Here is a 68,390-nt window from a genome sequence, read left to right as displayed (position 1 = left end):
TCAAATCATGATTTGGGTCAAAAAAAGTTCAAAACTCATAACCAAATAAAGTTTCAAATTTTTTTTCAAAAATTTATATAAAAAAACTCATAACTAAACAAGTTTTCAAAACTCTATTCAATTTTTTTTTTTTTAATTTTGTTCTTAATTTTTTTTTGAAAAAATATATTTTTTTTATTTTTTTGAAAATAATTTTTGTTATTTTTTAAGTATTGACCAAATAATTTGTTATGATTTAGATATATATGGGCGATACAAAAATTTTTTAAATTTGAAAAAAATTAAATATTTAAAATAAAAAATAAAATATTTAAATATTCAAAAAAAATTTAAAAAAATTAATTTTTTTAAAAATAAATTTTGTCTAATTTTTTTAAATAATTTTAAAAAATAAAAAATATTTTGTTAGAAAAATAAAATAAATAAATAAATATTTTTTACAAAAATAAAAAATAAAATATTCAAAAAAATAAATTAATTAAAAAGATTAGTTTCAAATTTTTTTTCAATACTCATAACCAAATAAGTTTTTAAAATAGACAACTCAAAAATTAGGTTCAATGTTGAGCCTACTGAATCAACTCAGCCACAGTTACACATGCACACCTCTTTAGCTCAAACCACACTTCAGCCACAAGCCGAGCAGAAGCAGTCGTTACTAAAGTAGTTATGCAGTCCATGTGTTGCAGTTGTAACTAACTCTAGAATTCTGTTAGACTGTTAGAGATTCTAGAATATTGTATTAGATCTATATATATATAGATACTATCTTGTGTAAATGGTGTGTATGAAAAAGAGCTATCAATAGAAGAATCTGTTTCTTTTGTTCTATGGTTTCATAACTTTCCACATGGTATCAGAGCTTGAATCTCTTGCGAGTTAAATCCTCACTTGTGTTCATCTTCCACATTTTCTTCAATGGCTTCAATTCCTTCTAATCTTTCTCTTCTAATTTCCAATCTGTCTTCCTTTATCACTGTCAAACTTGATGCTTCAAATTTTCTGATTTGGAAAAATCAAACACAGAATATTCTGAAAGCTACTGATTTACTTGGAATTGTTGATGGTACTTCTCCCTGTCCATCTGTCACAATCAAAGATGTTTCTGGATCAGAGGTTGATAATCCTGCCTATGTCCAATGGAAACTTGTAGATGCACATCTTCCTAGTTGCATAACTGCAACTCTATCACCTGCAATTTATTCCACCGTGCTTCATCTTCATAATTGTTCTGAGGTTTGGAGTGCTTTGCATAAAAGGTTTACTGCACTTTCTCGATCTCATGTGCATCAACTCAAGAACAAACTGAACAATGTTACCAAGAACACTGATTCCATGGAGATCTATCTCACAAAAATCAAAGAGTTAGTTAGTCAGTTAGCTCTTGCCTCTGCGTTCATTGATGATGAAGATCTCGTACTTCTGGTCTTGAATGGTCTTCCTGAAGAATATGATGCATTTAAGACCACAATTAGAGCTCGTTCAGAATCTATTTCAATGGATGAACTGAGTTCTTTGCTTCTTTCTGAAGCCATACATATTGAGTCTAAACACCACAAGGATCACACTGAGCCTACTGTGGTCTTTTCTTCTGTTCGAGGTACCTATCGAGGTTCTGGATCTCGCGGCAGATATACTAGCGGAGGACGAGGAGGTCGTTCATATGCATCAATTGGATCTCATACCCATCAGAATCAGAATCAGAATTCCTCTGGTTCTTTCTATTCATCCAGTTATCCTAAGAATCCTGGACGTGGTAATTTTCGAGGCCGAGGTCGATCTGGTTCTTTTCTGACCTGTCAAATTTGTGGTGGCCACGGTCACGCAACTTTAGATTGCTGGTATCGGATGGATCCACAGTTTCAGTCCACCACTTCTACACAGCACAATACCACACAAAACAATGCAAAGGCCTATGTTGCTTCATCTCATACTACTTCTTCCTCCACAGCTCCTTGGTATCTCGATTCTGCAGCTACTGAACACATCACACCTTATTTGAATAATCTTAGTTCTTCTCTTTCTTATCATGGATCTGATCAAATAACCATTGGTGATGGTAATACAGTGCCTATCCATCACACTGGTAATGGATTACTTCCTACACCTCACTTTTCTTTCAAATTGAACAATGTTTTACATACTCCTTCTATTTCGTCTAATCTTGTCTCTGTTCACAAATTAGCCAGAGATAATAATTGTTCCATTACTTTTGATGATTCTACATTTGTGATTCAGGACAAGGCTTCGAAGAAAGTTCTCCATCAAGGTTCTAATATCAATGGACTATACCATTTTCATCCATCTCTTTCTCCTGCTGCCATCTCATCACCAATGTTACATGCACATCTCAGTTCTTATCATGCTGCTGTACCTGTTTCTACTTCTGTTTGGCATAATAGGTTAGGCCATCCATCTGCTATAAAGATGCATCATCTCCTACCTTACTTGTCTGTTACTAAGTCTGATAATAAGTCTACTCCTTCTGATTGTACTGACTGCTGTGTAGCTAAGAGTCATAAGCTCCTTTTTCATTTGTCTAATTCCACTGTAAATGCACCACTTTCCCTCATCCATAGCGATGTTTGGGGTCCATTTGCTTCTAGTTCTGGTTACAAGTATTATGTTCTGTTTGTTGATGATTTTAGTAGATTTACTTGGCTTTATCATTTGGCTTATAAGAGTGAAGTTTGTGCTAAATTCATGGAGTTTAAAGCTTATGTTGAAAATCAATTTGCCACTACTTTGCATATTTTACGGACTGATGGAGGCTCAGAATATTTTTCATCCAAAATGCAAACATATTTGACTACTCATGGAATTCTGCATCAGCATTCTTGTCCCTATACTCCCTCTCAGAATGGTATTGCTGAGAGGAAGCACCGTTATATCACTGAGACTGCTACAGCTCTTCTTCATCACTTTTCTGTCCCTTTGCACTACTGGTTTGATGCCATAGCTATTGCTACTTTTCTTATTAACAGATTACCATCCTCCAATCTTAATCACAAGTCTCCCTTTGAAGTGCTTTTTAACTCCATCCCAGATTTTTCCTATTTTAAAACTTTTGGTTGCCAATGCTTTCCTTGGCTCAAACCTTATCAATCTACTAAACTTCAACCCAAATCTATGGCTTGTATCTTTCTTGGTTACCATCCTTTTGCTAAGGGCTACAGGTGTCTTGATCCTAAATCAGGCAAAGTTTATCTTTCTCGCCATGTTGTTTTTCATGAACATATTTTTCCTTTTGCTTCCTCCTCTTCCCCGGCTCCTTCTCTTCCTCATTTACATTATTTTTTCTGGCCTTCATCCTTACCATCACATTCTTTTTCTCATATTTCTCCAGTGCAGTTCAAGCTCCACATTCCACAGTCTACTTCACAGATCCAGCAGTCCCACTCTGATTCACAGAATCTGCCACATTTATCTCAGATTCCAGCACCCAATCTACAGGCACAAACTCAACAGGCACAGAATCAATCAGCACAGTTTCCGCTTCATGCACCGAATCAGCAGCAGGCACCTATTCAGCATCTTCAGCCACACTTTCAGACATAGCAACATGCACAGAATCCGCAGGCACATATTCAGACACAGCCTCAGCAGACTTCACAGTCTGCTTCTTATTACTCTCCATCACAGCATCAGCATCAGAATTTATCACAGTCTACTTCTCATTACTCTCCGTCACAGCATCAGCATCAGAATTTATCTCAGCATGTCCATACTCCGACACAAAATCAAATTTCCTCTGGCTCTCTTTCTTTTGTTTCTTCTCCTCAACTATCTTCCATTCCCATTCAATCCATTGCTATCCAACTACCTCCTGTCCCATTTACTTCCTCTAATATCCATCCTATGATCACTCGATCCAAATCTGTTGTATCACCTCATTGTTTAGCCTCAACTACATCTCTGTTTTCAGATTCAGAACCACCTTCCTACAAAGAAGCCTTACTTTCACCCATCTGGCATAAGGCTATGCTTGAGGAATTTCATGCCTTGCAAAAACAACGCACTTGGTCCTTAATGTCTCTTCCACCTACTAAAACTGCTATTGGGTGTAAATGGGTCTTCAAGGTGAAACGAAACTCCGATGGATCTATTGCCCGATATAAAGCTCGTTTAGTAGCCAAAGGGTACTTACAACAGGAAGGGCTTGATTTTCATGAAACCTTTAGCCCCGTTGCTAAGCAACCTACTATTCGCATTTTGCTTTGTCTTGCTCTTTATCATAACTGGCCTCTTAAGCAGTTGGATATTTCCAATGCCTTTCTTCATGGCATTCTTGATGAGGAAGTATTCATGCTTCAACGTCCTGGCTTTGTAGACTCTTCCTGTCCTTCTCATGTTTGCAAACTTCACAAAGCCTTATATGGTCTCAAACAAGCTCCCCGGGCCTGGTATTCCACCTTTTCTACCTTCTTACTTTCTCAAGGTTTTGTCAATAGTAAATGTGATTCCTCCATCTTCATTCAAAGAACTTCTACCTATGTTACTTACTTACTCATCTATGTTGATGATATCTTGCTTACTGGAAATAATTTGGTCCATATTCAGCATCTTATCACTCACATGCATACTGCCTTTTCTATGAAGGAATTAGGGAATCTTTCCTATTTCCTTGGCATATCTGTTCAATCTACCACTACAGGGTACTTTCTGTCTCAGCAAAAATATGCCAAAGACATCCTTTTGAAAGCCGGTCTTTCTGCTTGTAAACCTTGTTCCTCTCCTATATCTGTCAAGCCCAGCACTCCTCCAAATGCTTCCCTTCCATTTGATAACCCTGCTCTTTATCGGAGTCTTGTTGGAGCCTTACAATATCTTACAATTACTCGACCTGATCTCTCTTTGGCTGTTAATCAAGCATGTCAGCACATGCATGCTCCTACCGTGGGTCACTTTGCTGCTGTTAAAAGAATTCTACGGTTTGTGCAGGGTACTCTCCCTCATGGGTTGCACTACACTCCAAGTACTTTTGATCTTCATGGTTTTTCCGATGCTAATTGGGCTGGTGATAACCATGATAGAAAGTCTATCTCCGGTTATTGTGTGTTTTTGGGAAATAATTTGGTGTCTTGGTCTGCCAAGAAACAGGCCACTGTATCCCGTTCGTCCACTGAAGCAGAGTATCGTGCTTTAGCACATACTGCTGCTGAGCTTAGTTGGCTTACAATGTTGCTCACTGAAATGGGTATCTCTTCATCTACCACACCTGTGCTTTGGTGTGATAATCTGTCTGCCATGGCTTTGGCATCTAATCCCGTATTTCATTCTCGCTCGAAACATATCGACATTGTCATTTTGTCCGGGAAAAAATTTTGGCTAAACAATTTGTTGTTCAATACATCCCTACTATTGATCAACTTGCTGATTTGTTTACCAAGCCTTTGTCTGTTTCCCGCTTTTAGTATCTCAAGGACAAGCTCATGGTCTTTGAGCCGCCCATCAGCTTGCAGGGGACTGTTGAGCCTACTGAATCAACTCAGCCACAGTTACATATGCACACCTCTTCAGCTCAAACCACACTTCAGCCACAAGCCAAACAGAAGCAGTCGTTACTAAAGTAGTTATGCAGTCCATGTGTTGCAGTTGTAACTAACTCTAGAATTCTGTTAGACTGTTAGAGATTCTAGAATATTGTATTAGATCTATATATATATAGATACTATCTTGTGTAAATGGTGTGTATGAAAAAGAGCTATCAATAGAAGAATCTGTTTCTTTTGTTCTATGGTTTCATAACTTTCCACATTCAAAACTCTTTTTAAAACTTATGACTGAACAAGTTTTCTCTTTTTTCAAAACTCATTTTAAGAACTTATCTTTCAAAATATAATTCAAAATTCAAAATTCATTTCAAAAACTAAATCAAACAGAGCCTTTAATGTCTCGTGTGAATCTTTCTTTTACACTAAAAATTTTTTAAATCAAACCATAGCATGAGATAGTTCCGCATATTTAAGATAAATGTAGTTACGCTTCGTTTTTTTAGATTTTCTTATTTTTTTTATTTTTTTTATAAGTATTTTGAATCTCTAACGGAGTTGGTCCATTAGGTGAGTTTAAAAACCACTGAAGACCCTATAATTGAGAAGGCTCCCAAAATTTTAGAATACTTGTATATATTGTTGTATTAAGCAAATGCAAGTAATGAGAAAGCTCAAAATATTTGTCATTTGTTCGGGCTTAAAAATAAAGTTGATGAAGTCTCACATGTTCAAATCATAATTACAAATGGAAAAATGAAACCTCATATATATTTGTTTTCTTCTATAAATGGATTAGTTCAAATAAATAAAAGGCACATGATGTGTTGAAATGTTATAGATAAAATCATTTTTGTTCAATTTAGGCCTCAAAATAATAATGTATGCTGCTAGAAGCCTAATATCAATCAATAATATCAACATTTCTTCTCTCTAAAGATAATTTTTTTACACATCACTAAAAATTAATAATTAGTGACTTTTTTGTCACAATTTTTATAAATTATCGCTAAAACTTACAATTATTGACGTTTTTTGTGATGAATTTTTTGAATTGTAGCTAAAAGTTGAAAATTAGTAACATTTTTTGTGACAATTTTCAAATTGTCACTGAAAATTAACAATTAGTGACTTTTTTTAATAACGTTTGATAAAAAATGTCATTAATTATCATAGAACCTATCAGACAATAAGTTCACATATTAGAACATACAAATAAATATCCCAAAAATATGTTAGAAAGTTTTCATTGTAAGAATTTAATTAATAATTTTGAATCATGAAAAGTAAAAAATAAAAAAATAAAAATTAAATATTTAAAAATTAAGTAATAATTATTTAAATGTTTTTTTGGATTGAAATAATTATTTAAATGTTAAAAGACCTTTATTCAATACTTTTTTGACTTTTTTAGCCTGTGACTTTTTTGGTTGTTTGGTTTTTTTATTTGACTTTTTTGGTTTTTTTGCATTGGAATGACAAAATTGCCCTCCACTTGGAAATGATTTTTTTTACTTTTGTTTGTATATGAATCAATTTGATAATTTTATATCCAAAGTCAAGTGTTTTGTCATTTTGTGATTTTGTAATTTTTTTTTGTCCATATATACTTATTTAGTCCCAACAAGAAAACCAAACGGAGCTAAGTTGTCCCTAATCTCTAACACTACTCTTTATGTAATAACTCTAAACATATCTAAATCATCACATCTTATACTTTTCAATGAATCATTTTTTAATTAAGCCATTGCAGTGCGGATAATAATCCAACCGTAACATATGCTCTCTCCCCTATAAAGAAAAGTAAGGGTCGGTTTGACATCAATTAAAAACTTCAAAAACTTATTAAAAAAGTAAAAGAATTTATATTATTTACCCCTTTTTTTTTTGCAGAAAATTTGTCAATTGAAAAAAAAAAAAAATAGTACTACACAAAATTGTGCAGCCACAACTTCTCAAGTCAAAAAGAAAACGTGGCATAGCCACACATTCCAATAAATAATTTTTTTTTGAAAAGTCCTTAGTGTCTGTGCAGCGCAATATTGCTGCTTGTGTCAGTGAGGGTAATTTCGTAATTTTGTAATTTTATATAATATTTTAATACACATTTTTCATTAAAAAGTTAAAAAATTGTCTCAAACTATCATATTTTTTTCGTCTATTTTATAATTTAAAAAATAAAAAAAATACACTTATTTATAATATTCTAAACAATCCGGAAAAGTTGTGAGATATGCATTTTTCCTAGTCAATGAAAGATGTGGACAATATCTCTCTACAAAGCCACCAAACACACGGATATGATATGAATACCTTTTGCAGATAATTAATATAAGACCCAAAATTCTGTCTCTCTCTCTCTCTCTCTCAACTCGGAGAACTTGCAAAAATGATCTTCACTCGGCTTCCTCCTTCAGTTGCTGTAATCGTTTTCTTGGCTACTTTCGCCTCCGGAGCCACTCCACTTCCCTCTTCTGAAGGTATATATATACACACACATATGAATATAATGGCCCGTTTGTTTTGAGTTAAGTAGATGGGAGGGGATTAGGATGGTAGTTGTGTTATTTAATATTGTGTTTGTTTGTAAGGTTGGGGAGGGGATTAGGATGGTGGAAATGATATAGATGGAGGTTGGGGAGGGGATTGAGATGAAGGTTGGGGAGATAGTATTAGAAAAATAGTGAGGGGATTAGAAATTTTTTTATTTTTTTTATTTGTTATATATTGGAAATTTTTTTATAAATATTAATGTTTAATTTTTTATATTTTTTATTTGTTTTATTATTTTATATAAAAATAATTTAACAATTTCCTACACTAACAACTATCATCAAAACAAACACAATTTTACTTAATCCCCTCACTAACAATCCCCTCACTATTAATCCCCTTATTAACAAACCCCTCATTATTAATCCCCTCATTATAAATCTCATCCATTGTACATCTGAAAACAAACGGGACGTAAGATTAGGAACACCAACAAGGTTGGTTTAAGACTTTCGGATTCCTTACTCAAAATTTGGGTTAGAGTCTTTAGAATCATTTGTTAAGATTACGGGGTGGTTTGACATTGACTAATATAGTCAACTTTTTTAGTCTGACTTTTTTAATCTCATTTGGTTTTTGTTTTAGAATTTTTTTGATTTTTATAAGAGAAAAAATGTAATGATTATAAGTAAAAGTAGTATTTTGTTTTATTGACTTATATAACTTATTTTGTTTTTTTATATTTTTTTAATCCTAAAATGTTAGCCAAACGAGCGCTAAATATACTGTTTAGTGTTTAGAGCACGCAAAGCCTTAGTTTTGGTCCTGACGTAAGTTCGGTGAGATTCTGTGCATATGCACTGTAAGTACTAAGGGTAATATTTCGGTGACGGATATAAATTAATGTGGGTTTTATTTTTGCAGTGGAAGCTCTGAAGGAAATAGCAAGCAAGTTGGGAAAAAAGAATTGGAATTTCAGTGTAGATCCATGCAGTGGAGAATCGGGTTGGGCCAACCAGAGTGAGCCTAACGGGTTTCAGAATGCTGTTACCTGTGATAACTGCACCTCTGATAAGACCACCTGCCATGTTGTCAGCATGTAAGCTCTCTCTCTCTCTCTCTGATAATTTATAGATTAACACAAACAAATGTTTAATAATTATCCATAAATTGTTGGCAAAAAAGAAAAATCTATAAATTCAAACCTCAAACATCTCCTTAAAGCCTAGAGTGTAATATTTTTAAGTTTTCTTTGCTTGTACTTGTAGTGGGTTTAAACACGAGAATATAAAATATGGTTTCAAGATTAATTTTTCATATGAAAATTAAAACCAATTTCTATTCAGTCTTAGGATTGCCTTTTTGTTCCTTTGTTTGTGTTTATTTTTTGTTGTTGTTTATCTTGATCAAAAAGCAAAGTTCAAGTTGTCCATGTATGCACATAAATGAGAAATCACAACTTATGATCATTTGCCATTTTTTAATCATTTAATAAAAGTGATTCGAGAGATAGTGTTATTTTTATAAATATAAATCATTTTATGTGTGTTTTATTTTAAGGGGTGGTCTGGCATCCTCTAAATAATTTATCTTTTTATCTTTTTTATCTTTTTTTCATTACATCAACTCTCTACTTTTCTGCATATCTTTTAAAAAAAAGACAAAAAGTGCACTTATTTAGATCATTCCAAATAACCCTTTAAAATTAAAAAAAATTCAATATAAAATTATTTATAAATATTCTATTTATAGATTAGGAGAAATTATATAAAAAAAATCCTAGGGTTTGAGTCTTAAAACAAAATATATTTTTAATTTTTAATTTTATCAATTTAAATCTCAATGATTTATTTTCAATTTAAATCATTTATCTATTTTTGTCAAATAAAATTGACCAAAAACTGATATTGTAGTCATTATACTCTATGTAAATGTACGAAATCTGTCTAAAATATCCATTTTTATTAAGTTTAATAATTAAAATATTATATCTTCGATAGTTTTACTTAATAAAAATAAACAAATAGTTTAGATTAAAAACAAATTAAAAATTAAGTTTAAATTGATAAAAATAAAATTTTAAGATTTATTTTGTTAAAAGACTCGGACCTTAGAAATTTTTATTTTTTTTTTGTAATTTTTCCTATATATTATTACTCTTTTTCAAGACATTATTTACATATAGTATTATTTACATAGATTATTATTCTTTTTTGGTTAAAATAATCACAAACAAATAAAATAAGTTATTTTAGTTACAATAAACAAAATATCATATCCAATCCATAATCATTACACTCTTCCCTTATGAAAAAAGTCAAAAAGTTAAAAAAAATTTCCCAAACTAAACTTTTTAACCTAAGTTAAAATAATTAAAAAAATTAAAAATCAATCCACTTTTCAAACGACGTCTTAATAATAGTAAGATGTTGACTTACCAATTTCTTGTTTCGGTGGCTCTTGTCTGCTCACAAAGGAGGTTTCATCAACTTTGTTGAAATAAAACAATTGGCTTTATTGACTTTGTTTGGTTCGAATGTTAGCTACAGAGGGGTCTTCGAAAGAATTAAACTAAACATTGTTTGTAATTTCATGCATGAGATTTTTTTTCCCCTTTAGACAAAGGAGGTTTCATCAACTTTGTTGAAATAAAAAAATAATAAAATTAATAAAATAATTGACTTTATTACCTTTGTTTGGGTCCTGTGTTAGGTAGCGAGGGGTCTTTGAAAGAATTAAACTAAACATTGTATGTAATTTCATGCATGAGATTTTTTTTCTCTTTTTTAAGTTTGCAGTTTACATGATCCACAAATTATTTATACCATTAATAATTATCCTTTGAAAACATCATCAACAAATAAACAATACTAATGTTTGGTCCTATCGAGAATAATGTGATAATGATATTTGAAAAAACACAAACTACTTTGATATCTTTTTTGTTAAAATGATGAAATCCAAATTTATCATATCATTTTATATTGGGTGAATTATACTAATAATTCCTATAGTTTGAGACTTGTGTTATTTTGATCCTTAACTTTTTAATTGTGGCACATTTGACCATAAATTTTGAATCTTGTTCCAAATAAGGACAATTGAAAATATCATTAGATTTTTCAAGAGTAAAATCATCAATTTGATAAAATGTAAACTAATTTGACAAAAACAAATGTCAAACAAATATTTTTGAATTTTCAAAAATTATTTCTACCCACTAAAAATAAAATTATGTAAAATTGATAAATCTTTTAGACATTTTTTTTTACCAAATTAATTTTTATTATGTATTTGAATGATGATCATGTAAAACTAATTTTTAAAAATTAATCATGTAATTTTTATTAATTTTTATCAATTTTACATAATTTTATCATTAGTGGATAAAAATAAATGTTAAAAATATTTTTAATTTTTTTAAAATTATTTTTATCCAATTAGTTTATATTTTATTAAATTGATGATTTTACCCTTAAAATTAAATAATGATATCTTCAATTGTCCTTATTTGGAACAAGATTTAAAATTCAAGATCAAATATGTCACAATTAAAAAGTCAATGACCAAAATAATATGAGTTCCAAATTATAGAGACTGTTAGTGTAATTTACCCTTTTATATTAGCTTTATATAATATATCAATTATTTCATGGAATCCATCCGCTTTTATTTGGTGGGGGGTAACCTAAGGCCCACTCGTTAAATTGGTGAATATTAAAAGTAGGGGTGTTTGCGGATCGGTTTTGTGCGGTTTACGGTTCGGTTTTGACCCACCCGCATCTATGCGGTTTAGGAAAAAGTCAACCCGCAACCGCCCGCAGTGCGGTTTGCGGTTTGTGCGGATAGGGTTTGCAAATGTGCGGGCGGTTTGCGGTTTACACTTTTTTCTTTAAAAGTTAATTTTCAAGTTTTTTTTTTCCAGCGAATTTAGGCATCAGATTCATTTTATATATTTGTGATAACAATTTTTTGATGAGTTTACAAATAAAAATTGAATATCAATGCATTAAATGAAAGTACCCAAAACAAAGAGACCCTACACTAGCATTTTTGCTATGAAAAAAATGTATATCAATGCATTAAAGGTTGTACTCAATTAGAATTGTCAGTTCAGTAATCAATAATCAAACTATAAGTTCCATCGACCATTAGAAGGAAAATTTTATTAGGAAAAAGTGAATGAATCACCAATGAAAATCAAATAAGAAACCAAGTTTAGGACTTTATAATTTTACGACATTAAGAAAGTTGAGAAATACTTAAAAATAAGGATCCTAGTATCATAGAGAATATAATAGTACTCCTGTAAATGTTACAAAGTTGGTATATAAAGAATAATAATAATAATAATAATAATAATAATAATAATAATAATAATAATTAAAGTGCAGGCGGTTTTTGCGGGTTGCGGGTTTAAACCGCGACCCGCCCGCAACTCGCAAATTTGTCATATTTCAAACCGCAACCGCCCGCATTATGTTTGCGAAACCGCCCATTTATATGCGGTTTGGGCGGGTTGGGCGGTTTGAGCGGTTCGGATAAATCGTTGCCCACCCCTAATTAAAAGCCCTCACCAACGATTTTATTGGGTTAAGAAAATAGACATGACTCACACTCTGTAAAAATAAATAAAATTAGTACATCAAATTTATTTATTTTTAACCCAAGCCTTTGGTAATGGGAGAGAAATAAATTACCACAAAAGTATCAAACTCCTCCTCATAGAAATTAAACTCCAGATTTCACATTAAAAAGTGTGTTACACAGCCATTGCGCCAAATGTCGTGATTATATCTTATTATTAGAACTTTGTGAATAACGGTCCCAAAATATACTTAATTTTTTTTTTCCCAACAATGTTATGTATTTTCAAAAAATAAGTCGAAAAAAGCCAAAAAAAAAGAAAAGAATAGAGAGCATATATTAAATTTATATTTGAAAGTGATTCACTTCACATTAAATTAAACTTTTACTATACATTTTTTTTATCACTTTTTAAATTATTTTTTTCCAGCTTCGTAATTTGATTTATATGATAAGATACTAATTGCTTTTTTTTTTTTAAATCCTTCTTCATTCACTTATCTTTAACAAATTAATTGATTAATTTGTTGGTACAAGCATATAATTGATATAATAAAAACCTTCAAAATTTACTAAATATGTTGAATATATATAGTTTGAACTTTTAATGAGCTATTTTAAAAGCCATATTTAGATGGAAGTGGCTTTGCTCTAGTCCAAGATCGGTCTGGATCGTGCTGTTGGGCCCGTGGAGGCCCACCACGGGTCCTGTTTTGATAATCTGAACTGTTCAATATGTAGAACTCGCCGAGTACTATATGTTTGTAAAAAATCACGTTGATTGAATATCGATAGTTATGTGAACAAAACAGTTTTTTATCAACCGTTAATTGTTTCACCGTCCATTTTTTTTTTTTATATAAAACTGATTTGATCACATAACTATTAATATCTGATCAACGTGATTTTTTATAAGCATGCATTACTCGATGAGTTCTACACATTGACGGTTCAAATTATCAAAATGGACCCAAAAAATAGGCCCACGGGCCGAACTGGACGAGTCCAGTCTTGATCTCAACTTGAGACAAGCTGGACCCTATTTAGATTATACCATTCAAGTAGTAACTTATCATTTTAACACAATTAAATTTCACATTAATTATTTAATTGATTTATGCATAGCAAACTTTGGTAGAAAATGACAATTGAGTTTTTAGCCAAAAAAAAGGGTGATGTGATAAAAATAATTTTGTCAAACTTTGAAACAAATTTGACATAATTTTTTATTTTGTTATTTTTTGATAATAAATTTGATTAAAGAGAAAATTTTGTAAACTCTAACCATTTTTTAATTTTAATTTTAATTTGACAACCTTTTTGACTTTGACTATATAAATTGCTTGTTGTTTGGGAATTATAAAAAAAAAAAGAAAAAAAGAAAAGAAAAGTTGGGGGGTCACTGACACTCGTTAAGGTTTTTTTTAATACAAATTTTTTCTGATATTTAAAAAATTATATTTTCCTCTTAGGGGTTTATAATATCATTACAAATTATCCATGAATTGTTGACGATGTCTTAAAAATTTTTAAATGACCATTTTATTATTTTTCCTATCATTTCTTCTTCTGATCATTATGATTACATTGTAGAACTTTCTATCATTGAATTCTACTTGAACATATTCTTATTGAGTGATAATATATAAATATAAATTTTATATAAAATTTTCAAACACAATGATATAGTTTAATGGTGACCTTTCGTTTTAAAACAAAATACCCGTAAACATGATTCATATTTATAATAATATCACTATCACAGCATTTTATGATATTTTTTGTACAAATTTTTATATATGAATATAATTTTTCATTTTTATTTCCACCATTATAGCTAGATTAGATCAGGTTATTCTAGACATATTTAAAATAATAAAATTTGTATAAATTTTTTTTAAAAAAAATCCATTGAATACAACAAAATAAGATAATGTATCAAATTTTTTTATTTTTGTATTTGGTGAATTTAAAAAAAAATCACAAAATATTATACTTATTAAATATATCTAGATTAAGCGTATCTAAAAAAAAAATTTGCTTAAAATGTTAAAAAAATCAGTAAAAATAAAAACATACAAAAAAATAATAAAACTCTATTTTTTGTGTGAGCTCAACTAAAGAAAATAATAATTATTTTTTTTGAAATGACATGAACAAAAATATCTATATTATTTTATTATTTTATATGTATGAAGGTTAAGTAGCAAATATGTTATTTTAATCTGATAAGAGATAAGTGTAATTTGTTAAATATGTGAGGGGATTTATATTAAATAGAAATATTAGAGGATGTCTATGTAGATTACCCTATTTTTTCATGCGACTTAAGAAAGTCAATCCTAGATATATTTAATTTTTTTTGATCTTATAAAATAATTGAACCAATGGTCTACGCCAGTTGCCCAAACGGTCCTATATGGACACTCGTGTCAAGGTGAGTGAAATTTCATGTTTTGTCAATGGAAAAATATTAGCACGCGTTGAAATCTAATTACTAATATATTATTCGTCATCTTGTACAAAAAAATAGGGTAATTTATTAAGAAATTATTTTTCAAGTATTTGTATCTCAATTAGTCCATAACATACTTTAATATTTTAATAAGTCTTATTATTTGGATATTTGATTCATCAAATCTTAATTATTATATTTAAGATGTTTTATAAATAATTTTATCTTTATAAATAATTTTTAAACGCTTAGTAATTTAGTGATGTAAAAAATTCATATTTTACAAGTGTGAATGTGCACATTAACGGTGTAAACACTGAAAATTCACAATGTTAATGTGAATATTACTATTAGGGATATTTTTGAAAGTATGTCATCTATAAGACTTATTAGAATATAAAAAATAATTTAAATTAATGAAACAAAAATAAGTGAAGAAAAATTTATGAAAATGCCTAAATAATAATAACCACCAACTCAATTTTTATTTATTTATATACTATATTTTTTGTGTGAGGAAGAAACACAATATAATGAATATTTCTATCCAAAAAAAAAAAAATTTCTATCCTAAAATAAAACCGAAAGGAGACTAGTGGTGAGACTTGAAAGCCCCAACCAGTTGGGCTATAAATATCCCATTCTCTCTCATGCTTTTATGAGGTTGGTTGGGACATCTCTACAACTGCAACGCGTTGGCGTCTGTCTTTGTCATTTTTATCAGCCTCGTGAAGAAAAAATTTGCAACGCGTTTGGGTTTGGTCAATGATAGAATTGATGGATGTGTTTGGTCTGTGGTTTGAAATATATTTTTTGAAGAAAATTTTTAAAAAATATGTTTGATTAATTTTTTTTAAAAAAAAATTTAAAATTACTTCTCATTATTATAAATCAATCAATCAATCGTTTTTTCTCTTTTTTCTTTCCTCTCTCTTTTTTCATTCTCAATGACTTTTTTTTTTTACACATATTTACTAAACTAATCTTCTCAAATTTTCAAATTTCAAAATTATTTTCAAAATATATAACTAAATAAATCAAAAAAAAAAAATTTTTAAACTCTCTCCAATTTTTTTTTTGAAAATTTATCTCAAAACACAAATAAAAAACACCGATGTGTTTTTGTAGGTGTTTCGGATAAATTAAAAAAGTATATTTTTTTTACCTACATATACTTTATTTAGATCACATCAATCAACATCTTCTCTCTACTTTTTTAATTATTTTTTTTATTTTTCTACATTTTTTTTAAATAATCAAAAAAATATACTTATTTAAAACATTCTAAACCACTAATTTTTGTCTCGTAAAAGGAAATTTTGCTTTGGACTTTTCTTGATCACACGTGTATTTGCGGTGTGAAAAAGTCAAATATTTTTTTTTGAACATAAAAAGCCACATATCATTTAAATTCACATCTAAAATTGATTTTAAACTAATCAATAATTAGATCAAGTTTGGGAAGATTAAATAAGTGTATTTTTTAACTTTTTTTGTATTATGTGTAGAAAAAGTAGAGAGGAGATGTTGATTGATGTGACCCAAAAAAGATAAAAAGATGAAATAAGTGTACTTTTTTAGGTTAGCCAAACTTAATTGCTATATGAAATAATTTGCATCATTAACAAATTTAAAAGTTATATTTTATAGGTTTCAATTTTTTTTTATTAGTTGTCTAAATTCTCTGCAGTCTTTGTTACCATTTGTTTATCAATTTTTAAATATTTTTACATTCAAAAAGAGTCAACAAAAAAATCGATTAGTTATTTTGAGAAAATGGGAAAAAGTTAACTTTTAATTTTTTATCAAATTTTTTACTTTTTTTAAAAAGTGATTTAAGAAGTTAGTAAAAAATTATTTTTAATTTTTTTGATTAATATTTATTTATGATATTACATCACAATAAAATGACTAAATTACTGCCACCTAATTTAAAAAATTTACAAGTTGACTTACGTGACATATTTTGATTCATGAGAAGTATGGTTTTAATTTCACTAGTGTTTTTTTTTTTTACCTCCCCGAATGGTTTCAATGGGAAGAGCTGCAAACTGCAACTTTTCTGACATGTAAATATTATATATATATATATATATATATTAAATATCTTTTGGATATTTATAAAACTACTCTCACATTTTCCCTTCATTCGTCTTTGATATAAAACTCATAAAATTTTTAACGGAAATGCATGAGATGCTCAGTGAGGGTGCTGGGGTCATGCTTGATTGGTCAAAAAAAAAAAATAATTTTTTCTTTTTGCTGAGGGTGCTTTCCTGCTGGGGGTCTCCAGCAGGACTCAATTTTTAATGCCTCGTCAATGTTTTTCTACACTAAAAAATTAAAAAATTAAACCACAGCACCAGATTAGTTGTAGTTCCGCAATTAAACGATGGTATTTGTCTTTTTTTATAAAATGATGGGATAGTGATATTATTATTAATAAAAGTAATTTTTATAATATTTTATTTTAAAATAAAAAGATTTTATTAAACAACACCATTTTATATATATATATATATATATATATAAATTCTCACCATCATCAATAATCAATAATGAAAAGGAATAGATGATGGTGAATGAGAGGGTAATTTGTAAATTAATTGGGCCGAGCTAGGACGAGTCTTTTTTGGAAGTTGGGTCGCGCAATGGGCCAAGGAGATATTTTGTATTTCGGCTTTGGGCCGAGATAGGTACCAGGACGGTTGGATGTGTTACTGGAATTAGGACCTATCTGGGGACAAACCTTGGTCTGACTAAGATGATAGTAGGGTGATGGGCCAAGCTGGGTGTAGCTTAACAAGATGCCAACATGTAGCAGGGTCATCATGACTCGCCCATGTTGAGCACAGAGCCGAAGTAACTTGGTTGAACGCAGTGTCAATTGAGGTAAAGGGTTCAACCATCTCACTTGGCTTGCAGTGATGAGGGTGTTTTAAGGATAAGCATTATCCTTGGGCTTGAGACTCCTAAGAGGACTCTGCTAATGAGAGTAGAGTCCTACTAGGATTGTGCAAACCATCTCACTTGGTTGGTAATGAGTAGGGTATTATCAAGATAGGCATTATCCTTGGGAGTGTGATTCCTAGGAGGACTCTTATAAGAAAAGTTGAATTCCTACTAGGATTGTGCCAAATAGAATCTATAAAAGCTCATGACAGGACCTATGTACATATATCACAATTCTTACTCTCAAATACACAGAGCTTTTGTCTATTGTCTATTGTCTATTTGCTGACTTAGGCATCAGAGGGGTTTTCGGCACACACCTGCTGGCTAGCTCATGTTTGTGTTTGCAGGTGATAAGACGATGACGTTTGGAAGAGTGCAAACTTAATCAACAGGATTATACGAGAAAATTATTTTGTGCTTGTATAATTGGCACCGTCTGTGGGAAACAATCACAGAGAACAAACCTTTTGATTAAGTTTTCCTTCAACTGATTTCAATGGCACACAACGAAGACTTATCTTAGTCTGTTATCGATGGACAAACTCCAGAAGGGGACATGAGGTGCAAGGCTTTGCCTTTTGTCCTGCCCCTGGCAGAATTGGATCCCCAGTGACGGAACCCAAAGAGAGGTGTGCAAGAAAAACAGGGCTCAAGTTCTCGTCGCTCTTAAAACCCAGATGGATAGAGACGGATTGTGGATTCTCAGGTTCTAAAGGATCGCGTGAAGGAGTAAGACAAATTGATAAGAAGAATGGCGGCTGACATGGAGATCATGAAACTCCAGATGAAGGGCAAAAGCGTGGCAGGGGTGGAAATCTGTGAAGATAGAATGCGTTCTCACCACTCAGGAGATCGCGACAGGTTAGCCACGCCTTTGCATTATGAAAGAAAAAGCCTCGGAGCAGGCGACACTCGATAAAGAAGTTCCATGACTCGTTGCTCTAGGTCTAAGAGAACAAGGACTGAAAGGTCTCATAGAGAGGAAAACAATTATTAACCCTCACAAACGCAGCAAACCACATCTCGGTACACCGAGTTGTCTAGATCGGTGGATCTGCGAACTGTTCTGGAAAAAAGGGCGTGAAGGAGGAAAGACACCCAAGCCCATGACCCTCAAAGGATCTCGACAGTACAACGGCTGGCATCTAGACCGCACGGAAGCATTGAGGTTGGAATGCTAGTACTGCACCTTGCTTACAAACTAGCTGATAGGGCATTGGCAAGGTTGCAAAGTTCGCCGTTTGTTCTGACAATAGAGAAGGCACCACTGCCCTGGGGTTTCAACCAGCCTAAGTTCACAATCTATGAGGGGAAGTCAGACCCTACATGCACTCGAGCCACTTTCGCCAAGTTATGGCCATACATCGACGAAACGAAACTCTAATATGCATCTTGTTTCCGTCAAGCTTGGGCGACCTGGGCTTGACATGGTTTGAAAGGTTGCCAGAAGGCAGCATAGCTTCATGGGCGCAACTTGCAGAGGCGTTTGTTACCAGGTTTAAAACAAACACCAAGACACCGGTGGAGATAGACCGGCTGCTCTCCATTGACATGGGCGAGAAAGAAACACTAAAGTCTTACAACAACTGGTATTGGGAGACTTTTAATCAGATTGGAGATTGCCCCGTAAACATAGCTATTGCACAGTACAAGCGAGGTCTGTAGTGGGTCATAAGTTGAGGAATTCAATGATAATGGCGTCGCCCCTTATTATAGAAGCCATGATGGAGAGAGTGCATCAACACATTTGTGTAGAGGAAGATGGGGCGCTCACTAAGGCAGAGTTTGGCACAACATCAATGCCGGACAAAAAGCCTTCGGCGAGAGGTAACACGATCAACAAACAGGACCAATCGCACAAAAGTCTTTGCCCAACTGGGGGCAAAGTGGGTTGGCAGGTTTGACTAACTTTTTCTAACAAAGCTTTGCACGACTGGGGGCAAAGAAGATTGACAAATTTGACCAACACCTTTATTCTTCAGCTAATATAAGGATCTAGGCTCAAGAAGTTTAGCAGGTTTGACCAACACTTTTACATTATTCAGCTAAAATAAGGATCTAGGCTCAAGAAGGTTGGCAGGTTTGACCAACACTTTCATTCTTCAGCCGAGATAAGGATCTAGGCTCAAGGAGGTTAGTAGGTTTGACCAACACTTTTTCTTCCTTTAGCCGAAATAATGATCTAGGCTCAGGAAGGTTTGTAGGTTTGACCAACACTTTTTTTCTTTTAGTCGAGATAAGAATCTAAGCTCAGGAAGGTTGGCAGGTTTGGCTAACACTTTCTCATTCTTCAACCAAATAAGGATCTAGGCTCAAGAAGGTTGGCAAGTTTGAACACTTTCATTCTTCAGCCGAGATAAGGATCTAATCTTAAGAAGGTTGGCCGGTTTGACCAACATTTTTTCTTCCATTAGTCGAGATAAGGATCTAGGTTTAGGAAGGTTGGCAGGTTTGACCAACACTTTTCTTCCTTCAGCTGAGATAAAGATCTAGGCTCAAGAAGGTTGGCAGGTTTGACCAATACTTTTTCATTCTTCAGCCGAGATAAGGATCTAGGCTCAAGAAGGTTGGCAGGTTTGACCAACATTTTTCTTTTCATCAGTCGAGATAAAGATCTAGGCTTAAAAAAGTTGGCAGGTTTGACCAACACTTTTTTTCTTTTGTCGAGATAGGGATCTAGGTTCAGGAAGGTTGGTAGGTTTGACCAACACTTTCTTCCTTTAGCCGAGATAAAGATCTAGGCTTAGGAGGGTTGGTAGGTTTGACCAACATTTTTTTCATTCTTCAGCCGAGATGAGGATCTAGGCTCAAGAAGGTTGGCAGGTTTGACCAACATTTTTCTTTTCTTCAGCCGAGATAAGGATCTAGGCATAAGAAGGTTGGCAGGTTTGACCAACACTTTCTTTCTTCAGTCGAGATAAGGATCTAGGCTCAGGAAGGTTGGCAGGTTTGACCAATATTTTTTCAATCTTCAGTTGAGATAAGGATCTAGGCTCAAGAAGGTTAGCAGGTTTGACCAACACTTTTTCATTCGTCAGCCGAGATAAGGATCTAGGCTCAAGAAAGTTGGCAAGTTTGACCAAACATAACTTTTGCATTATTTGGCCGAGATGACAGTTACCTCATCCAAAGCAGGTTGGCAAGTTTGACCAACAAAATTTTGCATTCATTGGCTGGGATGACAGTTACCTCGGCCAAAGTAGGTTGGCAGGTTTGACCAACAAAACTTTAGCACTCTTTGGCCGGGATGACAGTTACCTCGGCCAAAGTAGGTTGACAGGTTTGACCAACGAAATTTTTCGAACTCTTAGACCGAGATAATTATCTCGGCCAAAGAAGGTTGACAGGATCAAGTAAAACCAAGCTAATTAGTTCGGCTAGACATACAGTCGGAATGATGCAAAACATTGAAAAAGAAACACAGGAACTGAGCAAAGAGATCGAAATTTTTCATTAATTGGAAGATGATTACAAATGGTGGGACATATAGCCCGGTTACACAGAGAGAACGCCTTCTCGTGCGATTACGAACTTGAAGGATATAAATGTTGAAGGCAAAAATGCGGGGCTGTTCAAATTTTTGGAGGTACATGACGATTGTAACAGGAGAACAAGGATAAAGGGGGCACGCCACGTATCCTGGGAATGACGTCGTGTTAGACGTGCCAGATTAGTGGAAGGACATGTTGAGAAATTGACAAGACTTATTGGGGCCGAACAAGTTGTGAAACCGAACAAACTTTTCTAGCTCGGCAGAGTTGTGCGTTCTTAGCTCGGTTGGAGGAGAATAATCCCAATCATGCTACGCAGATGGAATTAAGGGGCAATTGAGAGGGTAATTTGTAAACAAATTGGGCCGAGCTAGGACGAGTTCTCTTTGGAAGTTTGGACGCGCAATGGGCCAAGGAGATATTTTGTATTTCAGCTTTGGGCCGAGGTAGGTACCAGGACAGTTGGATGTGTTGCTGGAATTGGGACCTATCTAGGGACAAACCTTGGTCTAACCGAGATGATAGTAGGGCAATGGGCCGAGCTGGGTGTAGCTCGGTAGGATGCTAACCTGTAGTAGGGTCATCATGGCTCGCTTATGTTGAGCATAGAGCCGAAGTAACTTGGTTGATCGCAGTGTCAGCCGAGGTAAAGGGTTCAACCATCTCACTTGGCTTGTAGTGATGAGGGTGTTTTAAGGATAAGCATTATCCTTGGGCTTGAGACTCCTAGGAGGACTCTGTTAATAAGAGTAGAGTCCTACTAGGATTGTGCAAACCATCTCACTTGGTTAGTAATGAGTATGGTGTTATCAGGATATGCATTATCCTTGGGAGTGTGATTCCTAGGAGGACTCTTATAAGGAAAGTTGAATTCCTACTAGGATTGTGTCTAGTGGAATCTACACAGAGCTTTTGTCTATTGTCTATTTGCTGACTTAGGCATTAGAGAGGTTTCCAGCACACACCCGCCGGCTAGCTCATGTTTGTGTTTTCAGGTGATAAGACGACGACGTTTGGAGAAGTGCAAACTTAATCAACAGGGTTATATGAGGAGATTATTTCGTGCTCGTACAATGAATATTGAAGCAAATGGTCTAACCCTAATTACTTTTCCATTTATATAGTTTGTCGGGCATTAATTTCAAATTTTTTTTGGAGAAAGTGCCATCTTTTTCTTAGCGAAGAGTTTTTTTTTTCTTTATATTTTTGGCGTTGAGTGTCACAGCACAGGAAATTTTTTATTTATTAAAATGAAATATGTTTTGCATTTTCAAAAAGTAAAAAATCTTTTGGTGGAATTGTTGTTTTTCTGGTTGTTTATTTATTTATTTTTTTGTTGCATGATTTGTTTCGTCCTTTAAAATCTTATTTTGTATGTTATTTTTAATATAAATAGTTTTCATATTCTAAAAAAAAAATAGAAATCATTTTTCAAAATCTTACAAAAGTGATCGATGCATTATCATTGCTACTATCCAACCACCAACACTATTGGCATTGCCACCACTACCTCAACACAATATCCTATCCCCAACGGCACCGTCTCTACCATCTTACCATCCGCCTCACTATTGCTATTACTATCTCATCTTTACATCTGTCACCCTTACTAATGTAATTACTTGTACATTACTGTCTTAGCTGAAGCCCCCAAGTCATGAGGCTCAAAGTAAAGATGATACACTTATATGAGCTTTTTAGGTTTATGAATTAAAAAACCAATTACTAATGTTTGTTAATAGACAAGGAAAGTCTATGGTACACACTGTGTACCATATATACCTATAATTAAAATATATATATATATATATATACAATTTTATACTTTTTAAGTTATAATTAAAAAAAAAAATTCATAACCAAAACACTATATGAGTCATACTAAAAAAGAAAATTAATCAAAACTAAATAAAAAAAATGACATAACTAAGTCTTCGTTTTGCATTGGCTTTTTTAGCTGACTTTTTTGTGTTGAGAATTTTTTAGTCTCGTTTGGTGTGGCTTTGTTTGTTTGTTTGTTTTTTTTTTTTTTTGATTTTCTTGACTTTTATGAGAGAAAAAGTGTAATGATTATGGTATGGGTGTGATATTTTATCTTATTAGCTTATTTAGCCTATTTTGTTATCGTGTTTTTTTAGCCCAAAATTATATATGTATTTATGACTTATTCACCCAAAAAAAAAAAAAAGTGCATATGATATACCATTTTCAAAAAGGGTGTAGAGTAGAATTTCCATTAAGAAAATATTTATTCTGTGTTTTTATTTATAATACAAGAAATGTAGTAAATAAATTACACTTCCAAAAGATGGGTATACAGGTGATTCTATTTCACACTAGACTTTGTTAGAATATATATTATTTATATCGTTTGGATATCAACTTTCAAACAAAATATAAATCTTCGAATATTTACTCTCGAACAAAATACAAATATTTAGATATCAATTGTCAAGCAAGTTTTTTGTTTGAATAATTGATTTTTATTCAGAAATTGATATTCGAACATTTTATTTTTATTCAAAGGTTAATGTTCAAGAGAGCTACTATTAGCACCTTCTTTGGACCCCTACTTTTTTGAACCCCTACCGACTTAATTAAGTCCCTCGCGTTTTCTCTTTGAACCTCTACTTTAATCCCAATTATAACCCTCTTCTTTGAACCCCCAACTCATCACCTCTTCTCACCACCGACCACCACCGTTCTCTGTCGCATCACCGCCGCCTTCCCAACTCATCACTCTACTGCCATCATTGTCACCTTCCTAGCTTATCACTCCACCAATCCTCATTCTCTCTCATTCTTTCTCCTCCCCAAAACCACCTCCACCACCGCAAACCTTAGATTTTCCGCGGCTCACTTCTCTACTTTCGATGATGGCGCTTTCGCGAGAGAAATCGAGCAGCTGTAGATGCGCCCTTGGGCCTCATGCTATAGTTCGGACTCAATGTCACAGTTTTTAGTCTGATCTCACAATGTGCGATGTGAGATTGATAAATCACCAAAGAGTCCAAATCCGGCAAATCGTTTTGGAAAACTGATTTTTAAGAAAGAAGTGCCAAACATGGATTGCTTTGCCAGATACAGAGTCGCCACCTAAATATTTTATTTTGGGGGGAATTTAGGAAACCCTGACTCGTGCCTAAGGCAATGTGTCCGTCATCACCAAAGTTGCCTCAGCTCGGGAACTTGGGTACGATTGGGGAAGGTCATCTATGAGCACCCCCGCTCGCCCGATCAAAGATCGGCTTGTACTAAGCATGATATCTTGTTTTTGAAAACACATGCGTTCTTATTCCGGTTAATTAGCTAGAATTACTATGTGATGCGCACAACACACAAGTATAGACTAGATCGCCTAATTTGGAACAAAGCATCGCATATCCATTTGTTTGGAAAATAGTTTGAAGTTTGCTACTCGCAAGTAGGCTAAAATGCGGATTTCAATGAATTGTTCCAATTCAGATAATCCAACCTTCACCCACAGGCATTCAGGCAGCTATATCACATAAGCAATTAGCCTCATGACAAGCATGCTTTCATGGCAACATTAACACACATGCAGTATGCTAAAGCATAAACACTCATAGTGTACTCTGAGCCAAAATAAAGAACTAGTTAGAAATCATGCATGATCCTAGTCCATGTTAAGATGGCTAATGCAACACATGCAAAATGCAACTAGAAATAGGCTCGGCTAATCTAAAATGGCATTTGAGATGCAACAATTTGATACATGTATTCAACTTGTAATTGAAATACGATGCAGTTAGTATAATGCACCGAGCCCGGTGCATGCAATACAAATGAATGATGCAAACATATATAACATAAGGATGCTAAATGAAATATGCCCTAAAACTAACCATCGTAAGCGGTTAAGTAAAAAGGAGAAAGAAATGGGGGTTGGAAAACATGCATCACACACACGCACGCTTATTACATAATTGCGCCCTCTCGACGGAGGGTCCGAAAGAATAATACAAATCATCTAATTAACTAACTAACAAGCTAATTAATTAATTATACAACCAAATTGAAATAAATAACTATTCTAAGTTATTAAAACACTGAAATGGCCTCGAGACGAGGGATGAATGCATGCTCGGATGGCTTCACTCAAAAATCCATCTCCATGCTTCATGTTGCCTCTGTTTGCACTGCTCTGTACCTCTGAAAATTGTGCCAACTTCTGTGACACTTCTGAACCACCTTGTGGGCATGCTATGAGACCATCGGCCAAAAGATGAGGCCATCGGCCAAGGTAAACTGGTCATCGACCAAAAATAAGGATCTCAGCCAAATGTTTGTTGTTGATCGGCATTGAAAATGGTCGATCGACCATCTCTTCCTGTGAAAAAGCTCTTGTTGCTGCAACAGAGGACAAACAGAGCATGGCAATGCATTTACAAGACAATGTTTGCACAACTACCCTCCCTATCATGTCATGAGCTCAAGGGAGTATAGTCCTCAACCCTCGGACCACCAATCACGCATTCCAATGCATGATGGCCAAAGGAGCCAAGTGTGTAATTCAATATCAAATGAAATGCACAACAGCGGAGGTGTTGATGGCGACATGTGGAGATAGGCTACGGGGGCAGTATTGGGACGGAGAGACTGGTGGTGATATGGACCGGCCGCAACAGCGGAGTTGCTGATGGTGGAAGTTAAGGTTAGGTTAAGATAAAAGTGAAATTTTATAGAGTGTTGCTATTAGCACTTGCCAAAATTCTTTAGACGCCCACCTGAAACCCTAAATTTTAATAATATTTTTTTGGACACCCCTACTTATTATCAAATCTACCCATATTCATAATATTTTCGCAATCAAATGCATATCCACCCAATTTTTCATACCCTCTCCTTCCCTGTTACTTGACCGTCCATTTCCTCTGTTTCGTCTCCTCTACGCTGACCCGATCTTGCTGTTTCATTACTGTTTTTTTTTTTAGAACATCTCTTACTGTTAAAGAACACCAGTCTCTTGCTGGTGGTGGAGCCGCACACAACGTAGCTGGTGGTGGTGCCACACATAACAAAGCTGTAGACTTTTTTCTTAAGAATCAAAGGTATAATTTGATTCTTTCTTCTCTGCGATTAACCATGACCACACAAACAAAAATCCTTTACCAACCAAAACCACAACCACACAAAACCCTAATTTGGTTCAACAGTACTGACTCTCTACATTATTGTTCGGAACCCATATATTGAACTAAAGGATTATGTTCAGTACTGTATTATCGAACATAATCTTAACAGTCAGCAAACCAGTACTGAATAGCTCGAACAAAAGAAGAATGACTGAAAACGACCGAGAATGTTAATGCAAGATAGATAAACTTACCAATGAAATGACAGTCTCATTAGAATTGTTGTTCTCGTCTTCCATTTATCTACATGGTGAAATAAGTGATGAAGTATACGTTATACTTGAAGCAAAACTTTCTGGTTCAATAGGGTTGATGATGGTGATGAATATGATACATTTAGGGTTTAAGATGATTATGAAAAATAATAGATTTAGGGTTTATGTTGGTTGGTTTTGAAGAATAATAGGTTTAGGATTTACAAGCATGGAATATGTATAGTTAGAGTTAGAGTTAGAGTTAGAGTTAGAGTTGGAGGTGGAGGTGGGGTGGGAGTGGGGATGGGTGTCCAATATTATAGAGTACAAGTTTTTATTTGATAAGTGAGTGTTCCATTAAATAATGTCTTTTAATGTCATTTTACTTTAGGGTATAATTGTAATAAAAAAATGATAAATTGGGGGTCCAAAGAATTTTGACAGGTCCTAATAACAGCACTCTTTTTATATTGAGATAAAAATTGGAATTAAAGAAAATGGAAGATGTGGGAGTTCTAAGAAGATATGTAAGACTAAATAGCAGCCCTCATATTCAAAATGAAACAAATGAAGCGTATAGGAGTAATTCTACTTATACCAATCATTTTAGAGAAATTTTATTTCGACACACCAAATTATCTCTGTATACATCTTTTCTCAATCCACACATTTAATAATTTGATTTTTACTTCTTTATCTTAGTCCACACACTTCACATTCCAAATATACCCTCACATTCTCTGTGCACATCCTCTCCTTCCATCCTTTCTCACTCCAAAAACCTTAATCCTAACTATACCAGCTACCAGCGACGGTGACAGTGACGACATCAACCACCACCCCTTCCTAGCCTCTCAGCCATTCTCACACAGCCCCTCATGCTACCGTTACCTCTATCACGATCATCGTCGATCATTTTCACCTCCATCGTGATCATCATCGGTCATCGTTACCTTTGTGATCCACCTTCTCACCCCTTCTCCAGTCTTCTCTGCCCCCTCTCCCATCCTTTCTGCCCCCTCCATCCTGATGCAACCTCTCTCCTTCACCACAATCGATCGATCGATCGATCGATTAACAGAGAAAGAAAAAGAGACAAAGAAATATTCGATGGTTGATGCTCGAACAAACCCTATAGATTCAATAGTTGATATCTATACATACTCAATTGGTTCGATAATTGATATTCGAATGATGGCAATATGTTCGGCACTGGTTGTTCGAACGGTCGCGATTTCTCCGGCGATCTACCGAAAAAGAAAAAAAATGAAATAGGAAGTTTAGAGACTGAAAAGAGTGTGGAAAGGGAAAGAAAATGTTGTGTATGGTTGAGGTTTGGGCATGGGAGGCGATGGCCGATGGTGAAGTGGCTGGTGGGATGGTGGTGGGTGAGATGTTTATGGAGAAATTGTGAGATGTGTGGGTGAGGTGGTGGTGGGTGAGATGGTAATTTTGTTAAAAGATAAAATTGTGATTCTGAAAAAATTTATTAAGTGTATAGAGTAACGAAACTTGGTGTGTGAAAATAGGAATTTCCTATCATTTTATCTTCTTACGCCCCACATTTTTAATTTTTTTAAATTACACTTTTATCCATTTTCCAAGTTCCCAAAACAACCCTCAAGAATTTAACCCTAACCCTCATTTCACCACAATTTCTCTGGCCACCACCATTGCAACTACTATCGGCGACCCCTCTCTAGCACGCTCAACACTACGCCCCTGACCTCTGCACAGGCCTCGCAGTAAACAATTCCTCTGATCATCAAATCCAGGCAAGCTCAAACTGTTCATTTGATACATTGCCTTCAAACTCATTGAATCAAAGATCTAAGAACTTCAACATCGGCAATTTCAATACCACCAGAGGGAATTTTCCGGCTAAATGATTGTTATTCAGATCAAGCATGAAGATAAGCTTCAAGTTCTTGAACTTGTGAGGCACAGTTCCACAAAACTAACTCAAATTTATGTGAAAGAATGTGAGATCGGTGAGGAGTGCAAGCCCATCCGGGAGATACCCAGCAATGTCACCATGATTGAGATCGATTTCAGCGACGGTTCCAATCGAGTGGTTGCCGAGCATTGCAGCACAAAAAACTTCGGTGTTGTGACACACATCAAATTCGACCTATTTTCTGGTGAGAGGTCGGTCGTAGTGTGGTTGGTTTGTGAGGAAAGAAAAGGCAGTGGTGGAGGAGATCGCAAGAAGCAAATGGGGGTTTCTGGTGAGAGAGGGGTTGAGTAGCTGTCGCAGGTAGAAGAGTGAGGTAAAATTAGGGTTCGAAAAGATGGAGGGTAAGTTTGGTATTATGGTAATTATAAGGAGAAAAAAGAAAAATTAATTTTGGTGTAATAAGAAATTAATAATGAGATGAAATAGTGATGTAACTTGTAAGTAGAATTTTTCAGGAGTGGTGATATTAGCACCCCATAAATTATTTTGGATCCCCCATTTCTTTAGACCCCCACTTATAAATTTTGAAACCCTGTCTGTTTGGTAACGTTTACGTTTTCAGTTTATATTTACAAAAATTTTATAAACTAGTTTTTGTTTATTTTTTGTTTATTTTTAGAAAAACATAAACTACAAACGTGTTTGGTAATTGACAAAATGTTTAAAATTTTTTAAAAATATAAAAAAGAGTGAGAAATGACAAGTGGAGGCAAGTGGCGGCGGAAGACGGTGGTGAAAAGTGGTGACGGTGGGTGGTGGGTAGCGGGTGGTGGCGGGTGGGTGGGTGGGTGGGTGATGATGGCGGGTGGTGGGTGGTAGCGAGTGGGTGGTGGTGGTGGCGGGTCGTGGGTGGTGGTGGCAGGTGGGTGGCGGGTGGTGGTGGGTGTGTGGGTGACGGTGGCGGGTGATGGGTGATAGCGAATGGGTGGTGGTGGCGGGTGGTAGGTGGTGGTGGCAGGTTGGTGGGTGACGGTGGCGAGTGGTGGGTGGTAGCGAGTGGGTGGTGGTGGTGGCAGGTGGGTGGCGGATGGCAAGTGGTGGCGGGTAGGTGGCGGATGGTGGATGGGTGGGTGACGGTGGCGGGTGGTGGGTGGTAGCGAGTGGGTGGTGGTGGGTGGTAGTGGCAGGTGGGTGGTGGTGGTGGGTGGTAGTGATGGGTGGGTGGCAGGTGGCTGGTGGCTAGTGGTGGTGGGTGGCTGGTGGTGGTGGCAGGTGGGTGGTGAGTGGTGGTGGCAGGTGGATGGCAGGTGGCAGGTGGATGGCAGGTGGATGGTGGCGGTGGCGAGTGAGTGACAGGTGGGTGGTGGTTGGTGACGGGTAATGGGTGGTGGTGGGTGGTGGTAGCAGGTGAGTGGTGAGTGGTGGTGACAGGTGGTGGTAGAGGGTGGGTGGTGGGTGGTGGTGGCGGAAGACGGTAGTGGAAAATGGTGGCGAGTGGTGGCTAGTGTTGGGTGGTAAAAAAAAAAAAAAAAACTCAAAACTCAAAACGGAAACACATTTTTTGAGTTTACATTTTTGGCCAAATTTATAAACTGAGACCACTGATTTATAAATCAAAAATTTACCAAATAAGTTTTTATTTGAGTTTTTAAAATTTTTGTAAATATAAACAGAAAACTGAAACGTAAGTGTTACCAAACGGCACGTTAAAATTTCTATTCTCCTCCCAAATAATACCAAAATTTTCCTCAAACATTTCACCCATTGAATGCACACTCCAAAAAAAACCTCCATTCCAAAAAATCCTAACAAACCCACGAAGAAGAAAAAGAGTCTTATCATTTTCAAAATCCACGAAGAAGAACAAGAAGAATATTGTCTCTGCCAATTTAACCAACTTCCCATCTGATATTTTTCATTGCTCTCAAATCCAAACTCTTGATTTGAGCCACAACAATCTTTTAGAAGATGTTCCAATACAAAACTAATCTATGGTTGTCACCAACCTTACTTATCTTAACCTATCATACAATCACTTCTCAGAGATTAAAATTTCCGATTCCCAGTTCTTAAAACAGTTCAGTTGTTCAAGTTTTCTTCATTTTCTGCTTATCCCAGATCACAAAAAGTTCAAAATCAATGTTCGGTTACTGGTTCTCGAACAAATAAACAATGTGCGGGCCTATGTTCCCGAATTTCAGTTATATATTCGGGAGTTCAGTCTCGAAAAAATGATGAACATATTTTATTATTTTTGTTATTTTTTTCAAGAAACTTACCATTACAAGACCAATCTCTTTTGAGCTAAGAACAATATCAAAGCTATGAACCTCCTCTAAGTTTTTATTGTTGTATTCCTCTTGTCTTATGGAGTTGTGGTTATCAGAAAAATTTCCATTCATTGTCATAGCCAGAAAAGTGTAGGTAATCCAATGGTTGTTACCATTACCGTTAGAATATTGCCGCCAAATGGTTTTTAAGGTTTTGGGGGTGGGTAAGTTTTAAAGGTGAGATTTGGAAAAGATGGATGGGTGGTGATGGAGGTGGGTGCCCTCATAAACCCTAATTCATGATGTAGTGGATGTGTAGGTTTAATTGTGAGATGGGGTATCCCAAAATTAATGATGTCCTTTATAGTAATTTTATTTGAGGTTATTATTGTAATAAAAAAAAGAGCTAAAAGTTGGGGGAAATTCTATTTCCACACACCAAATTATCTTTGTGTCCACACACTTAGTAATTTGATTTTTACTTCTTTATCTTAGTCCACACACTTCACATTTCAAATATACCCTCACTTTCTCTGTGCACATCCTCTCCGTCTTTCCTTTCTCACTCCAAAAAGCTTAACCCTAACTACACCAGCTACTGGCGACGGCGGCAGCAACACAACCTCCCTCCTTCACCACGATCGATCAATTTCGATGTCCACATTGGAGGATTACGTGGTTGATGGTGCTATTATCTCTGTCACTGATTGAACGATGAAGAAGGTGTTTGCTGATGAAAAAAGGTTCGGCAACTAAAGAGTGCCATGACTTGTAAATGCACCTTCAACATGCCATTACTAGAAATTTTTTGTGTTGTAACCTTGTTTGAGGGCACCCACCTCACAGTTCTCTTTCTGTCTCTCTCAAGAATTCTTGTTTTGTTTGAAGTACAGTTGGTAACTAAATTAACCATCTATCTCTATTAAAGTTCTTTTTTTTTTTTTTTTTTTTTTTTTTTTAGTTTCATTAATGGGTCTTATGAATTTTATACAAATTCAAATCTTTCTCTTTTTTTTACCTCTCTTGACTCTGAATTTTTCTGTTTCATTAATAAGAATTTGTGGGATTTGTTGTTTGGGGTGACTGAACTGAGACTAATACAATTAGTAGTCAATTCTATAAGATATTTATTATTATACAAAAGATTATAAATTAAACTTTGGTTTTTTTTTTTCTTTCATTTTCATTGATTTTGATGGATGGCTTGTTTTGAAACTTATTTTTGGTGTCATCAGGAGGCAATTATTAATATAGAAGAATGGGTGAGACTGGGAAGCAATATCGTTCCCATAGGGACAATGATGGAGATAAAAAGAATCGGAAGAGACGGGGAAATGATAGAGATGACAAGGGTAATGATGAACTAATCATTTATAGGATTCTATGCCTAGATGGGTTTATTGGTGGGCGAGATGTGTTTGGTAGTTGGTGAGATGTGTATGGAGAAATTATGAGATGGGGATTGGTGAGATGGTACTTTTGTTAAAGGATAAAATTGTGATTCTAAAAAAATTCATTAAGTGTGTAGAGTAAGGAAACTTAGTGTGTGAAAATAAAATTTCTCAAAAATTGAAGATTCAAAAAAAATTATGGAATGCTAATACCAGCACTTTTTTTTAGCGTATACAAGCACTGTCAAATGATGAAATCAGGATATTACCCCTCATGCTACTTCTTGAAATAACGACATTATTCCTCTCCTTCCACCGCGACAACTGTTACCGCCAACGTCTCTTTTGTCTTTTATTTCTTCTCTAGGTCGAAGCCCTTTTCTCTCCTGCCTCAAAATCTGTCACTCTCTTATCTCCACCATTTTGAGGGACTAAGAGGTCTTCGGCAATTTCCCCTCTATTCTTTCCTTTTATGTATGTGTGTGTATATATATATCATACCATATTTGATTATGCTTGTTTTAATTTCAAATATGGGTTTTGGTTGGTTGGTTGGTGATGTTGAGGGTTGCAGGAAATCTGAAATTTTAGATTCCATTGATTATTTATGCAAATCGAAGCATATGAGGGCAACATTCGATGTTGAGAAAGTGTGTGGACGAATTGTTTGATAAAAATCCCAAGTGGGTTTTGTGCTTGTAGTCATCAACTCAAATCAGGTGGTGGAGCCACCTCATGTAAGTGTTGATTTATAGAGAGAGAAGGGGTGACAATTGCACATAGGAGGCTGCTCTTTGCTTGGTTTGTCTGGAATGGTGGTGTTTTGTCTTGTATAAGTGAGATACAAGGTTAAAACTGGCATTTAAAAAAAATTAATTGCTGACATAAACAAAATTCCTTGGTTGACTAAGTGTTCACTAATGGAGGGTGTAATTTGAAATGCGTCTATAAACTTCGAGCAGATGTAATTTTCAGAACGATAAGAGTATTTCTATATTAAATGTAAAGTTTAAGAAATATTATTATAATTTACCTTTACATTAGGAGATCCAACCAAACCGATGGTAAAAATTACTTTGAGGAGTGATTTACCCGCCGAGAGGAAAAAGAAAGAGGTGTGTGAAGTAGAATTTTTTTTTTCATTTTTTCTTTTTATTTATCCCTAACAAATTTCTTCACAAATTCATAATACAAACATGGTAAAAAGGTGTGTACTTCAAAGGGAAACTAAAAAATGGTTTTCCATGTTTTCATCCTTATTGCCATATGTTGCAAGTAGTATGAATAAACTAATTTTTGTTTTGAAGAGCAGAGTTCTCAAATCACAAAATCTTGGTGGCATTCTCCCTCCAGAATTGGTCAAACTCCCTTATCTCCAAGAATTGTAAGTATTTGCTTTCCACTTACAAGGTATCACAAACAATGGATCAGTAATTACAATGAGAATCAAATTCAACATAAAATACAATTACATGTAAATTCCTAAAGTGGGAGAGAAATATCCTAACTAATACAAGGAAAGTAAGAACCAAATGTAGGTATATCGAACTGTTGACCTTCTAGTGAGGTGCAAGTGTTCTAGCCAATCTGGTCCATCGATAAAAAACTTGTAATTGCTTTTTCATTCTACGCCGGCATATACATTAGAATTGGCCATTATTTGCTAATTACTCTCTCTTTTGTGCAGTGACATCAGCCGCAACTACGTTAATGGTACTATCCCTCCAGAATGGGGTTCCTTGCCACTAGTAAACATGTATGTAAATACACAAATTTAATGAGACATGTACATCTATGTCATTTTGTGCTGTGTTTTTTTAATTATTTTATTTTATTTATGAATGGATTTGTAGATTAAAAAGAAAATCAATAAGAAATTTTTTATTTATCCTCTATAAATCCATTCACAATTTTAAGATTTAAATGCAACCTCAAAGTTTTTCTATTCATGTTTCTAATACTAAAAATGGTGTTATTGCAGATCCCTCCTTGGAAACCGAATAACAGGTTCAATCCCATCACAAATTGGAAACATCACCACACTTAACAGCCTGTGAAATTCTAATCACTCATATCTTTTTATTTTTAATTATTTTTTATTCTTATGCATATGAAGAATTTCACTCATGTTCTATTTAAGATTGGGAGTTTTCATGCTTGTAGAATCCTCGAGTTCAATGAACTATCGGGAGACCTTCCTCAGGAGCTTGGTAACCTTTCCAGCATTACGAGACTGTAATACCTTTTTACTTTCTTTTATTTCCCTTCCTTTCTAATTTATGTTACGTCACAAAGTTGTTAAATAAATGTGCTAGTCCTAATAGTGTTGAAATATATGTTACAACTTATGCCCTACTCTAATAGATTGGGCTTTTGGAGCATCCATTTGTTGGCACCCGAAGTTAAGGACAATTGATCCTTTTGATATGTCTATATATATATATATATATGTTGAATGTATAGATGATGAGAAGAAGAAGAAGAAGAAGAAGAGAAAAAGAACGAGAGAGAGAGAGAGCTGCTGTATATTTTTCAATTCAAAAGCATAGGGTTTCCCCCTTACACACAACTATTTATACTAATAAAAATAAGACATAAAGACCAAACTACCCCTAACACTTAACACTCCCCCTCAAGTTGGTGCAAAGATGTCTCTCATGCCCAACTTACAATAAATAGGGTGAAAGACTTTACTACTAAGACCCTTAGGAAAAACATCTGCCAGTTGATCTTCAGACTTAACAAAATGTATACATATCACACCCTTATTCAACTTCTCCTTAATGAAATGTCTGTCAATCTCAATATGCTTAGTCCGGTCATGTTGAACAGGATTGTGGGCAATACTAATAGCAGCCTTGTTGTCGCAATACAAAGTCATGGGATCATTGCAATCAAGCCCTATATCACTTAACAAAGATTGAAGCCACATTAGTTCACATGTTCCATGTGCCATAGTCCTGTATTCAGCTTCAGCACTAGATCTGGATACTACCGCCTGCTTCTTACTATGCCATGTGACTAGATTTCCCCCTACAAAGGCACACTAACCGAAGGTAGAGCGTCTGTCATCTATAGAGCCTACCCATTCTGCATTTGTGAACATTTCCAACCTTAAGTGACCATGATTAGAGAACAAAATTCCTTTTCCAGAGGCAGATTTAAGATACCTCAAAATGCGATAGACTGCATCCAAATGAGTTGCACAAGGATCATGCATAAATTGACTCACTATCCCAACTGCATACGCAATATCTAGACAAGTATGAGATATATCAGTTTTCCCACAAGTCTTTGGTACCTTTCCTTCTCCACAAGCTCACCAACCCCACTACAAAGATGATGATTAGTCTTAATCGGTGAATCAGCTAGTCTGCAGCCCAACATGTCCGTTTTCTCAAGAAGATCTAGAATATACTTCATTTGAGAAATGAAGATGCCTTTATCAGATTTGGCAACTTCAATCCCAAGAAAGTATCTCAATGGACCAAGATCTTTTATCTCAAACTCCTTGACTAATTGCATCTTGAGATGGGTCACATCCTCCTCATCCTTACTTGTCACAACTATGTAATCCACATACATAATAAGCACTATTACCTTATGTACATTGCGTCTGACAAATAAGGTGTGATCTGCATTGCTTTACTGATACCCAAATCCCAGCATTGCCTTTAGTAATCTACCAAACCAGGTTCTAGGAGATTATTTCAAGCCGTATAAAGCCTTCTTCAATCTACAAACCTTTCCAATTGTAGACTGAAATGAGAATCCTGGAGGTACATCCATATATACCTTCTCCTCCAAATCCCCATGAAGAAAAGCATTCTTTACATCTAGTTGCTGTAGAGGCCATCCCAAATTAGAAGCACACGATAGAATAGCTCGAATGGAATTTATCTTTGCTACCGGGGAAAAAGTTTCTTGATAATCTATTCCATATGTCTGGGTAAATCCCTTGGCCACTAGTCTTGTTTTGTACCGTTCAATCGTCCCATCTGCATTGTGCTTAATGGTGAACACCCACTTACATCCGACTAGTTTTTTTCCATTAGGAAGAGACACCAACTCCCATGTGTTATTTTTACTCAAAGCTTGCATCTCTTCTACCATAGCTACTTTCCACTTAGGATCACCGATGGCTTCTTTCCAACCTTGCAGAATACACATAGAAGAAAGAGACGAAGCAAAAGCACGATATGGAGAAGACAACGATTCATATGACACGAATTTAGAAATAGGGTGTTGAGTGTAGGCTCTAACCCCTTTTTTGAGAGCAATAGAAAGACTCAAATCATCAGTAACAGGACTATCAACAATAGATGAAGAAATAGGTTGAGGATCATTACCTGTAGAGTCAGTGGAAACTGGGTGTGGAACTGGCATAAGAGATGATGATTGACTTGGTGACACAAGAGAAGTCTGCTCTTTCTGACGCCGTGAATAAGTCTTAAGATCAGCTCTGTCCAAACGACCACCAAAATCCGACTCCTCATCAACAGATTTGCTAGGCTCCCCCTCACCACAAATAACAGCCCGCTGATTAGGAAGGAAAAAAGACAACTCATGTTGATATGATGTTGTCTTATCCATAATCTCATCGAGACCACTCTACCCCTTAGGAGATAGCGGAGGACCAGAAAAAAAAGACTCGGATTCACGGAAGGTGACATCCATACTAACATACAACTTATGAGTGTGAGGATCATAGCATTTGTAGCCCTTCTGAGTAGCAGAATAACCAAGAAAGACACACCAGACAGCCTTAGGATCAAGCTTCCCACGAGGAAGAGGTTGAAGATGAACAAAACAGACACTCCCAAAAACTCGAGGTGGAAGGGAAGAAGTGTGATAAGTCACGGGGAGAAGCTCAAGAGGAATTTGGAAATGGAGGACACTAAAGGGCATACGATTAATAAGGTAAGCTGTGGTAAGAGCAACATCCCCTCAAAAAGACTTAGGAACGTTCATGGTAAACAAGAGAGAGCGAGCAACCTCAAGGAAGTGGCCATTCTTGTGTTCAGCAACTCCATTCTGTTCAGGAGTGCCAACACAACTAGTCTGATAAAGAATGCCATGCTCCTCGAGGTATGCCCTGAAAGCTCCATCAACATATTCAGTCCCATTATCACGTCTAAGAATTTTAATAGTAGCATTGAAGAGATTGGATACCATTTTATGAAAACTTTTGAAGCACGAGAAAACTTCATTTTTAGTACGAAGTAAATAAATCCAAGTCACACGGGAATAACAATTAATAAACGTGACAAACCACCAATAACTAGAGGTAGAAACCATAGGGGAAGGACCCCACACATCGGTATGAATAAGCATAAAAGAAAAAATACTTCTTTTATTAATTGAAAGATAACAAATACGTTTATGCTTAGCAAGCTCACAAGCATCACAAACAAAGTTATTCCTAGGACAATCTCAAACTAATGAAGAAAAAAGTTTCTCTAAAATACTAAAAGAAGGATGTCCCAAACGGCGATGCCACTGATAAAGAAGACGAATGGATGAGCTAGAAGTGTATTGAAGAGCCTGAGAGGACAAAGTTGATGCAGGAATGACATCCAGAAAGTACAGTCCACTGTTTGCTTTACCACTGCCAATCATTTTCCCCATAGCCAGTTCCTGAAAGACACAATGAGTTGGAAAAAAAGTTACAGAGCAATTGAGAGCAGTAGTAAGGCTATTAACAGAAAGTAAGTTAGTTGAAAAATTAGGAACTTGAAGAACAGATGAAAGCGAAAGTAGAGAGGTGCAATAAACAGAGCCCTTGCCGGAGATAGAAGATAACGTGCCATCAGTCACTCTAACCTTATCTCGCCCAAAACTAAGTGAATAAGAATGGAAAAAGCTAGAAGTACCCATCATGTGATCGGTAACACCGGAATCAATGATCTAAGGAGACGATGAAGAGGCACTAAGTGCACTGGCAGAAATATCTGTGTGGGCAAAGTTGGAAGAGGCAGAAGAGAAAGGAACTAAGGCAGCTGAAGAATCAAGTCGAGCCATCAAACGTCTGAGAGTGTGAAGCCCATCCTAGGAAATAGAACCAGCATCATCTGAGGCACTAACAGTAGTCTCAGAAATATGTGCGTGAGAACGAACACCATGACCACAACCACGGCCTCAAATAGGTTGTCCATGCAACTTCCATCAGTGTTCTTTATCATGTTTATCTTTCCACAATAATCACACTTCAACCAGTCCCGATCAACCAATGGACCCTTACCACCACCTTGAGGCTGACAAGGTGGAGTATCATGTGACTTGGGGTCGACAACTATAGACCGGACTTTCTTCGTCGCCCCCTTTCGGAGGGCTTCGAATTGGTCTTCTACAGTTCGGACTCCTGTCACGGTTTTGAATCTAATCTCACAAAGTGCAATGTGAGATTGATAAACACCAAAGAGTCCAAATCCAGCAAATCGTTTTGAAAAATCGATTTTAATCAAAAAACGCCATACATGAACTGCTATGCCAGATTACAAAGTCGCTACCTGAATATTTTATTTTTGAAAAATTTAGGAAACCCTGACTCGTGCCAAAGGCCACGTGTCCGTCATCACCAAAGTTGTCTCGGCTCGGGAACTTGGGTACGAGAGGGGAAGGTCCTGAAATGAGCACCCCCACTCGCCCGATCAAATGATCGGCCTCTACTACATATGATATGCTGTTTTTATAAACACATGTGTTCTTATTCTAGTTATTAGACTAACATTACTATGTGATGCGCACAGCATACAAGTATAGACTAAGTCGCAAGATTTGGAACAAATTCAACTCATGTTTGTTTTCGAAAATGGTTTGAAAATGCCACCCTCAAGTGGGCTAAAGTGCGGATTTGCCATCTTACAAGATGGGCTTTAAAACACGATTTGCCACTTCGCAAAGTGGGCTTAAAACTCACAATCAATGAATTGTCCCAATTCAAGCAACAAAGCCTTCATCCACAAGCATTCATGCAGTTAAGCATATAAGCACATAGCCTCATGGCAAGCATGTGAAACATGGCAGTCACTTACACACAGGCAAGGATGCTAAAGCGTAAAACTTACAGTGTACTCCGAGCCAAAACAAAGAACTAGTTAGAAACAATGCATGATCCTAACTATACAAGATGCCTAATGCAACACATACAAAAATGCAACTAATAGGCTCGGCTATCTAAGATGGCAGATGAATGCAATGATTTGATATCATGCTGTGAAACACGTATTCAAATAGGTATTGAAATATGATGCAGTTTGAATGATACGCCGAGCCCGGTGCATGCACGCATGCAAGTATAAGGTATGCTAATCAAAATATGCCCTAATCTAACCATCGAAAGAGATTAAATAAAAGGGAGAAAGACGTGGGGTTAGAAGAGATGCACACACACACGCACGCTTATTACAACATTGTGCCTTCTCAAAGGAGGGTCCGAATGAATAAGCTAAGTTACGCTAAGCTAAGCTAACTAACTAATCTAATTAAACTAATTAGACTAATCATTACAAGCCAAACGAATAAAGAAATAGCTAAACTAAGCTATTTAATTATTACAACACTTAACTAATTAGCATGCTAATTAATTAAATTACAAAACTATGCTAACTAACAAGTAAAGCATTAAACCATGCTGCCTCAGCTCTGATTGGAAGATGAACATGCATGCACTAGGTTTTCGCCCCGAAAAGCTTTCCGGTTTGCTCTTAAGAGGCTCTGTTTGCAGGGTTTCTCCAAGAACTTGCTGCATCATCTTACCAAATCCAAGTTGGGAAGTGCACCAGTGGCCTGCCGGCCATGAAAGGTGGCTGCCGACCACCTGCCACGGTGGTTGCCGGCCAAGAGTGTGCCTCTATGGGCCAAGGGTGAAGCAATGCCAGCCATCAGTGAGGCACTGCCGGCCACTGGTGTGCTAAAACACCAAACTGCAGCATAGCACAAAACAGAGGAAAAAATGAGGGTTTTTCAGGGACATGTTTGTACTATGCCACTCCTTATCATCTCAAAACATCAAAAGAGTGGCATCATTGGGTCTAAAGCCACCAAACAAGTATTTTCAATGCATGATGGCCAAAGATCCAACTTGTACACATTCAATAAATGCACAAAACAAAGACACAAGTCAATTACCTTATCATAAGAGATCAAAGGCAATGGAGACCAAGAAACGTGACACGTTTCATCACTGTGAGTATGAAACGTCTCGCATTTCTTGTGTTTGGATTAACGTCTGATCCAAACACATGCAATGCAACACACATATGCTTATCTTGCTCATATTTTACTTAATTGATTTTGTTTACACATTTTAGCATTACCGATCCATTTTTTAATCGGTTAAGTCCAATGTGAGTGTCCTCTAATGAGAGAGGGGTCAACCAAAGAATGACTTATGACATGAGAGAGATCATGCCTTTGGTTAGTAGAAATCCTCAAAGAAGACTAAAACCATTGAGCACAAGCTCTATCTCAAGCTTAAACACAACCTAAGGTTAACTAACCCTCAAAACAAATCAAAATCGAAGAAATGAGAGAGGTTACAGAATGTTTTAGTGCTGAAATGGCATGAAAAATAATACTACAACATGCAAGCAACACATGCACAACATGTTAAGAGCCAAAAGCATTAAACTAGTGAAAAGAAGCATGCAATACCAAACTCAAATGATCAAACCAGCTATGGACAGACCTAAAACATGCCAAATCAGTGGCTAAAATATGCTGAAACTTAGGCACAAAAGACAAGAAAAGCATGCTCATATGATGGCTCACAAACAAAGCACAAAGCACAAATCTCAAAAGCACTTAAAGAGTGAAATATGTGAGAGTGTGGCAGAGATATAAGCATTGAAATCACATGCTAAATGATGATATGTCATGCAAACATCACAAGTAAAGCATGCTAAGGGCCTCAAAACTCACTGCTAGTGAAGCCAACTATACTATAGCTATACAAAACAAGCCTCAAAGGCCCAAGACCACTCAAAAAAGTCCTAAAGCATGTCAAAACAAGGCCAAAAACATGTTGGAATGTAACTAACACAAGCTAGAATGATAGGTTAGAACATCAAGTATGCTAGGCTAGTAAGCTTGATTACACTACAAGTGTAAGAAGCAATCAAGGAATAACCCAACCAACCAAAAATAGAGTTAAAGCAGGTCAAAATAAAGCCTAAAACATACTTGAGCTAAGCTTCAAAAAGGGAGAAATACATGCTCACTTGGTAGGCCATCAACACATGCCAACAAAAAACAAGGAGGGGAGGCCACCGCCTCCTATTTTGGACCTCAAAACTAAGTTTCTACCACTGAAATTCTTCAGGAATTCAGTGGTTAAAAGGCCAAGAAAAGAGTGTTTTAAACCCTTTAAAAGATGGCACAAAGCTTAGCAAATAAACCATAAAAGGGGGTGGAACACCTCTAACTCCAAAAGGGACTCAAACTACCATTTTTAATACTTAAAAATAGAGGTTTTTGTAGTTGACAACTAGGCCAAAAATAGCATGCAAAGGTGGCCAAACCAATCTGCAAGAGTAAGCTTAAAAACGATAACTCCTTACCCTTGAAGCACGGCAGCAAATCAGCAACTTTTCTGAGCTAAAACTAGCTTTGAGAGCTCAAACAAGACCTCCAAGAACCTTAGCTCCAAGGTGAAGGTGTTTGGCTAACGGTGCTAGTGCAAATGTGTGGAGAAAACTTACTTTCAAGCACAAAATATAGAGAGAGAGGATTCTAGAGTGAGAGAAAGAGAGAGAGAGAAATCTTGCTCATGCAAATTTTGTAACCCTTTGCATGCATATAGATTAACTCTATATATAGAAGATACAAAGGCTTTTTGTAAAGATTCAACCATCCACGTGCAAGCAGATGGGCTCATCTGTGCAAACAGTTGTCAAAATATCTGTAAAAATATCTGTTAAAACATTGGTGGCCGACCGGCCATCAGTGATGGCCGACAAGGGCTCATTTATGGCCGGCAGGCCAAAGTGCATGGCCGGCAGAGCCCAATCATGGCCGGCAGTGCACCACAAACAACATGCTGACAGGACCAACACATGGTCCAAAAATTGGGCAGAAAGGATACAGGGTTTGGAAAGCTCAAACCTGTGACGTTCCACTGCGAAATTTGAGTACTCGACGAGCAACCAAACTTACCACCGGATGCACCTGCAAGCATATCCAAGTCTTGAGGATGGTCAAAAATGGGGTGTCTACAACAACCATTACTGACCGATCCTGAACAGGGGCATGCACCATAGCACTACGACGACTCTCCTCCTGTTGAACCAGTGCATAAGCCTCACACAATGTAGGAAACGAAGAGCGACAAAACACCTGAACCCGTTTATGATCATACTCCAAATTTAAGCTTGCAAGAAAGTCATACACTCCCTCCTTCTCCACAGCCTGCTGAAACATAGTGGCATCCGTGGAGTAAATTGGCTGGAAACTCTGGTAGTAATCTAGCTCCTGTCATAAACCACTCAACTCAGTGTAGTAAACTGCCAGAGAGTGATCCTTCTGATTCAAGCCCCTAATCTTCTTTCTTAATTCATAGGCCTGTGCATCATTACCCTGTTGAGAATACATCTGAGAGGCAGTTATCCAGATCTTGTGAGCAGTATCTATCAAGAGAAAAGTCCGACTAATGGTAGGCTCCATAGAATTGATGAGCCAGGTCATAACTAAAGCATTCTAAAAAATCCATTGAGCGGATAAAGCACTATCCTCAGTAGGTTGCTGGGTACTACTAGTAATATAGCTAGTCAATCGCCGGCAGCAATGGCAAGACTGCTGGAGCAGGACCAAATCAAGTAATTGGTACCATTAAGCTTGACTAGACTAATCTGGAGAGATGGACTATCACCAAGAGTCATACCACGACTCAGTCCATTCTCCTCCTTGCCCTTACCCTCGCTGGCAGCCATGAGATAAGAGAAAGATGGTATAGAAACACAAGCAGGATATCAAACAAATCCAGAAAACAATGAACCAGCACAGCAACTCACCTTCTAAGGCTAAAACAGGGCAAGATTATCCCAGAACACAGTAACCAGATCACCTACAAGCCCAAAAACTGAAGCAGACCATCCAAAACATAGGAAAAAGACAAGGTAGGGCCAAAATACCTCAAACCAGGGACAACAAACTCCTTAAAGGCTCCAGTTGGCTCCCACAGAAGTGAGGGGAAGGGACAAAACTAACCAAAAAAGGTTCAAACAGGAACTTGCGAAAAATCACCCAATTTTGACGAAAAATCAAAAAAATTGGAAATAGCAATCAATAATGGCCAAAACATCAAAATGAGATTATAGGGTGTATGCCCATTAAATTTCAAGCATATTTATATTTTTTTTAATATTTTTTTTATTATTGTTATTGTAGACATACCTACAAGAACAAGGAGGGAAGAATGAGAGGAACAATCTTCAAGGAGGAAGATATTGCTCTGATACCATGTTGAATGGTGGTGAGAAGAAGAAGAAGAAGAGAAAAAGAACGAGAGAGAGAGAGCTGTTGTATATTTTTCAATTCAAAAGCATAGGGTTTCCATCTTACACACAACTATTTATACTAATAAGAATAAGATATAAAGACCAAACTACCCCTAACACTTAACAATATATATATATATATATATATTAACTCATAGTGTGTCCAGGTCTTCACCCCAGCTAATTCTCAATTCCCAGTATCTACCATCCTGTATATACACTCTGTAATTACTGGACCTAGGCCCTGGGGTGGCCTCAAAGGAGTGGGAAATGAACTTTTAACGTCCATCATTGAGGATTGAACCCATGACATTGTATATGAGAGTCATAAACCCTGAAAACTAGGACTACCCAATTGGTTTTTTGATCCTTTGAACTCTATTTTGTTTTTTTTTTTTTGAAGGTATTTAACCTCAAATAATTTTTTTGGGGACCTGCCGGGAACACTAGCAAAGTTGACCACTTTGAAGGACTTGTGAGTTTTTATAAGTTTTGTTTTTTTCCATTTTTTGTGGGATTTTAATATTCCTAAACTAGGTACTAATGTTTATATTTTGAAATCTGTTGTTTAATTATTGTTTACCACAACGCAGTCGGATCGGGGACAACTTCTTCACAGGAAGCATACCCAATTTCATCCAAAACTGGATACATCTTGAAGCTTTGTGAGTCCTTGACATGTTTTGATGTCACTTGTTTTTCAATCAACAACTTATTTAAATAAACATGGTAATGGTAGATTGATTCAGGCTAGTGGCTTGGATGGTCCAATTCCTTCTGGCATTGCCTTTCTGACTAATATGACCGACTTGTCAGTGAGAAACCTTTCACTCTTTCAGATTTTATCCATATTGTATGCATTGATGGTGCTTGAATAATAATTTTCTTGGTAACCGATGTTTCATTTATTCTGTTCTTGGTTGAAATACAATATGTAGGAGAATTAGCGACTTGAATGGAAGCAAAGTGTCTGATTTTCCATTCGTCGGTAACATGACAAAACTAAAGAGACTGTAAGTTGGATGCTTCTTTATCATAGCCTTAGAAAGAGTATGAAAATGTCTTCTTGGTGACTTGAACTCATGTATTCTTGATCGCATTGTAGGTTGATGAAAAGTTGCAACATTAATGGAAGCTTACCAGTATATCTTGGGACAACTCAATGGACTGAATTAAAATTTTTGTTAGTATATTGTTATTCCTTTCCTCCATTATCTATTAGCAGTAGACAGTAGTAATCAAGGTTCTGAAAAGCGGTTGCGGTCGCCGTAACGGTGGCGGTGGCGCGGTTGTGATTGCGGGGTGTAAAGGCTGTAGCATAACGGTTGCGGTAACCGGAACCGTGAATTTTTTTATTTTTTGCACAATTCGAAAAAAACTTACTAATATGCACATTTTTTTCCATGATCATATTTATTGGGTTTTAAAATAAATATTTATCAATTTTTATAAATTTTTAAGTTTGATCCAATATATTTCATATTTTTAAATCACTATAAATTGAGTTTTTTACATTTTATTTTAATAATTAATGATTTTATATTATACAAAAAATCAATCACTAACTATTATATGTAAGATAAACAATAACAAAAGTAAGAGAATAAATAAAAGCCTAAATATATATATATATATATATTAATCAAGCCAAATAGATAATGACCACACTTATTATTATTATTATTATCAAACAATATATAGATAGACACACACAAACAAAATGGTTGAGTGATAGCAGCTGAGTAGAATAGCATAGGTCTTACAACTTCAACGAATCAATAACATGTTCTTCATCTTCCCTATTCTCTCTCTATCTCTTGTTCCTCCATCTTCCCTCTTCTTTCTCTGTCTTTCTTCCCCCATTTTCAATTTTTTTTTTTTTGTGTTTTTTCGAAAGAAGCAATTCGGAACCGTTGCGTAACGGTGCGTAACAGGCTATTACGGTCGTTACGGCGCCGTTACGACCGCTATAGCAGCCGCTACGGCCGATACACCAGTGAATCTCAATCACAATACAAAAGCGGTTGTAACGGGTGGCGATAACTACCACAACCATTACGTAACGGCGTTACGTAATGGTTGCGGCCACTTTTTAAAACCTTGGTAGTAATAGTAAGTTCTCTTGTAAGAGCTTTTTGGTCCTTGCTTGTTCGAGGATAATTTAATGTCGTGTCTTGTAAATTAGCTATCTTGTGTTGGTATGTAATGTATCAAACTTTTTATAGCAGTGAAACAAACCAAGTTTTTGACCTTGTAGATAGATATCTGATAATTGAAGGAACCTCGAGTAGCATGTGTGTATGTACAACTACTAGTAGTAGTGATGATAAATTCAAATGTTGAAGCATTTTAGAGAATTTAGATTTATAGCAAACCAACCAATGAAGAAATGAAACCCGTATTGGCAATTTTTATACTACTACAATTTGGAGAAATGTCTTATAATTTAATTCAAAGATAAAGGTAGCAATTGATCAGCTGAGAATTTTTTGTTCTGCCAAATACTCCATCATGTTGCAAAGATGGACAATTACTTCTGTGGGGTTGAAAATTTCAATTCATTGTATTGACTATTTGCTTCAGAGTCTATTTTACTGAAATGATATTGTTGTGAAATAAAAATTATTTTGAATAGCCATTCTAAACTTTTTTTCTTTATGATTTCTCTTGCAGAGACCTTAGCTTTAACAAACTAAGTGGAGAAATTCCAAGCACCTTTAAGAATCTGAGCAATTTAACTTCCATGTAAGCCCTCTTTTCTTGTTTGGTTTTAGTTTAATTTTGTAATAAGGCAATACGGTTGAATATAGAGAGATAATAGAGATAGAAAAGAGAAAAGTAAGAACACAAAGGTTTAACAATATTGGCTTACATCCACACACACAAAGCCCTAAAGGGCTACACTATATCTTTCATTCATTCAACTTGATACTCTTGTTTACATGATACACCATATATATAGAGTGGGAGATATAATCAGATCTCTTCAGTTAGGAATTGAAATACATTAAAGATTCAAAAAGTGATAATAAGCATAAATCATGAGATCTTCATATATTCTAATATCTTCTATATCTTCTGATATCTTTGACAATAATCTTATCTCCAACACTCCCCCTCAAGTTGGAACACGGAATAGCTGAAGTGAAGTATCCAATTTGAACTTGAAAATAGTACGATCATTACAAATAGCTACAATGAAGTTGCCAAAAGATAACAACAATTGTAATAGCTCCCTTCAATGACGACTTCATTGAACACAGTAAGGAATTAACATCTTGGAATAGAGAAACATGCATTGAATCAATCATGATAGCAACAAGAGAAACCAACGGAGAAAGAGAAAATAACGAGGCCGAAGCAATGACAAATCACCACAAACAAAAAGGCCAAAAAACGGCATCCCACAAAGAATGCTATTGAACACACCAGTAGCCCAAAAATAAAAAAGAACTAAATATGTACTTACCACATCAGTGCAGGGACCCTAAAAGGATAGAGAAGTAGTTGGAAAACTCGACGTATCACAAAATAATGCTGTTGAACCCATTGGCAACCTCGAAATAAGTAAAAATCATATAGTTTGTTTACTACATCAGCAAACTAGTAATCAACTCAAGGAAGAGGGAAAAACACCCTGATAACAAAAAATATAGAGTGAGAGAGTTTTCTATAGAGAAACATGCCTAGGATTCAGTAGGTTCTGATACCAAGTTGAATTTGGTAACAAGGCAATAAGGTTGAATATAGAGAGATAATAGAGACAGAAAAGATAAAAGTAAGAACACAAACGTTTAACGTGGTTCGGCTAATATTGGCTTACATCCACACACACAAAGCCGTAAAGGGATACATCTTTCATTCACTCAACTTGTTGTTTACATGATACACCATATATATAGATTGAGAGATACGATCAAATCTTATCAATTAAGGAATTGAAATAAATCAAAGATACAAAAAATCATAGTAAGTATAAATCATGGGATCTTCATATGTTCTAATATCTTCCATATCTTCTGATATCTTTGACAATATAATCTTATCTTCATCAGTTTCCTTATGCCAAGTTTTGGATGCTGATTATCAAAAGGCACCAAAAATCAAATTCATTAAACGATGAACTTGAACATATTAGCTTGAAATTTATTGACTTAAATGAATGTTAGATTAACTCTTAGAGTCTTGGATATGAAACCAAGGAAGTTATTTGGGTATAAAGCCGGACAATCCTTTGGCCCAAAGAGTCTTCTCATGTGGTACTATTAGAAAGGAAGCAAGAAGTAGACAAGCAGGCACCTTGTAACCCTCTGGACTACTTGAAAAAGTATGTAACACGAGAATCCTGCTTTGCTTTGCAAAGAAGAAAAAGAAAAGGCTACTTTTTACCTCTAATATTTGACCATAGTTGTCAAATCGAGATTCGATTCGTGAATCGAAATGGAATTGTACCGAATCACGAATCGAATCGTGAATCATAAAGGTTCGGTCACATTTTTTAAATTACATAGAAAAATATATTTACATACTTAGATATTAAATACTAGTGGAAAACCTGTGCTATGCATGGTAAGAAATATTTGAAGTCATTAAAATACGTCAATAAAAAAAAGAAGAAAAAAGAAGAAGTTGTGCTTTACACTCATAATATTTGTTAATTATTATTTTAAATTTTAAATTTTAAAAATTGTAACTTTCCGTTTTAAAACTTTTTCATTAGGATTATGATATTTACCAATTGAGTGGGTTTGTTAGGGTATTGGCTTTTTTAGTAGTGTTTTGACTAAAATGTGAGATGAAAAAAATTGAGGTGTTTGCTAGTTTTGAAGTGTATCTACATTAAAAAAATTCAAATTCAAATTATGCTATAGTTATTAGTAAACTTTTATACTTAGCCTAAGTTTAGTTATTGATAAATTGTCTTGTTTAGTGCTCAAATCTCATGAGTTGCTTGGCATGTGTATTATTTATTTTTAATTAATACATATATTTTTCAATATTTTTAAAATCAAAGTAAAAAATGTATATTTTTTATATATTTATTAATTTGTTAAACTTAAAATAAAAATTTGAGCAAAATCTATTTTATTTTCATGTGGTATGGCTTGAAAGCACTTTACCTCCCGTCTTTTAAAAATAGCCATATGCCTCCCATGTAAGTTTAGACTAAAATGCAACTATTAACACCATTAACTATAGATGTGAAATGACTTTAATGCCCACAAACCTTATATTTTTTATTATCTTGTTTCTCTCTCATCTCCCATACATATAATTTATAATGTATAGTATTAATTCAATTAAATCACAGTTGATTATAAATTCTTAATTATTTATTGTAATTCTTAAATTTTTATTCTAATTTTAATTTAATTATATTTTAGATCACAACTAATCCAAAATATTTCACTATTTATTGTAATTACTAATTTTTTAATCTAATTTTAATTTAATTACATTTTATATCAATTCTTAATTCTTATTATTTTTATACTTTTAATTATATTTTATATTTTAGATCAATTCTTAACTATGTTATATTATATTATATTTTATTTATTTTGATTAACCTATTACTCAAAATTTAGGTTTGGACAAAATGAGGGTAAAATTATCTTTTTGTTGTATTCATTTCATTCTAATTTTTCAGAAAACAAAGCCCACTGTAAAAAATATTGTGTGTTACCTTTTGTTAGTTTGGATGGAAAAACTAACGGTAGTACTTTAGTCCAAAACAATATGGAGATTTTCTGGTTATATTTGAACTATAAGGGGTAAAGTGCTCCAGTCCTAAACCATAAGGGGGTAAAACGAATTTAACCCTAAAATTTTTATAGATTTATTCTTCAAATATGATTAATATCGATTATATGAAATTTGTAAACTTTAATTAATATATAATTACATTTGAAAAACCTATTATGGATCAAATCAAGCTAACCCATGGACTATGTTTTATCTAAGAATTAAGTCAAGAGTAGTGATATGGTACTTTGTAAAAATATTTGTTAATTATTATTTTTAACTTAATTTAAAAATTTAAAAATTTCCATTTATTTATTTTTTCAATGGGATTATGATATTTACTAATTTGATTGGGTTCGTTAGGAAAATGGCTTTTTTAGTGGCATTTTGGCTAAAATATGAGATGAAAACAAATGAAGTAATTATTATTTTTTAAGTGTATATAAATTAAATATATCTAAAAAAAATATTAATTAAAATAGTTAAAAAACTCATTAAAAAAAAAAATACAGATTTTGAAATTTTCAAACCAAACAAAGTGATTGAATTGGCAAACCTAAAATTCATAAAACAAATTAAACAAATTAATGAACTCAAGCGTGTTTAAAAATGCTTGCTTTCAAAATTTAGTGACAAAAAAAAAAAAGCAATAGACAAATGAAAAACATGACAAAGTTTTAAAATTATAATAGTATATAGATAGTATGTAGATAGATTCAAAAATTGATTTTACTTTCCAAATTAAAGTGATTTAATGATTATTACCATATGAACCAAATAATTAATTATTAATTACATTTGAAATACAATAACTGATGATTGAATGACATGTGTATTTATGTATTTTATAAATTAAAAAAATTATGTTGAGAGTTTCAAGCTCAAAGAGGGTAGAACGTTTTTGCTTATATTATATAATATCTAATAAATATGAAGTATTTAGACTTAAATCAATGAAAATATTGTTTTAAATGATGATCATGTGGTCTAAGTAAGAGGTTAACACAGGTTCACATGTTTACCACTTCTCTTTTTTCCTTTTAGATACTATTTGTTATCAACCATTCTTAATAAAGAAAGTAAATAAAGACAAACTTTCAATTTCCAACTTCCAAATAACAATAACTCAACAACAGTGTTTTTAACTTTTTACAAAGTTAAAAAAACCAAAATCTTCAATTTTTTTCAAAAATTTCACTTCCAAAAATTCATTTTGTAAATGCAAGTATTTAGATAAAATTGAATATGTAAACCTAGAATATTGTAGAGAGAGAGTTCATTTTTTTCCGCTAAGGTTTGAGTATTTGAGAATAAATAGGGAGGGAGAAAAGTCAAAAGATGACATATAGTAATCCTAAAGACCTTAAAAATGTTGTGTGAACCATTTTCCAATAATAAAAAATCAAAAAAGAAAGCCAAACATCGATTTAGTGAATCGAATCGATTCACAATTCACCGATTTACCTACGATTCATAGCTATTTGCAATTCACATAACCTGTTTGTATTGATTACCCACTGAATTGAATCGAATTGCACAATTCGAATCGTGAATCATACGATGCTAATAACAAAGTATTTGATTGTGTGAGAATAAAATTATTCGTACTTTGATGAAAATACGAATTGTTCTTTTGTGTGAGTTATGTAAGAGGAGGAATGCATTTTTTCTTTGAAAATTAAACTTGAAAATGTCACATTAAAATGAGTTAGCTGCTAACCATAGACCTTTTCTAGGACCTGCAATTGATTGAAATATAAGACCATTTGTGTTTCTATTTATTTGCCTGATCTATTTGGCTGTTTCTGTGCTCCAATTGTTCTCTCTGATAGCAGAGACAAAGCAGCATGGTCTCATTGATGGTGAACAGAGGAAGAGACGGTGGCTGGATTCCGGTAGTGAGGCAATGGAAAGGAGGTGGCGCACAAAGTAAGGAAGCACAACATGGTCTCATCACTGTCTTTGTGGACAACATCCCGTCAACTATGGATGCCAAAGCTCTGTACAAACTCTTCATCAAATTCGGGATTGTGAAGGATACTTACATTCCTTTCAAAAGAAGGAAAGTGACCAATTCAAGATTCGGGTTTGTGCGGTATAACTGTAGCATAGCAGCATCTGTCGCAATCCAAAAAGGAAATGGGCTCTTGGTGGATGACTCTATGCTAGAGGTCAAACTGGCTGCTTATGACAGAAATAGCAGAAGTGAACAGAGTAAGAAAAACCCTCAGCCTCCCAGAAGATTCTCGGATACGATCAATTCCAAGGGTAAAGATGCACTGGTAGGGCACAGATCTTTTGCTGAAGTCCTAAAGGGTGACACCTCTGCAGCGGAAGGTAACACAAACACAAACATAACCATAAAAGCCAAAGAAGAGGGCAATGGTTGGCTGTACGAAAGTGCTATTGTTAGATTCAACAATGAGCATTCCACTCACAACATCCTAACAGTCCTGGAGGAGAAAGGGATGGAGCAGATAGAAGTCAGAAAAGGAGGAGGTAGAGATGTAATTATCTCCTTTAACTCTACTAGTGCTCTGCAATCAAACATTGGCAAGATCAAAGAGTGGTTCAAGGACGTGAGCCAATCTGTGATGGAATGGAGGCCAGATTATCATCTGCAACAAGAGCGGTGTGTGTGGTTGAGATGCTATGGTATTCCCCTGCATCTTTGGAGTAGGGCTACTCTTAACAGCATTGGCAATATCTGGGGCACTATTCTCAGCATAGACGGTGACGTTTGTCACCCAAAATCCTTCTCTTATGCTACGATTAGAGTGGCTACCGTATGCATGGAGCTCATCAATAAAACTGTTACTCTAGAGTGTAAGGGCCATCCGCATCCCATCCTTGTTTGTGAAGACCATCTAGCCGATTCTAGTAGATTGCAGCCCTTCGGCATGAACGACTCCAGCCCCACTGAAACCTGCTTCAGTGATGAGGGTAGGATCCTTCCAGCAGCAGCGGCTTGGGTGAAGATTGATGGTGATGAGGTGGCAGAAAGGAGAGCCTTGATTGGTGGTGACCTGGCTTGCACAAATGAGGTTGTGCAGAGGAAGGTGCTTCCTGACAGTCACATAGCTGAAGAAGTGGGTACTGTTGTCGAGGAGACCCCATGTAAAGATGGTTCCAGCAGAGACAAAGCAGCATGCGTAGAGGGGTTTTCGATGGAGGGGTCAGAGCTAAATTCAAAAAGTAATGATGGCAAGTTCAGGTGTGCACAGCAAGCCTTCTCTTCTGATCATATTAGCAGGTATGATTTTAATAATGGTATTGGACCTGATATCAATTTGGACGAAAATTTGGCTAATGAACCTCTTACTAGTCTTGGGCCTAGCATTGGGCCTGGCATTAATTTGGAAGTTTTCTTGGCCCACTCTCCTAGTGGCCATGAAATTCTACCCCAGCCCATTGACTCTGATAATTTCAACCCTCCAAGTAATGGCATATTAGCCCATGTGCATTCTGTTAGTCCCCTTTCCAAGTCAAGACCTACTGGGCTATTACCCATGAACCTCACTCATTCGGCCAAAGCTAAAACCCCTATCCTTAATACAAAGTCTCTGCAGCCTGAAAAGAAAAAAGGGAAAAAGAAGGCTCATATAGAGGGCTTTACCAGCTTTGCTAGATTCCATGGCTATAGAACTGCAGCAGCTCACAAGCATTCATCTAAGTCAGTTATTTTCAGTCCAGCAGCTTCTGCTTTTGCTCAATCTGATCTATCTGATGGTAGCTCATCTTCGAACAATGATCTATTTGAGGAGGCCAAAGCCACTATACACTTGGGGAAATGCTTAGGCATCAACTACAATGGGAAAGAAGACACTGTGTTGAGCAAGATAATTGATTTAGAGCTTAAAGACAAGGATAGAATCTCTGATAAGGGGCAGGATCAGAAATAAGCTTCTGCTCAGGGGAGTCTTGAGCTAGCCATTTTGTTTATCTATGAAGCTATTATCTTGGAACATTAGGGGTTTGGGTAAATCTGAGAAGAAGGGAAGAATTAAAAGACTGCTTAAGGACAAGCATGTTGATATTGTTTTTTTCCAAGAAACCAAGCAAGCCGTGGACTCTGAAAATGTTGCTAGAAAGCTTTGGGGATGCAGAAATATGGACTTCATGTCTGTGGATCCTGTAGGCTCTGCTGGTGGACTTCTATGCATATGGGACCCTTCAGTGTTCCAATTATCTGGCTGCTGCTGCACTAGGAGGTATATATTACTTTCTGGCTCTTTGTATAATTCCTTTGATTGTGTTTTGATAAACATATATGCACCAAATAACCCCTCTGCTAGATCATCTTTTTGGGCGGGTATAGTCAAGCTTAAGGATCACTTTCCTGCACCTTGGTGCATGGGTGGAGACTTCAATGAAATTAGACATATAGGTGAGAGGGTTGGCTGCTCCAGGAGAGACATGGGGATGAAACATTTTAATGAGTTTATTGAGAAATGTGAGCTCCATAACTTACCTCTTCATGGTAGGAAATACACTTGGTGCAATGCCCAGGAAGCTGAGAAATGGAGCCGCATAGACAGAATACTCCTCAGCCCAGAATGGTTGATAAGTTTCAGAATGAAGTTATGGGGCCTGCCTCGACTAGTTTCTGATCACTGTCCTCTGCTGTTGATGGAAGATGAAAGAGACTGGGGTCCCAAGCCTTTCAAGTTTCTCAACGCCTGGACTCTCCATCCAAGTTTCTCTAAGTTCTTTGTTAACATTTGGAGCAGCACTACTGTTACAGGGTGGGCCGGATTCAGAATTGTTCAAAAATTAAAGCAGCTAAAGACAGAGTTAAAAAAATGGAATGTTGAAGTGTTTGGACATGTCACATCCAAACTCAAGGCTTTAGAGGCGGAATTGCATACATTAGACATCTTAGCAGAGGATGGACTCTTGGATGACTCTGGGAGGTCAAGAAGAAGAGTGGTCAGAGGTGAAATGTGGCATTTGCTCAGAATGGTGGAGTGGATTTGGCACCAAAAATCCAGATTGAACTGGACCCTAAATGGGGATAAGAATACTAGATTCTTCCATGTTTTTGCTAATACCAGACACAGTAGAAACATGATCAGCTCTATAGTAGTTAACGACGTGTCTTATGAGGATCCTAGCAGGGTTCAATTAGAGGTCTACCAACACTTCAAGAAGTTGTTTGCTGAGGATTGGGTCAAAAGACCCGTCTTGGGAGGGCCATTCAACACCATTGAGGCAGACTATGTTTCTCATCATCTGGTTGCAGAATTCAGTGAAGCTGAGGTGTTGGCTGCAATTAAGGATTGTAATAATAACAAAGCCCCAGGCCCCGATGGTTTCAATCTGTTGTGTTATCAGAAATTTTGGAAGACTATGAAGCCTGAGATCATGCAATTCTTTGCAGATTTCCACACAAATAGCAAACTGACTTATGGGATTAATAGTACTTTCATTAGTTTAATTCCTAAGTTGGAAAATCCCTCCGGCCTATCCGATTACAGACCCATTAGTCTTGTAAGCTCCATGTACAAAATTTTGGCAAAAGTGTTAACACATAGACTGAAGCCAGCTCTATCCTCAATTATTGGTGAAACTCAAACTGCTTTCATAGGTGGAAGAAACATCCTTGATGGGGTGTTCATTGCCAATGAAGTGGTAGATGGTTGGAAGAAGACCAACAAGAATGGTCTGATCTTAAAGCTAGATTTTGAAAAAGCTTTTGATTCGGTTAACTGGGAATTCTTGTTCTCTCTGCTATCTAGTTTTGGGTTTGGTAACAAATGAATCTCTTGGATGAAAACTTGTGTGTCTACAGTTAGGATTTCCATTCTTGTGAATGGTGCTCCAACTAAGGAATTCTCACCACAAAGAGGGCTAAGGCAGGGCGATCCGTTATCACCTTTCTTATTCAATATCGTGGCTGAGGGGTTAAACATTCTTTTGGTCAGAGCAATTAATCTTGGCATTCTTAGAGGTGTTCATGTCGGATCCAAAGATGTCCTCTTGTCTCACATACAATTTGCAGACGACTCAATTCTTTTTTCTGAGGCAGATTGGGATCAAATGGTACTTATCAAAAGAATCCTCAGGTGCTTTGAAATTCTATCTGGGCTTAGAATTAATTACCACAAAAGCGTGGTGTGCGGTGTCGGTGTGTCTGATACTTTATTGCTCTCCTTTGCACATCTTCTTAACTGCACATCTTCTTAACTGCAAAGTCCATAGCCTTCCTTTGAAATTTCTGGGTCTGCCTCTAGGTGCCAATCCTGGTAAAAAATCTACCTGGAAGCCCGTGATTGACAAGATCAGATCTAAACTCTCAGGGTGGAAGAGGAAACTGCTATCTTTTGCAGGTAGATTAACCCTAATCAAGTCTACTCTATCTAGTTTACCAGTCTACTTTCTTTCTTTGTTTAAGATGCCAGAAGGTGTGGCAAGAGAATTCGAAAAGATTGAGGCAGCTTTCTTATGGGGCAGTAATGATCTTAAAAGGAAAGTGCATTTAGTGAAATGGGGGGAGGTAACCAAAAGCTTGGACCAAGGGGGCCTGGGTATCAGAAGAATAAGAGATATGAATGCTTGTCTACTGCTCAAATGGTGGTGGAAATTTGGAACCCAAGTAAACTTTCTTTGGAGGAGAGCTATATGTAGCAAATACAATATTGATGAGGCTGGTTGGCATCCACCTTTAAAGTCCTCCTACAAACATTCTAGAGTTTGGAAGGACATATTATCTATTGGGATTCATAGCACAAATATTTACAATCTCTATATAGATAACTGCCAAATCCAAGTGGGGGATGGGAGTAGGATTAAATTTTGGCATGACAGATGGTGTGGCAGCTCTAGTCTCAAGTCTACTTTTCCCCTTCTCTTTAATCTCTCAACAGATAAAGAAGGCTCTCTACAACAATTCATGGCAAGAAAATCTAACCCAAACAATTGGAATTTTCCCACTAGGAGAGTGCTTTTCAGTTGGGAATTGGAACAAGAAGCTAACTTACTTGGTCTACTATCTTCAGCTCCATCTCTGTCAATCGGCAGGGCTGATCATCTTATCTGGGCTTCTGCATCTGCAAGTCCTGGTGTATTTTCCGTGTCCTTTCTCTACTCTGCCTCTAACTCTATCCTAGGGCCTCATTTTAACATTTGCAAGCATATTTGGAACGAGGCTGTCCCCCCTAAGGTTTCATTCTTTACTTGGCTGGCCTGGAAAAACAAAATCAAGACAGCAGTGTTTATGCACAGAATTGGCATCTTAGATGCTTCTGCTTCTCTCATCTGCCCATTTTGTCGTTCTGAACCTGAATCTGCTGTCCATATCTTGCTTCATTGCCCATTTTCTTGGTTGATTTGGTCATCTTCATTGCCCATTAGCATTGCAGGTTCAAGGCTAATGGATTGTGCTGGGTTTCTCTGGTGTTGAATGGATGCTGTGATGCTTGGGTGCTACTGTCAAATGGATGCTCGGTGAAGGAAGGGTGTGATCTGATCTGATCTACTGGTAAACCGGTGCTGCATGTCTAATTCAGTTTTGTGCTGCTGTGATGCTTGGGTGTTATTGCTTCTTTGTTTCGCTAAGTTTTTTGGTCTTCAGTCAGAGCATCTCTGTCTGGGGCTGGAGTGGACTGCCACTGTTTCGCTGCTGTTAATCACGTCTGGTGGGGTCTGCTATGTATGCTATGTCTTCGAGTAGTGTATGTTATATCTTCATATGGGGTCAGAGTATCTATTTGGTCTTCACAAGGCTACTGCTGATCTAGTTGGTTTTATCACAAGGCTGCTGTTGATCTCTTTGGTTTTTCTTATAGCAACACACTCAGCTAGTTAGTCCCTATTAGAGTTGCCTGATTGCTTGTTGTATGTTGCTGCTAATGGTTGGGTTGTTTAGGGGGCTGTTCTACCTTGGTTATGTGTTTTTCCTTTTTTTTTTTTTTTTTTTTTTTTTTTTTTCGTTGGTCCCTCACCAACTATGGGGTGCTAGCAAATGATAGGATGATCTCTTTGGTGCCAACCTAGTTGGGATCAATTTGCTCATTGTGATGCGTTGCACTCCCATGCCCTTTATTGATGTATTTAACTTGTTTCTTTGTACTTGTTTATTCATCAATAAAGTTTTATTTTGCCGATCAAAAAAAAAAAAAAAAAAAACCATAGACCTTTTCTTCATTCTCTTCTAGTTAATGGAAGAATGTCTTCCTCTCTAGAGGACAGGAAATATTAGTAACAGTCTGATTTCTACGGGCCAAAAATTGAATTTTCACTTCAAAATATCAAATCTGGATTTAAATTCATTTTTGTAATGTTCGAGGGTGCAAATGTCATGTGATCCATTTTGAAAAGCTCAAATTTTGTATGGCCCCCAGTACTTCGTGTGAGATTCTTGGCTGTATTTCTTGTCAAAATACTAATGCTCTAGTTGTGCAGAAATCTAAGTGCCCGGACTAATTGATGATATCGCTTTTGTTTAGTTATTTAACTGGTAACTTGCTCAATGGATCTGTGCCTACTTATTGGATGCTGGATAGTAGACTGAAGGTGTCAATGTAAGTTTCTCTTCCAAACCATTAATAAAGGTGTCAATGTTATGTAAAATTGTCCAATGTCATTCCTCATGCAATAAATCATTAATCTACTTGATTATTAGTTCTTTCCATGTTGGTTCTTGTGTGCTTTTGTTTGCATGATGTGTGAAACACTTGGGCCGAATGCGATTTGTGCCGGGCATGCCAGGATCGAATGCAATCCAATTGGAATAAAGCATGACTTCTAATCAAGATTGATTGTGTGTGATTAAGAGAATGGACCACTTGGTTTGGGTTTTGTCTCAATGAAGAGGACTGCTATAATTTTGTAACTGTGTGAAAATAAATGGAGTTGAAATGAGTGCTGGAAAATGAAGAAAATGGAACTTGCATTAACTGGTAATGAAATACAATTGAAATTGAACATGAATTGAAATTCAAAGATGAGTACGGGAATTAAAAATAAATAAATTGGATAATTGAAATGATACGAGTTGATCTTGAGTTGTGTTGGTGCTTGACCTTTTGCTTATTGCCACTTGACGTATTTATATAGCGTTCCATCCCACTAATAGCTAAAATCTTCTTTCTTACATTCTGCTCAATTGTAGGTCGATCAAACCATTCTAATTGCACTAAGTGGACAACCCTTGTCTCCCACCAACCTAACAATGTTATGGTCCCTAGTGCAAATCAAGATTGCTCATTGGATGGTGATACCACCACATGGTATCACCATTATGTGAGTGTAAATTCTTCATTTGTCATTACGATGTCAGTTGCAAGCTACAGTACTTTCCACATGGAGAAAAAAAAACCTCATTAACAATTTGGCTTCCAATGCCCTCGAACTTGGAACTTGATTATTCATTCATGCCACCATTCGGGAGGGAGGGGGGATGGAAAAAAAGAGCGAGATGGAAGTTTTCTAGCTAGAGTTCATTCCTTGATCCTTAGACAAACAACAGTTTTCTATTTTGCCCAAAAACCTATTTCCAAATTCCAATAGCATATTATACCACAAAAACGGTAATTTATCAAAAATAAATTAAAAGTTTGGGCCACATAAATAGTTAAATGCATAGATGGGTAAAATATTCTTCTAAGTTAGGGGTGTTGTGCTAATTTGTATGTTTAAATTGAAGAAGAAAATATGTCAAAATCTTGTGTACTTTATTGAAACATCTAATGTGTAATAAGTTTAGGCCCCTAACAGATCTTCTTATTTAGAACTTAGACTTTTCATTCAAGTTTATTTCCTTAATCTTCAAAATGCAAATAAAAATTGTGAGTTGGCACCTTCCAGCATGGGGTGAAAAAATTCTACCTTCCATTTTCTGTTGCACGATTACCCAAAACAAAAGAAAAATTGGCCGTCTCAATGTTAGAAGGCATCGATGCATCATAGGATTTTCCTTGATTGGAGTTGAAGATGTAGACGTTGTGCCACAATTAGACGAACAAATTAGCTACTAGATGCATCCCTTAAGACTCTTAACAACTGAGTGGAAATAAAACTCCCATTTTTTGGATTGTCAAATAATTACGGCTTTTACCCACACACACTGGGGGGGGGGGGGGGGTGTAAGAGAAAGAAAAAAAAAAAGGGCCAAGAAAACATGGTTCTTACTTTTATATTGCATTCAAGATAAGATGAATCGTAATGTGAATTCTGTGTGCAGCGATCTATCCTATAACAACTTAAGCTCATCAGGTGATTCATTTTGCGGAAGCCGACAAAGTAAATTGTAAGAATGCTTCTGTCCTACTTAATAACTACTACCATAATCTCTCAAAAAATTTGTGTATCCAGCTCAACTTTTCACTCTCTATTTTCTACAGGAACTTGTTTGGAAGCTCTTCAGAGGACAATGCTTCGTAAATTTCTGAAACTTTCATAATATTTTTTTGTTGTTTTCATAAATGATTTGGGCAGTGTTTCAGTTTATTTCTTTCTTATCTAACCTAAATTCTAATATAATATGTTGCTGACTGGTTCATGATCTCATGTTGTTCTGTCAGTGAAATTCTTGCCTGCCGTGGTTGTCTACGAAGTAAGTAGAAATATTATTTATTTCCTTGTGTTGATAGTTTGACAGTTATCATTGCCGTGGAAAGCATTTACCTGTTTTTAAGGCTTACACACTCGGGGATTGGAAACTGAAAATATGATGTTGGGGTTTCATTGGTCTTCTTTCCAGGTGTAGCTAGTGGATAAAAAATGGCAGCTTAAAGAAGATTTTTTTTAGAAAAAAATGTTTAGCTTCTTTTAGGTTAAAATCACAAATAAGGATAAAAATGTACTTGATTGTTTATTTTTTGGGGGCTTAAGGGGAGGGTGTTATCGAGTAATTCTTTCCTAGATCTCTTTGTTTGCTATATTTCTTTTTATTTCAAAGGTAAATAATCTGGTTATGTTTTTGTCTCAGATGTCTCTTCTTTCCATATAAATTGTGGTGGAAGTGATGTAGCTGTTGATGGAAAAACATATGAAAAAGATACAGATTCAGCTGGGTCTTCATGGTTTTTCATAAGCCCAACTAATTGGGCATTTAGCAGCACTGGTGACTTTGTGGAAGATAATCGCCCTTCAAAGACATACCACTGGACAAATACTTCGAGGCTCTCTATGAAGAATTCCGAGTTGTACATGAATGCACGGCTTTCTCCCCTATCCCTGACTTACTATGGTTTCTGTCTACTAAATGGAAACTACACAGTAAAGCTTCACTTTGCAGAGATCATGTTTACTGATGATGAAACATATTTTAGTGTTGGAAGACGAACATTTGATGTTCACATTCAGGTAACATTATACTTTCACACCCATAAAATTTGATGTAGAAAGGTTTCTCTTTCTCGTATTATATTTTTGTTGGTAACTCATGTTAAAGGAGATGATGTCCGTGTTACTGGCCATGGCCAACTATTTAGCATTCGATTTTTCATCGATTGCTATAAGAAATAATCATTATTAATTTTTTTTGGCAAGGTTAACATAATAGATCCCTGCCACAGTGAAATTTAAACAGTTGCCTTCTGCATACGGAGTTCATGTGTGATTGGATTAAATTGCTGCAGGGAAAGCGGGTGCTGGAGGATTTTAATATTGAGCATGCAGCAGGTGGGGTTGGTAAGGAAACCATACAAAATTTTACAGCAGAAGTGACGGAAAGCACATTAGATATACGGTTCTATTGGGCAGGAAGAGGGACAACTGCTATCCCTTTTAAGGGAGTATATGGTCCTCTCATTTCAGCCATTTCTGTGAATCGTAGTATGTTGTACAACTTCTACTACCTTGTTTTTTCTTGTGTTAATGATTTGGGATTGACCTCATCTGGCCACTACGATCTTAACAAATTTCACATTATTTCTTACATCATGCATCGATTGTAGTAAACCATAGAAAATGGAATTACATATTTATTATAATGAGTCTTTCTTTTCACTAAATGTTTAGTAAAGAAATGACCTCATTTTAAAGTATCAACCATAGTTACTAGGAAATCTCTTTGATGGAGGAACTTGTTCTATGAAAACTTGATTTTGGAAAGGAGACAAACCCGAACTTGTCATAAGCTCTTAGGAAATGTTGGAAAAACTTCCTGGAAACACTTTTATCATAACTTTTTTTATTTTTGCATGCATGCAAAGCTTATTTTTAACAACAATATTGTTCTTGCAAGTTTCTTCATATATTATTTAACATTAGTTTTTTAATCGAGTATGAAAGTAGTCAAAGGCTTTATATTGTTATTTCAAGGCTCCTAAAATATTTGCTTTTACATATTCTACTCGATCCTATATGACCTATCATTTCTAGTTTCCTATAATATTTTTTTGACCATTTTTCACAATTCTGTTTCCCGTATCTATTTCCCATAATTACAATTATGATTTCAACTATCAGCATTAGGTGATTACTCCTTTACCTTTATAAGTCTGATGATTTACAACATTGGATGTATTCATATCAGTGCTGTTTCTGGAGAGCCTTCTAAAATAGTTAGGCAAACCATAATACGAATAAATGGATTTTGATGATATTGAACTGTGAAAGGTTGAAAAAGAGGACAGTGCAATTGTTTTTATCACTTCTTTATGTTTGTTTTGATTACATTGCCAATGGAACAAATTTTCTTACAGGCAGCAAGATATCATTCTTCTATAAATAGAAATTGACATTTCAATTATTTTATTCAGGTCAAAATGTGGTCATTTTTTGTCGGCCTTCTCATCTTTGTTGGGGTTATTGTTGGATAGTTCCACATTCCAACTAAGCAAAATGATTTTACATTTATGTTTATTTACAATTGTTGGTTAATAAAAGTGATTCAAATTGTGGGAGTCCTTCTGAGTATTGACTTTTGAACAAGAGTAACCATGTGACTACATGGTAATGGAATTATTTTAGTTGTATCTTAGCCTTTATTGCAACGTCAAGCAAACTGGGAAACCAAAAAATGTAAGCATGAGGTTTTTCTGTACATTTAAAAATGTGAAGTTTAAAGAGAGAAAATGGATAATAAATTATTGTCCTTTTTCAATGTTGACTGTTTTTTGTTCACTTGGATCCCATTCATTAATCACCTTAACAATTTCATCTCGTTGGTGTATCTGTTTTCGGTTCATGTAGATTTTGATCCATCAGAGAATAGGAGTAATGCATCTGTATCAAGAAAGGGAAATACTATATCTACAGGCAGTATAGTTGGAATTGTGGCTGGAGTAGTATTTGCTATCTTCCTAATGCTGGGTATTCTTTGGTGGAAAGGATGTCTACAACACAATAATACGATGGAACATGGTAATTTTAAATCAACTATGGATAATTATGATAGTAATGACTATCATACTCACTATCAATGGTGTTCGTTTTTTTTTTTTTTTTGGTTGGGGGGGGGGGGGGATAAAAAATTCAATGTCTATTATGTTATTTACCCCAGAAAGCACATTATGTAGTTCAATAATTTTTATTGTCCAGACCTTTTTTTAGAATCCAAATGAGTGTTTGGTTCACTGAAATAAAGGTTGGAATGGAATTGTCATTTGATTAGAACATTCATTCCCTTGTTTGGTTCAGTAAAAAGGAAAGAAATGTACATTCCAAATTGACTCACCATTCACCAATTTAGGAGAATGGTCATTTCATTGGGAGGTCGATGAATAGCCATTCCATTCCTGCCCAAAATCATCAAGTATACCAAACACTACCTTAGGAATTTGGATTAATACAAAATTAGTTTGGTTTGCTCATTGTGGAAGTGCTTTATTTAGACAAAATTACGATGCCTAGGTCAAGTGGGACTTCTTGAGTCTCTTGACTTTATTGAATGCGCTTACTTATCTAGTTGAGCTTTTTCCACAGATCTAAAGGGTCTACACCTACATACTGGTTCATTTACCTTAAGGCAAATTAAAGCTGCCACAAAGAATTTTGATGTTGCTAATAAGGTTGGAGAGGGTGGTTTTGGTTCGGTGTACAAGGTATCTTGTGGTAGATTTACTTATTCCCTTGTGTTAATTGTAATTCAACTATTCGTAATTGACATTATTTTGAAATGAAGGGCCTTTTATTGGATGGCACTGTGATTGCTGTGAAACAGCTTTCTTCCAAATCAAAGCAAGGAAATCGTGAGTTTGTGAATGAGATAGGCATGATTTCTGCCTTACAACACCCTAATTTGGTAAAGCTCTATGGATGTTGCATTGAAGGAAATCAACTGTTGCTAGTATACGAGTACATGGAAAATAACAGCCTTGCTCGTGCTTTGTTTGGTAAATTTCAACCTCATGCTTCACTCTATTGCATGCTTTTGGTATCAGAAAATAAACACATATTTTAGCATATTAAGATTTTTGAGTTTTAATCATTTGGTGATCTGAAGGACCTGAAGAACACCGGTTAACACTAGACTGGCCAACTAGGAACAGGATCTGTATTGGTATTGCAAAAGGTTTGGCTTATCTACATGAAGAATCAAGATTGAAGATTGTCCACAGAGACATCAAGGCCACTAATGTGTTGCTTGATAAAAATCTTAATCCTAAGATATCTGACTTTGGTCTTGCAAAGCTTGATGAAGAAGAGAATACCCACATAAGCACTCGGATTGCGGGAACTTAGTAAGCTGTCAAATTATTATTTTTGTTAATGAATTATTTATATTATATTTTTGGTTGATAATGTTCTTGTTATTATCATTATTATGATTATTGTTGGTGCAACCAATGAATTCACTGCCTAAAGTTTCAAAAAAAAAAAAAAAAAAATTAGTATCATAATTTGTTTCCCCAGAAATCCTCAAAGGCAATGACCTAATGTTAGGTATGTCCTTGTGGAAATAAAGCAGTGCATATTATCGACTACATTGATAGAGGTATATACATGACAACATGTCACAAAAACAATGGTGATGTTTTATTTTGTATTTTGCAGTGGGTATATGGCACCTGAATACGCAATGTGGGGTTACTTAACTGACAAGGTAGATGTTTATAGTTTCGGAGTTGTGGCCTTAGAAATTGTCTTTGGGAGGAGTGCCACTGGTAGTTACAGGAGAAAGGAGGATTCCATTAATCTTCTTGAGTTGGTAACTTGTAAATCTTACTTTCTTTTGTATATTGTTTGTTGTTTTAATTATTTGCATTGGTAGAAGTATATCAAGGAAAATTTTCTTTGAAAAGCTTGTGTTTGCATGAAAAAGGAGGTCAATCCTTTATCAATAAGAAATATATTTATTCTTAAAGATGGAAAAAATTGACTTATTTGGTTAATTAATTCTTATTTGGATTTTCTTTGTATTTGAGTGGTCCTGTTCATAATTATAGAACATTTTAATATAGTAATTAGCTTTAATAAATAATTCCTTTAGTATAAAATGTGAGACTTCCTCATATTTCTTCATGTGTGGAAATTTTTAGGTTTTCTTGAAATAATAAAATAGAATGTGTTTTAGATATTGAATTTCTATATCAAAAGCTTGCAACTTTTCATTTTTCATTAAAACAAAACTGTCCTCTGTGTTTGTAGGCACTGGACTTAAAGGAAAAAGGGAATTTGATGGAGCTAGTGGATCCGAGGTTGGAATCAGATTTCAACAAAGAACAAGTGATGGTGATGCTTAATGTAGCTCTGCTATGCACTAGTGCCACAGCAGCAATCAGGCCTACAATGTCTTCAGTGGTAAGCATGCTAGAAGGCAAAGCTGAGGTTCAAAGTTTTTCAATTGATGGTATAGAGCCCGAGAAGACAGATAACCGGTTCCAATACAGCCCTGAAATGAGCACGAGTGACAGCCATAGCCACGGTATCTCAACTGACGGGCCATGGACTGACACCACATCCGCCTCTGATCTTTACCCACTCAAATTGAGTTCTCAGTGGCAAAAGAGAGATTGAAGTGTTTGTTACACATCCTCTCAATTGTTTTTGCATATGTATAGACATTGCTGTTGTATGTCCATTTGGTTATGTTTTTTTGACTACTATTTTTTTTTTCTCTTTACTTTCTTAGTGCATGAATCCATATGAATGCATGTCAGACTCTGTAATGCAAGAGTCGGTTATTTTAGAGTCTTTGTTTTTGGTCCGATGATCTATTTATTAGTATATGTCATGTAGCTTTTTCTTTTTTTTGGTTGGTGTTGTTGTTATTGTTGTGTCGTAGGCTGTTTGTTTTTGTTTTAGTTGAGGCTTATTTGAAGATGGTCTTGTGTTTGTGATGAATCTTGATCTGTATGGTTATATTATCAAAAACTATTGTATCATCTTTATGGTTATTGAAGTTCTTTTCTTAGCAAATGGCAATAATAATAATAATGAAATGCATGTAATTTACAAAAAATAAAAATTTAAACAATCTACAATATGTGTTGAAAAATACAAAAGCTGCTTGTTTTTCGATAAATATATTTTTAATAATAAATTTTTCATTTTTTAAGAGACAAACATAATAAAATGAAAAAAATATTATGATTATTGGACTGATTTAAGTTTTTTTATGAATGATATATATGGATAGTCTTATAAAATGAACAATTCAGATTATCAAAATATGACTCGTGGTTGGTCTTGTAGGCTTCTCAACTTCTCTCAAATTCATATTTGAACTTGAGAGAAATTTAACCTTAAGGCAATATATGACTTTATTTGGTTTTGATTGATTTTTTGAAAATTGAGTATTTTATTTTGTATTTTTAGTTTTTTTTTTAATATTTTAAGTAATTTTGTTTACGTTCTAAATGCACCTAACTTAAATATACTTAAAAAGTAAAATATTTGTGAAAAATATTTTAAAAAACCAATAAATGCACAAGAATATGAAAATATATTATTTTTGCATTCTTTTTATATTTTTGGTATTTAGTGAATTTTTAAAGTTCCTTTTTCATAAATACTTTTTAATTGTATTTATATTATGTGTATCTAAAAACTTTTTTTTAAATATTAAAAAAATTCATGACAACAAAATAAAAATACAAAAAATAAAAAGTTTAATTTTCAAAAATGAAGAATAAACCAATGGTGGAAATATGTTTAGAAATGATTTTTTTAAATTTTTTTATGAAAAGATATATAAAAAGTAGAATGAATAAAACGGAATTTCTGAATCTTGTATATGAGGTTGTGTTACATGTATCAATTAATGTACATACTAACCTACCAACTAGTGTTATACTATCATTACTGATCCCACTTATTATACAAAATACAAATATCTAAAACCTCTAAAATTATATATATCATCTATTAGTATATTAGTTAGTACATTAATTAATATATATAGCATTATTCTTTTATATGAGTTGAATTTTTTTAACTTTTTAATTAAAATGTAAATAAACGAGGCCCAAAGGTGCGGCGTGATCCATTTTTCAGTGCCATCGCATTCATCACCAGGTGTCGTGCGAAGCATGCTAACCGTCCCTTCTTTTCCAGCAAAAGGGAATTATTTTTTTTCTTTTTAAAAGTTTTATTATGAACACATAAATAATTGGAAATATATATATATATATATATATATATATATATATATATATATATATATATAATTGGTTGTACTTATCAATCTTTTAAAATTTTATTCATTTGAAAAACGTTGTATTTTTCATGTGATATTTTTTATCATTAGATACAAAAGAAATGAATTACACATATTTATTAATGATAAATTACATTAACCTCTTATGAGGTTTAGAAAAAATATGGCGACGTGATTAGTGTAAAGATAGAGATAACAGAGATAAAAATGTATATTTAAATGGAAAAAGAATACCAATATATTATTATTTGTTTTAATTTATTTGACTAATGAATTATTAATGAAAATTGAGCTATAAATGTTATGTGAATTAAAGTCTAATAGGAGGCTAATATAATTATGTCAAAATTTTGAAATTTATTGCATTTTTTTATGCATTAAGGGAGTTCAGTGTAATTTACCCATTTATTAAGGTTGACCTCACTATGTTAAAAGAATTTGGTGAAAAGTCTGTTTATATATAGTATATTCATTTATTAGCATAATATTCATGTCATGTATGAACGCTACATGTATTTTTCAGTTTTTAAAAATAAAATTTTGATTAATATCTTTAAATAAATATTTTTAAAATTTTAAATTATATAAGATTACAATTATAGTAGGATTTGTTTTTTTTTAAAAAAATAAATTTCAAATTAGATATAGATTAAATATATGTTAAATGTGGCTAGATTTTTTTTTTCTTTCTATATAAAGGATTTTAAAATTTGAAATTATAAATACAATTAAATGAGTCAACTCATATTATTACAGATTCTTTATCACATTTATAATCAATGAAAAATTTAAAATTTATGATATTGATTGTAAACGTATTTAATGAAATAATAATAAAAATATCAAAAAAATAGAAAGAATCAATAGTATAATTACAAATTTATTTTTTATAATTAAAAATTCAAAAAAATTTAAAAACTAAATTAGAACTCTAAGCTTTCATAGGGCAATAATGTTTTTGCATATATAATAGTATAAATAGTATAGATAATATAATAGTAGAGATATGTATTGTGTTTAGTTTTACAAAATAATACATAGATTTTTGGAGATTTTTTTTTAAGGTTTCTAGTATTAAGATTTTATAGTATAAAGAACACTCAATATTTTCATAATGTCTAAGGTCCCTCAACATCAATCCAGAGAAAATTCGATCTAGAGAATTTCTCTAGACAAATCACAGAAAAAATTTCAAATTTCTCTAGACACATCACAGAGAAA

At 35.0% G+C, this 68,390-nt stretch overlaps 1 protein-coding gene across 18 annotated transcripts; it reads left to right on the top strand.

Annotated features, from left to right (window-relative positions):
- The first annotated feature begins 7,802 nt into the window (after positions 1-7,802).
- On the top strand, positions 7,803-65,895 carry LOC114290434 (putative leucine-rich repeat receptor-like serine/threonine-protein kinase At3g14840). 18 transcript variants are annotated; one of them, XM_028234354.2, is made up of 24 exons: positions 7,803-7,972; positions 8,910-9,084; positions 33,694-33,765; positions 34,069-34,137; positions 34,363-34,434; positions 34,545-34,616; positions 44,280-44,351; positions 44,470-44,541; positions 44,616-44,687; positions 44,815-44,889; positions 44,982-45,059; positions 46,550-46,621; positions 58,069-58,143; positions 59,805-59,870; positions 59,965-60,000; positions 60,145-60,176; positions 60,552-60,928; positions 61,204-61,399; positions 62,762-62,932; positions 63,494-63,612; positions 63,693-63,903; positions 64,014-64,251; positions 64,565-64,718; positions 65,159-65,895. In XM_028234354.2, exons 1-24 carry the CDS (start codon positions 7,882-7,884, stop codon positions 65,525-65,527), a joined length of 3,036 nt encoding a protein of 1,011 aa, XP_028090155.2. In that variant the 5' UTR covers positions 7,803-7,881; the 3' UTR covers positions 65,528-65,895. The 18 variants fall into 18 exon arrangements, 17 of the variants coding, with proteins under 17 accessions (XP_028090155.2, XP_028090166.2, XP_028090161.2 ...); XM_028234365.2 differs by lacking the exon at positions 33,694-33,765; XM_028234360.2 differs by lacking the exon at positions 44,280-44,351.
- Positions 65,896-68,390: the final 2,495 nt, after the last annotated feature.

This window comes from Camellia sinensis, chromosome 8 (genome assembly GCF_055761805.1).
Source record: "Camellia sinensis isolate YWXY chromosome 8, ASM5576180v1, whole genome shotgun sequence".
In the NCBI taxonomy this organism is placed as follows: Eukaryota; Viridiplantae; Streptophyta; class Magnoliopsida; order Ericales; family Theaceae; genus Camellia; species Camellia sinensis.
Note: the sequence above shows the minus strand (reverse complement) of the source record. Positions and strands in the feature narration are given on the sequence as shown.

Bases quoted from the DNA above. Each gene is read 5' to 3' on its own strand.
- LOC114290434 (XM_082884151.1), top strand. From the start codon at position 51,607: ATGGATGCCAAAGCTCTGTACAAACTCTTCATCAAATTCGGGATTGTG. The intron at 52,875-58,068 runs GTATGATTTTAA...GCTTTTGTTTAG, and splicing joins TCTTCTGATCATATTAGCAG to TTATTTAACTGGTAACTTGC. The intron at 60,001-60,144 runs GTAAATTTCTGA...TTGTTCTGTCAG, and splicing joins TCTTCAGAGGACAATGCTTC to TGAAATTCTTGCCTGCCGTG.